The sequence below is a fragment of the Anarhichas minor genome, unplaced genomic scaffold (genome assembly GCF_050575085.1).
Source record: "Anarhichas minor isolate MPS153535 unplaced genomic scaffold, ASM5057508v1 ptg000074l, whole genome shotgun sequence".
Taxonomy (NCBI): domain Eukaryota; kingdom Metazoa; phylum Chordata; class Actinopteri; order Perciformes; family Anarhichadidae; genus Anarhichas; species Anarhichas minor.
Window position 1 is genome coordinate 1931666 of NW_027466520.1, and position 72089 is coordinate 2003754.

Consider the following 72089-nt stretch of genomic DNA (forward strand, 5'->3'; position numbering starts at 1 on the left):
CTTCATTCCAACCATTTGTGGTTCTCTTCTCTTGTTTTCAGCACAATTAAGTGTCTCGTGACAAGGCCAGAGCTGGGTGTTGATATGGTCGCCTGGCTTGACAACGAGGTGTGAACAGCAACAGTTGTTTGAGTTGTTTGCTCAATAATGAATGAGGTTTCATCAAATGAGGTTATTTCTGTAATATGTCTTTGTCTTTCTGTAACACGTCTAATACGCATTAGTCTGTGCAATGAATGATGGTTAATTAAGAGATCACACTTAAGGCCTTTTAATGATAAAAAATGTGCTGCCTGTCCTAACATAAGTTAATACAGCTAAACAACTTAACACCATTTGTAGATTCAGCAGTTTATTAGCTGAGATTAATCTACAAACAGCTTTCAAGGGTTGCAACGTGTAGATCAAACTAATCTACCTAGATCGACTTTTGTAATCCTGTTTTTCACCTTATTTCTCTTATTGCTGTTGTAATAAATGCGCTTGCACGTACTGCTAATACGACAAGTTATATAGTACCTGCAGTCCTTATACGTTTGTATTCAAGAACAATGGATGCACTGTATTATGTCACTACTCTGAAGTATACCACAAATGGTCTGTTTTAAGACTGATCAGAGATCAACTTGATTTACTTGTATTGTTCTAAAATGGAAATCTGCAGCATAAACAAGTGAGGTATTTCCAAACTTTCTGAATATGTTTTTTTTTTTTTTCCTGTCTCAATCGTGCTTCACTCATGCATCCCAACTCAGACTCAACGGCATGACATGCGACATCCATCTCACAGCCCCATTGGTACTTCAGCTGAGCTATGTGCAGACTAGAACAAAGCACATTGGAAGAAAACAAATTAAATATGCTTGTCTGTGAGCTGGATTATATATTAGTAATCTTCTGTACGAGTTGCCTCTTTCATGGAACGTGTCTCTGACAAATGACATGCTGCAGCAACCAAGACAATCTCCTGTGGCCACCGCTTGTCAAAATCTGTTGTGCTCCTCGCCGGAGTGATGGCTGAGAGAAAAGCGCCTTAAAGGAATCACTGCGAGCACGCCGCGTTGCACCGGCATCCCGTACAGTACACACGTCAGTTTGATGTATGACCTGCCAATGCATCATGCTACGGCTTCTGATGGGAACAACTGCACGCGTGTGTGTGTTTTTGAGAAGGGTTCATCTCCATTCACAGGGGCTTTCTGTCGGGTTTGATGAAAAGCATTAGGGCGAGGTTTGCGAGGCCAAAACAGAAAAGCTCCTCAGCACCCTCTCATCAAAGTGTCATTAAATAATATATGACTTTCGACCTCTCTGGGCAATCAAGGAACTGCAGTAACACCGACAGGTCTGCGGCACAGTGTGCGGCGGCCGATAAGTGACGGGAAAAATAAAGTCACAGTTTCCACTGCAGAGACGAGTAATTTAGCTAATTAGAGGATAAATCCCAGAGAACTATCTAGTACACTTGTGTTTATGATTGAACTCCAGTACAGCAGAAACCACGTCTGTACAAGTCAAATTAATCACTAGAAGCAGAACATTATAATGACTACTTTTTGTGTTGTTGTTTTCCTTTAGCCCTATTTCTCATACAGAAAACCATCTAATTGACATTAGTATATTTATTACATGAATATAAAATAATGCTTGGCTATTTATTGGCTCGCTGCCAGTTCTTGTGGCGTGTCCCTCACCAAGGGCTCACTCGGGGCGAGGCTTTCCTGTTTTTCCTGCTGGCTCAGTGTCACTGCAGCGTGGGTGGTGCATGCAGATGAATGGCGAGCCTTTTTGCCGGGGGATCCTCGCTCACCCAGTTAGTGGCACGGAGCAAGGCGTTGTGTAGCCATGCATTATCAATCTAGGGCGGCTTCAACCACAGGTGCTTTTCCCCTGTGCACATTCAGATTTTTACAGTCATGATACGAGTGTCCACATAGCTCCAGCCTCAGCTTGCCAGCCGGAAAATGGGCAGGAAGGAAAAAAAAGAGAATTTGGATTATCAATAGCCTACTGTAGTTCTGAAAATGTTTTTTTTCCAGATGTTGTCATGTATGAAAAGACCCAAACTGATCACTTGAAGCGGATTGCTTGATTAACCATAAGAAATATATGATGACCGTGTGTACTATTGGACAGTCCTGGACTGTCAGAGTAATAACTTTGCATCATTAATTAATATACAGTAGGTAATGGAGGTAAACAGCAAACAGCTAACTTTCTAACTATGTATTTGTTCTGTTTCCTTCAGGTGATGAGCTTCATATCTCTCTGAGTGGGATCCTGCTTTTTGGGCACCGGCTCACCCATTCCCCATACCCACCCACACAAGTCGTTTCAGCGTGGCTCAGCTCTTGTCACTGGACTTCAACTTGGGGACCTGAACCTCACAGATCGCCAATGCTAACAAGGAACTGCCTGCTGCTGTTCCTTTGGATTCTCGTCGACGAAGGCTCCGTCTCTTCTTTACGTCCACCTTCGTCGGCACTGGGACGGAGCAGGCCGGGGCGGGAGCACGCCAGAGGCTTGGTGGGCCCGATGAGGAATGGGGCGGCTGGATTTCAACGGGTCAAAAGGGGCTGGGTGTGGAACCAGTTCTTTGTACTGGAGGAGTACATGGGGTCAGACCCGCAGTACGTGGGCAAGGTAAAAAGCCTTATTTTTCCAGCTTTTTATGGTGCAGGAGAAGTCATAAATCACATAGTAAGGAGCTCAGGAGAAATTGAATTGGTGGTAAATGGAGGGAGCGATAGAATGTGAGGGCGATAAAATAGAAGAAAAGGAACAGAAAAGCACTCTAATATATAGCGTTTGAACTACTTTGGCTTCAGATGGGCAATATCAACTACATAAAATATCACAATATGTTTATTTATAATTTATACTTGTATAAAAGCACTATGTCACAATCGTTTGGGCAAGGCTGTCCTTCTGAAACAAAATAACATACTAATACATTCACACTGCACCATCTCTGATGGCAACTGTTGCCCATTTTCATTTGGCCCCTGGAACTAAGCCTGGACATTTTTAATCTAATAATGCTCTTGTTGTAAAGATGTCCCCGTTTGTTCGTGTTTTAAGACATTAATGGTCTCAGGCTTTGGAGGAAAATCTATACATGCTAATGGCGCTGTGCGTTCATTTCTATGTTGGACTAAACATGACATTGAAGTGGTGAGAGAATCGATGGCCCGGTAGAAATAAATTGAAATTACGGCCCTTGTAAAGCTGTCAGAACATCACAGTTATGAGCCTGGGGATATGCTGACAGCAATAAAAAGACAGCAGAGAGGGCCGATAGCCTGAACTGAATCCAGACTGAGATATACATCCCGTCAGACACACTTTTTCTGTCCCCACTCAAACCTCGGCCATCTTGGTTTTTAATGATTCTATATTTTCTTTGGACTCTGCTGTGGCTTAACACATTCATGAGTAAACTCTGTTGGGTTTTAAGGCTAAAGTTGTAATTTGGCACTCCTGGCTTACGTAGGATAATAGTAAGACTGACTTATCTGGCCCAGTGCCGCTGCAATCAGCCCTGACAAGCCATGCTGTTTGTGGAAGTCTCTGAGGCTAAGAGCTGCTGTCTGCTGCCCTCCTAAATCACTTAATCCTGGGCTGCTGCACTGCTTCAAAATAATTGACTGATTCTTCGCCATATGAAAAGCATTTGTAGATGAGATCCTCGGACCTTTGTCAGGACAACCTTAAGGGAAGGGCTTCTGCTCCGAAATGATCGTAGCTTTACCGGGATACAAGTTAAACAGAATGCCTGGAGACTGGGAGAGCAGGCTGTTAGTGATATGTCTTCCAAGGAGTTATCAGGTACTGTCACAGAGGCTTGTGAGGGTAACAGGTTTGCTTTCAAGGCACATAAATGAACTCTAATGGGCCGTGAGTCTCCGTGCAATGAATGCTCATGCTATAATAAATCAATGCCTTATTGTGATAATGTATTCACTCTACAGTGTAAACACGATTTCCATTCACTGACCTGCAGATAGCGGCGCTATAGTGGCTCAAGGGACTACTGACCAACCATAGGAATAAGAAATTATCTAAATTATTTTAGGATTATTTCTTAGGTGTCAGCATTCATTTCTTTCAGTGACTGGATTCAAGAAGAACTCACTTTTCCCCTCTACACGTTTCTTTCTTCGAGCATTAGGAGCTCTTTCCAATCATGTCTGCGATTACCTGAGCAGTTATGGTTGGTTTGCTTGAAATGAAAGTTATGCTATTTCACTCGTTGGTTCTCATTTATCAGTTAATTAGCACACCAGATGGCTGCTGTCTAAAATAAGTCACGCAGCAACAACCTTAAGAACACACTTATTAATCAGACACTTATGCTATTGTAATTCATGTCCATACATTCTGCTCAGAGTAAACGCATGTTTTTATTGTTAAAGCAAATATTTCAATACAAATGCAATAATTGATTTGCTATTTGAACTTGTTTTTTATGTACATTACACAAATAGCCACTATAGATGACAATAACAAAGCTAGAAAGATAACATTTAGAATTTGTGATAGTTTGTACCGACTTCAGGATGGTTGAAATTATTTTTCGGGACTCTCTTTGAAGGTGGTGAAAAGAGTTAGTCTGGAGCCTTGCTGTAAATTGATCATTCTCTAAGCCCCGCCCCTTGCTGCTACTCTGTCAAGCTGTCAGAGCTAACATGGAGCCCACACTGTCACTAACTGCACTCACTGAATACATACTATCTAGGTCTAATTTTTGGGTAAAAGAAAAAGCGATTTGACAGAGAAGCAGACAGAAGGGTATACAATAGTCCTTTGAAGGATATATTCAGGATGTCAAACTGATTCAGCAGCGAAAACAGGTTCAACAGATAAAGAGAGAAGCTAAAGCTACAGATCACCAGGTGACCGAGACACTGTTCCTGTAAAGCGGAGTAGGTCTTTATTCACTGTTATTATCAAAAAAAAAAAAACAGCATACATTCAGTATACCTTCAGAGGCTAGCGCAGCATAGATATGCTAACGTACGTACTCTGCTAATCTTAGCTCCACAGGTGTATCTCTAGTCTTTATCAGTTGAATCGTGCAATTCTTTTTTTAACTGCATCATTGTTAAAAGAGCAAGACACATGCAACACACATGCATTCTGTATGATGTCAGCGCTGACATCATACAGAATACAAGACAACCACTGACAGAGGAAGTGAGGAGGGGGACAACAACTAATGAGTGGAGCTTCAGAGTACAGGTGTTACGGATTAAATGGTTTGCCTATTAACTGGCGTCTGGATGCACCACTGGTTGCTTGTAGTGACGGCAGATGTTTGGAGACAACATGATAACATTTGGTTGTCCTAGTGAATGCCCAATTGTTTTATTTTCATTCATATTCCAAAACATACTCATCCGAGTCTGAGACTGCACTGAACCCGTCAACAGCCAGAAGTATTCAGGCCCATGTTGTGCATTGTCATCACCATACCTAACATAACGTAAATTATCTAATGCTACTCCATTTGGCCATACCAAATTCACTTGTTTCATTTTAGTCTCTGCAAAAGGTAGGACGATCTTTGAGTAAGGGGACGTCTTATCAGTCTCAAGAAAAACAAAGCGGAAGTGAGAGAGCTGCAGCTGCAGCGCACCAATATACTTACATTCATGGTGAATGCATTAAAACCGTCCTGATCGAGCTGACAATAGATGTCTATACAGAACAGAGCTGACGGGGAAGAGCTAGCGGTGGACTTGGCTACGTTATCAGAAGGATAGACGTGTGACTTTTGACTTGAAATGGCTACATTTGTGAATATTTAAGGCAAAACACATTGATCCAACACCTTTACTGTATCAATTTGTAGATTTTCCACATGAAAAAAAGTCTCTAGAAGAGTAGGATTCAACCTTTTTTTCCTATGGTCAAATAAAGTAGCCGCAACAAAAATCGCAATAAATCCTATCAACTCAACAAGAATTGCAAAACACAAAATATTGCAATACATATTCGAATCACCACCCGGCATCGTAATTGTATTGATTTGGGATTTAAGCTCAGAGTCCCAATTTACTTTAAAGTCTGGTCAATGCTGGATTTTTGAGGAAAGTGAGAAGAAGATATTAACAATAAATTGATCAGTTGATCAACTGAAAAAGTATCCCCAACTATTTAAAATGAACATTTGTAATGAAAGTACACGTCAGTTGCAGCTCTTTACATTTTGACAGAGATACAAATTGAGCAGAATATTTCACAGTTGAAAAGTTAACTCGTCAGTGCTGCTTGATGTAAAGGTGACATGTTTAAATCACCTCAAGCCTAGTTTGGCATTTCTGTACTGAATTTTTATTGCATGACAATACTGATATATCTGGAATAGGCCAACATCAGCATGTTGAATGAATTATTATGATTGCATATTATTAAAACATACATCCACAGTTTATTTATGTGTACCTTCTCATGTTGCAATCACATGAGGTAAATAAGATTAGTCCTAAAAAACATCCATCTTTCCAGGCTGTGGTCTATTTCAGATTAATGAGTGCAAGCAAAGCAACATTTCTTTTCTTCTGCGACATCAAGAGAAAAATATGCCATGACTGCATTTCCACTTGTTTTGGTGGTACGCTATGACTACAAAATAAAGAGAATGAATTTAGACTCTGGCTTTTATACCATTTAATGAATGCGACCCAATTTGAGAAATAAAACTGCAAAAAACAACAAGAAGCCGTAATATATTCATTTGACACAGACTAAATCTTGATATTTATGCCAGAATGTATATATTATTGCTTCTTGGTCAGTTAAATTGAGGTGGAAACTTATTCGACACATATAGACTCGGAGCCTGTTAGAAAACCTACAGTCAGGCCTCAGACTGAGAGCTGCTACTTGCACTGCTTACTTAATTGCCCTCTTTGCTCCCTGAGGTGCAAATAAGGTCATGACAAGATTCAGTGTGGTGTTTAGCACTACTAGTCCGTCCTGCATCCATTAAGAAGGGAGCAACTGCTCCGGGGCCTTGCTCAAGGGCAACTGAACTGCAGTTGTTACGAAAGGTGGTTACTGCATTTTTTCCTAAACCTCAGTGTCTCGAGAGTCTCTGAGGCAATAAGATTCCTCCATGGAAAATGCAACCAGAAACTTAGAGTGAATCAAATGTAATTGCAGTTAAACTGCAAGAAAGGGGTTCAAGTTTATTGTGAGGCTGGGAGTTGTCTGATTGTAACATTTTCTTTGCCAAAAACCACGATGGCAATGGCTAAAAAAAGAAAAAATCAATATAGCAAGAGTCAGAATGGCAAACTGAAGGCATTAAAACCGTTGTCCACACACCAATGGGTGACGTCAGGGTGAGTAGGTCCACTTATATATTCATACGCAGTCTAGGTTGACTCCGTACTTCCAATGCCATTAACAATAAATAAACTGTGAGAAATCATAAATTTATGACTGTCTTCCTCTAACGTTTTTAAAAGATATAAATAAAGACCCGCAGGAACATATTTATTAATAGAACTCACTTTGAGCACAACCATTTCACATTGAATACAAGCCCACATGCTGTGAAACCTCCGACAATCTCCTGGTGACAACAACCACATTATTGCAGATTAGCAATTAAAGCCCAGAAGGCTTAAGGGGGTAAATGTAACAACCCTGTGCGCTCACAATTAGATAATGCTGGGGCCTTTCCTATGCTGAGCAGTGATTATCTGCAAGAAAAATCTGCCATTAGTGGTGTGTCTGTATATAAAGCCAAGCCGCCTCATCTCACCCTCTATTAAACTCTCTGCAGCTATTTTCACCATTCGTTTCTAGCATCAAGGCACTCTCCATTTGAACATAATGGTCATAAATTGCTGTTTGACATATTGTCTCTATTATTAAAGTAATTTGGCAATTCGGAATTCACTTAAAGGAATGGTGCTAGTCATTTCTGCGCAGGGCAAATATAATGAGCACTTACGACCGGTGGGGGTTCTTCTGCTGAGAATTCATTGAGTCTATATGTGGTAAACATTACTGTTGCTGCTCCAGAAACATTTAGTTGTATTTAACATCGAATATAACAAAAGTTATTATTACTTTAAATATGTTAAGAAGCACTTATTTAGTAATAAAAAGGAACCGACAAGAGTATTGTAACGAAAAGAGTCGATATAATCCTAACAATACCCGTCCCTACAAATTATACACAACAGCACTGAAGGTTAAAGACAAATCCAATCAGTTTAGACAGTCACACTTAGGAAAAGGAAAGGGGGAAAAGTCTCAGTACCCTTTACTGCAATACAGAGCATGTGATGGCATGCAGTGGCATGCTCCAATGCCCCGTTTCACACACTGGCAGACAAAAGGTCGCTCATTTAAATACAAGTCAATAAACCACTTCTTCCTAGAAAGGGCAGCCCTGTTTCTCCCACAACTTGTTTATTCCTTGGCTTCCTGGCTGACAAGGAAGGACCATCCTTCTCTTTATTGATGGCTCTTCCTCTCAGTCCCACCCCACACCTGGCTGAGATTTATTACCGACGTGGAGCCCGCAATTTAATCTTTCAATGAGGACCTATAAGAAGAACATAAAAGACGTTTCAACAAGACGTATGCACCAGGCCCAACAAAGACGGATTCCAGCACCCGAATCGGCCCTGCTAGTGATACCGTGTTACACGCTGTTAAATATAGTTCAGTTTAAGTGCTCAACTGTAAAATGGATGAAAACCTGAAGAGGCCTGTATAAAAGCAGCAAACCTGTTTACACACTACGGTGATTATAGCCGCCGTTGCAAAATACTTCAGCTGGACTGACTGCAAAGCCAGCAGGTAATTAACACCGACTGCAAAATCACAGGCTTTGTAACTTGAGTGCTTTGCACTGTCCTGTGCAGAGGTCTATTCAGTGGCATACAGCGGAGCAAGTCGACTACGTGCAGAGTCTGACAGGCAAACAATAATCTCGTTGATCTATCCATGACATCCATGAAGCATGCTTGAAGTAGTGACTGATTTTCTGACATAAATAATGTGGACGGGGAACAAGTAGCACACAAATTCATCCTATATCGGCATGACCCCTTGACTCCATTGTTAATGCAGTGATTTAATGGTATGTGTACACCGAATATCGGTTTAAATGCCAGTAAAAAAACTGCAGTACAATGTGTGGATTCTGTGTATTAAACGCTCTCCGATGAAATGACGTGATCTTCTCCCTAAATTCATGTGGAAATGTGCTGCCGTAGTGATTCACTGTCAAGTGCAAAGTAATGTGAAAGGATCGCTCTGCTGCAGGTTTTGCATGCGGTGTGCCAGTGATTCAGCAGCTCGTTAGGACATATTAAGAGGTTGAGGGCCTTTACAATTGTATTGCGTGTTGATGATGAATGTCGCGGGGAAATTCTGAGAAGAACATGCGAAATAAAAGCTAATGACGCCATTCATCCGTCCTGCCAAAGTAATATATTTCACATATTTTGTCCTCGTGGATAATGGACTTTCCTCCTGAATTGCCTGGATCATATTTCCAAACGGTGTGCTAATGCCCCCAATCAGTATCACTTACTACCCTGGTCAACATTTTCCATTTGTTCCTTGACATTGATGGGCAATATTGTTGCGATTCTGGGTAGAAAATTGCATTCTGTGTGTTGTATCAATATCACTGGATAGTTTAATCAAGTGTGATATGAGAAAGGGGAATCAAGCCTTAACCGCGGCCTATGAGATCAATAACAATCATGTACATTAATGTGATGTGTCAAAAATCATTCTTGTACCATGTTATTGGCTATGCAAAAGATAACCTCACATGAAAACACCTTTTTTGGAAAGGTTTTGTAATGTATGCTGAAGCTGCTGATCGAATCCTGTTAGTTCCTCAGATTGTTGACATAGGTAGCCGTTATATCAACAACCATGTTTATGGGTTCTGATGAACACCTGTCAGCAACTGCAGGTGAGACGCACTGAATTTAAATTGCTGTAATATAGTTTCAGAGGTAGCAGCTCAGGAGCTTCAACCTCGACTATGGATGTGTCAATCAATCAAATGTGGTCCTCTCTCCCTCACACTCATCACGAACATACACACACATCCCTACATGTTTTGTTATGTTGCATATAAACCTGTGTGTGTGTGCGTCCGCCCCCATTACCTGACTGAGGCATGGCACAACCCAGATAGCATCCTCCGAGCTGTCAGCAGCAAAGAAACGGCCCGCGAGCCAATATCGATCAGCTATAATAAGCCCCGGGGCGTTTGACACAGAGTTTTCTTTCCATCAGCAGCTCCCCGGCGCACCGACCGCCCGCCAAAACTTACCATGCAAGCAGTCGTGATGCGGTATGACAGGGCACCAGCAAGACAATGCACAAACTCGGAACATATACTGACACTCTGTCATCACTGGGTTGAACGCTTGTTGGATTGAAGGGTGGCGTCAGAACTAATAATGAACAGCAGCATAAAAATAAATTCATGACAGCGGTCGGGCCAGGGAAGCACAGAACGCCCCAACGGATGCAGAATGATTTACACTGATTAACAGCACATTGTAGGAATTCTGATGGGGGATACGGAGTGTTTTTTTGCATAAAGCGTGATATGGATATGGATCAGAATGAATTTATTCACAGACTTTTATAAATATACAATATGACTTGTGGCATCAGTAGGGTTTACATATTTATACTGCTCCAACAAGGTGCAGGACAAGATGTGTGTTTGTGTTTGTAGGCTAGACAAGAAGGAGACTTTAGTTAGTGTGTTAGTGTCGTCACAATACCAAAATGAAGACTTCAGTACGACACCCTGCCTACATATCTGTTTTTAACAGCAGGCTATTGCCCTACATGTCGAGTAACGTGGCTCGTTGTGGCTCTAGTGTAGCAGGCTGCTGCCTCGCTCACTGGGACCGTCTGATAGGTCGCTGACGTTACTGCTTCATTCAAGATCTAATTGATTGTATTGAAATGAGGCAATCATCTATGTGTCTGTGTCTGATTAACGCAAAACTAGGTAGCGCCATCATGAAAGCAACAAATACATTAAATTATCCATTTTGGTTTATGATTATTGGTTTTTTTTCTTTAAAGAGGAGAACACAGGACAAATGCTTTACAGTGCATTCATGTTTTAGATTGAAGACAATGCTATTTAATGTCTGTTGAACTTTACATAACATAATCCACACATTTATTGAGACTAAAGTATGTTGCGACCCTTTTCAGACTGTGTACTGATGGGTGGATGTAGTCGCTGGTGTACGAGGTTGCTGGGGCGTTCAAGTATGTCACCGTCGGCTCCCTATCGGAGACGACTCGCGGTCTCCATATGCATTCCTGAGAGGAGCGCCACATTATCCTGGCTGCAGAAATCCAATTACAGCATTTTCTACAGAGGTTGGCTACATTCTCCTCCGAAATCACTCAAATGAATCAATATGCGGGTTTACTGCATAACAAATGAGGAGCTGTGTGCTGCAAATCCTGGAAGTATAACCGGGAACGCCACCGAGCCAAGAATTCCCCCGTATGGCGCAATCACTGACCTAAGTGTGTGACTGTTTCACAGCCAGCAGAGATGAGCCATCATTCTTCCCCGTAGTTGAGCAGCTTCGGTCAATACAAGTATTTTCCCTAATAGCAGGTGAGTAATGGGCCTGCCGATATTTGTTTTGACAACAATGCTGATGCACTGGGCTCTGCATTGCCTCTACTGCTCCAGACAGGGCAAGATGGCCTGATATCTAGAGAGAACACTGTGGAAAACCAGAGGTCACGGCTTTGAAGGCTACAACGTCTAATGCAATGTCCATAAACAGCTACAAATCCGGGCAAGAATGAGGCGAAGAAAGACTCTGAACAACAGCAGCTACATGATCACTGAAACATTGTTTCACAAAGGCATTAACTAACCGGCCAAAAATGCTAAACGTTTAATGGTCTCGGAAAATGTGTGAAGACTGAGAAGAAGAAAACAACAGAAAAACACCTTGAATGCAAACATCATTACTCAAAACAGATGGTGCGAGTTTGGCTGGTAACAGGAATCTTACTTCATTTCCTCGCACTACCCGTTTCTTTTTATAGCTGCCGCCATGTCAACTGGTACCCGGAGCACAGCGTCTTGCTAATTACGCTTATCATGAAAAATGGAGTGTGAAGACATGCTCGCCGCAATACGGGTGCATACGATCACAGCGTCTGTACGAGCCGGCTCCCGCTCACTCATTCCTCAGTCGTGTTAACCACATTTGCTTTTGGGATCGACACACGGTTATCACTGAAGCCATCATTTGAATTCTGCACGCAGAATTCATTTTTGTCCATGCGATTGTTATAAATTGTGAACAACTGTTACGGGAGAGGAATGGACATTTCTTCTCTTTGCTCTTTGGTGAAATCCCTCTTTCTTTTCCCTTTAAAGGCGGCTGCGACTGTGATTCTGCCTCTCGTCTATTGAGCCCACTGAGTGGTTTGTAGTTTAAAAGAAGCCCTCGTCTGCCTCCCTGTTAATGAATCTTTTTTTTATATAATTAATTACCATTGTTAGAGTAATGGGATTTATAATTAATATCAGTCAACTTTTACTTGGCCTATAATTAATGAGGCAATGTGCATATGCTTTTCAATGTTTGCATTTCTTCTTCATCTTTAACTGTGCGGAGTGTTTTGCAGGTGCCTCTCCTGGGTACTTGTATTGAATAAACTGCAAACGGGAAAAATAGGCTCCAAGTTTTTTTTCTTTTTCTGGTCAGTCAAAGGACAACCACATACAAACACCCCATTAATCATAAATACAAAGTGATAATTCATCCAGCAGTACACACAAACATCAGTCTGCCCACGTTACAGAGTACACTAATCCAGCTTCAGGTCATGCAAGTACTTTGGGCTGATGATGATTATTATTATTATTAGGACTGAACAGCTCGAGGAGCTATCAATACACAGCAGTAATTATTATTTACATGGAAATGGTAACATATGATGAACACCTAAGCAGTAGTATGCAATCAAGAAACAACTGCCCTGCAACAGCTGCTGCTGGGAAACTAGCAACACTTCAGACAGGTGTTGATTAAGCTCTACAAGGTACAGACTTCATTGTCAGATGTCTGTTATTTTGTCCATTGGGAGTGGGTGACAGATACATATGAACATATTGTGATCCAATGCCTGTATCAAAGAATTCTCAACAAAATAGATTTTCACAACATTATTTGTTGCAGTGTGTATGAGTGACATGTCTTCTGTCAGCAACGCGTTTGTCTCGGCTCGGTCTGACAAGTAAAAGATTGCGGGCCCCATTATGCCTCCATTGTTGCTACAGTCCATCTGCCACTCTGATCTCTCCTGCTACGCCTCAAGCAGAAAGGAGCGACAACTTTCACCACACTCACAAACGGGACTGCTGCTCACATGGTGTCGTCGGCCTGATGGGACAGAAAGCCCACTGAATGACGCTGTGGATCATGTGAATGGATTGTAGAAATATTACGGGATTACAAAAACAAACTAGCGTCTGATGTAAGCGTGGGGCGCCGGGAACGCACCGTGTTTTATTAAAGACAAGAGCACACCTCGAAGCACGAGTTCCTGGGGAGCACCGGAGGGCAACACCACTCTAACCAGACTGCTGACAGACAAAAGGCCCACAGGAAATAGTTTGCTCTCATTTGGCTCGACTGAAAATGCAGTTGCCGGATGATTGTATTCTGTCTGTATCATCTTTGGCTACAAAAAAAAACTAAAAACATCTTCTGGTGTATCGACACTTTACAAGTCAAAGCTTGTAAATGAGAACACTTAAGAAGACTCGTACCACTCTCGCTCACTTTTTGTTTGTCAAGGATTTACACACACATGGCTGAAATCTCAGTGGGTTTGTGCGAGTAATTATTCCTCTGCTGCCTCACCTACAGACGTGCCAGACGCTTCGTTTCACACAACCACACGGTGATAGAGTACTACGGTCATTACTGCTCCAATAAGCACTTCACAGCTTGTTTTTTTTTTGCTTTTTTTTCCTGATGGGAGCACTTTAATTAGAGAGGGGGCTCTCTGCCCAATTTTACAGTAGACGGTGTAACCCATTTCCAACAAAGCCAGATACAAAGAAACAGTTGGCAACAACACACACACACAAGCTAATGGTACAGTGACCAAGATAATGAAACGACGGACTGAACCCAAGCAGCATTGACAAGATCAGAATAGAGAAGAAGAATAGATGTATGCACAGAAGACATGTTGAGGGCTTGGTGTACATGTGCTGCAGGTCAATCCATCACAGTAACTATTTGTAACTTGCCATCAAAGCTTCTTCCCGGGAATAAAACACTCCTGCACTACTCCTGCACTAGTGCAAGTACATTTCACAAGTCGGTGAGACAAAACCATGACATACATGACATGCATGCAAACAGGCAACTGGGTGGTGCAGCGACCAACACTTGCATCATGACACGGCGGCCAAGCAGCACATAATAGAATAGAAACACATTATCCTACCTTATTCGTAGTCAGAGGCGTGTGCGAAAAAAGACACGTCAAACAAGCAATGCAAGATTTGTGATCAGCAAACAATTCACACAACAGGCAAATGAGTGGCACCGCAGCCAGCCAGCCACAGCCTAGTGGAACAGCAGCATAGCACGGAACATGGAACACATCAGCATAGCACGGAACATGGAATCCATCAGCATAGCACGGAACACGGAATACAGCAGCATAGCACGGAATACAGCAGCATAGCACAGAACATGGAATCCATCAGCATAGCATGGAACACATCAGCATAGCACGGAACACAGCAGCATAGCATGGAACACGGAATCCATCAGCATAGCACGGAACATGGAACACATCAGCATAGCACAGAACATGGAATCCATCAGCATAGCACGGAACACATCAGCATAGCATGGAACACATCAGCATAGCACGGAACATGGAATCCAGCAGTATAGCATGGAAAACGGAATACAGCAGCATAGCACGGAACACATCAGCATAGCACGGAACATGGAACACATCAGCATAGCACGGAACACATCAGCATAGCACGGAACACATCAGCATAGCACGGAACACATCAGTATAGCACGGAACACATCAGCATAGCACGGAACACATCAGCATAGCACGGAACATGGAATCCAGCAGCATAGCATGGAATACAGCAGCATAGCACGGAACACATCAGCATAGCACGGAACATGGAACACATCAGCATAGCACGGAACACATCAGCATAGCACGGAACACATCAGCATAGCACGGAACATGGAATCCATCAGCATAGCACAGAACACGGAATACAGCAGCATAGCACAGAATACAGCAGCATAGCACGGAACACAGCAGCATAGCACGGAACATGGAAACCATCAGCATAGCACTGAACACATCAGCATAGCACGGAACATGGAACACATCAGCATAGCACGGAACACATCAGCATAGCACGGAACATGGAACACATCAGCATAGCACGGAACACATCAGCATAGCACGGAACATGGAACACATCAGCATAGCACGGAACATGGAATCCATCAGCATAGCACGGAACACGGAATACAGCAGCATAGCACGGAACACATCAGCATAGCACGGAACACATCAGCATAGCACGGAACACATCAGCATTGCACGGAACACATCAGCATAGCATGGAACGCATCAGAATGGAATAGAACATGGAATAGAATGTCACCACCAAATACATGCCTGTGCATATGTGCCACACCCAAACAAGCACATCAGGCTGGGCAACATGTTTGACATAAATATGATATTTTTTTTCCAATATCATGATGAGTGAATTCAAGGTCACATAAATAAATAGGCTCTAGACTTTGATGAATGCATTAGACTGAGTTGCACTGCATTACGTCAGACAGCATCAGCAAGTCATGTTGTTAGCCTCAGACATGATACTTTAATGACATAATGTTACTAGAATCCTGTTATACACACACAACAGTCCCTCTGCAGGGCAATGCATAGTGATGAGTTATCGCCCAGCCCTTCATGTACTCTCACCACACACACACACACACACCCAGCAGCAGAATAATGATCAGCACGGCGGCTTTTCACCAAGCAGCACTGTATGCAACAGGAAAAAAAGACCCGTCGGCCTCCAAGAATTATGGAATATTATCCTACTTGTATGAAGTCACGAGCCACCCTGTCCACAGCCAGCTCCTCATCCTCGGAATCCCGTGTTGACGTGAGGCCTTCCTGGAGATGTCCACTGAAGTTCACCGTCCGCAGTTGTGTCCTTTTTAAGTTCAGGTGCAGAACAAGAAGCGGTTCTTCTGCGTGTACTGGTCCCGTCACTCATTCCGGTATTAGTTTAACGTGTCCGAGTGGGAAACCGCCACAATGTAACGTTAAACTCACGATGTAAAGTGAAGCACGGACGTTTACCTGCGTGGCTTTTGCAGGCCCTTTATTTATACAAGAAAGGCATAAAAGTCCGCAACGTTACTTCCACATTAAACTTCATGCAATGCTCTACATCTGTATCCAGGTTGCATTTTTAACTTTCAATACATTTTTTCTTCTAATGAGGGTTCTCATCTTCTTTCAGCTACCTGTCCGCCTCCTTCTGCACCTGCGCAGTTTAGCTTTACCGGCGCTTGTCCATTCGGCCCTTCTTCTATACAGTCTAGGATTCAGCCAAGTGAAACAGCCGCACTCTGCAGCCTCGAACTAGACGTGTCCGTGCAGGTCGTCTTGGCTTTGGTAAACCGCTGAGTTTGACTTCAACGCGTCCACCTGGAAGTAGATTTCTTCCCCTGGAAGTGAGGAGGAGAAACCCCAAATTGTCCGACATAACGATGGCCCCCTCGCTCGGTTCCATTTCTTTTGAACTCCCCTCGTTTTGTCTCCTTGTAGCAAGGGTACAAATTGTTGGCTGGATTGAATAATACGATAAACACCCTGGGGTTAACGCTACACTATTTTCCCGTTGTTCATGTTAATCACAGTGTGCCATAGATGGGGATATTTACCATTAAGCTGGTACAATTCTAAACTTCAGGATAACACTAATACTAATAATTATGTTAACCCTCAGCTTTAGTGTCCACAATTCAATTGTAGATAATACACATTCTAAATACGCTACATTGAGATACATGCTATATTTCATATTGCATGCATCTTAATTAACAAGTGTATCATGATAAATTGGTGAGCATGGATTATTAGTAATTTAAGTTTGCAATCTACGTTGATACATTGGTTTTGATTGTATTTATGTATTATTATTTTTTACAGAGGAGCAGTATATTGTCCACAGTATTTATAAAGACAATACTAATAATCTACATTTCAGATTTTGTGGTCATTGCATAAATTGTTGTGAGACCTAGTTGTCATCCAACAAGGGTCATACTTTGCACATTTGAATATTGATGAATAATGCATTATGGGTGAGAACATCATAACGCCCTGCTATGCTTGTGTGAACTGGGCAATTTGCACCGAATCACCAACTCCTCCCTGTGTGTCTGCGCTTGTGTCTACGTGTCTTGGTTTGTGTTCAGTAGTAACCTACAGAGAATTTATAGCTGCATCCCAAACATCCTCTCCTCTCCATGGCTGCAATTATCACAGAGATACACCGGATAATTGGCCGTGTGCAAATGACAGCTTATTTACCTGTGGGGCAGAAAGAAAGAGACTGTACAACTACAAAAAGAAAGACAGTGTCAGTGTGAGGACTCATTCAGTCATTAGCTAGTGCATGGCAGCTGCACCATGGTCGAGGTTAGCGAAAGCTCGCGGCTATGGCACTACATGCAACTAAATCATTTAGATAAGGACAGGGAAAGATTGTGGTCGGTGTGACGGGAGGCAAACTCACCAGCATCAAATTGTCCTACGTTGGCCCTGAACATTGGCATTGGGCATGAATATAATATTGTTATATTATATAATCATGTATACGGCCCAATATGGATGTAATCCAAGGCTAATAAATCAGAATGTGATTACAGGAAAGACACGGTTTGAAGCCAGCATACCAACAGTCCCAATATCCAATCAGATGAGTTTGACAAAACATCCCAAAGCATCCGGAAAAAAAATAGCCGTGGCCATTAGCAGTGCTAGAAAATAACCCAAAGTCAGTCCTAAAGTGTAGAATTAGAGGTGGCTTTAATGCCCCTGCTTCAGTGCTTAACATATCTGTACTTGTCTCTAAGAATAATACTGCTGTTCAACGGTGTAGGTGGAAACTCCATGCCATTGATAAGAAGGCAAAACATCCTCATCCATGTATGGTGATGACCACGTTGCATTAGACCCCTTAAATATTTAAAAGGCTTTGAATTGTATGACTGATCTCCCCCGGGGAGGTAAACATAACTATGTCAATAGGCTTTCTGCCACTGGCCCAGAGTGTGTTTGTCTTGTACAAAGAGAGCTGCCGTGGCCTTGGATCTATGTTAACAAAGATGTTCTCTGGCTGCAGTAGGGAGATTTGGCAACTCTGAGAGTCATCTGGTCACAGACCTCCGCTGTCAGGCGACAGTATTAGAAATTGTTCTCGTCTAGTATTTACCTCTATTTTTCACAGCCCGATCTGTGCCACTTTGAGGGGAAAAAAAACATCTCGCGGAAGATATTGGAGTCCTCCCTGAATAGAAATGGTCCATGATGTTGAAGAGTTATCACTGCAGCGTAATTGCACAGAGAAGGATATATTATTTATGAGAGATTTAGCCTCATTAATCTGTGAAACGTTCTGAAAGTACGATCATTTCATTTTTCCTCATGAGTTAGTGTTTTGCAGATCTTTGCAGAGACATGAATTTGCTCTTTGATGCGCAGCCAGTTTCCTTGACTGTCTTCGTGAAATAGTGTTCTTTGACAGCTCTTCCCCAGTGCTTACAATGAATCATTATCTGTGCCAATGTTTGCACTCAACCTGTCTTTTCTTCTCTCTTTTGTCTTGCAGCTGCACACTGACCTCGATAGGGGGGACAGTGAGGTGAAGTACACTCTCTCGGGAGACGGGGCTGGCTCCATTTTCACAATTGACGCAACAACTGGGGACATCCATGCCTTACGGAGCCTTGACAGGGAGGAGAAGCCTTACTACACCCTACGCGCCCAGGTTGTTGACATCGACACCAATAGGCCCCTAGAGCCTGAATCAGAATTTGTCATCAAGGTTCAAGACATCAACGACAATGAGCCAAAATTCCTGGAGGGACCATACACAGCCAGTGTCCCCGAGATGTCCCCAGTAGGTCAGTGACCATGTGTAGGGATTTGAGAAGCCAGTACTTTGCTTAATTAATAAGATTCATTTGCACTTTGTTTTCTCCTCTTGAACTACAGAATAAGAAAGTTTCAGGAGCATCACAGGTACCACCAGAGGGGTAATGCTGCTCCCCACCAGATTTTGACATTTCACAGCTCGTTATTCTTGGTATGCCCTGAGTATTTCCCACAGCTTTATCTTTATACATTCCCCCCAAAGGGAGAACAGATCAACGTAATTTGCCGCAAGAATGGTTCCTCTTGATCTAAACGCAGATGAAACCCTCAAATCTCTAACACTCAGCAGTCTCTAGAGTATGTATGAGTATGATAAGAAAAAAACAAGCCAGTGAACACTCATCATAAGCTGTACAACAGTTCACTATAGAATCAGAGAAGCTTTCCTGTTTGTCATAAACACATCTAGAGGGGCTCGAACCCGCTGGCCGGACCTTCTGTGTGATGTTTGCACGTTCTCCCTGTGTTGGCGTGTCTTCCTCCCACAGTCCAAAGACATGCAGCTTAGCTTAATTGATGACTCTAATTGAATGGTTATCTGTCTCTTTGTGTCAACCCTGTGACAGTCTGGCAACCTGTCCAAGGTGTACCCTGCCTTCGCCCTATTTCAGCTGGGATAAGCTCCAGCCCCCCCGCGAGCCTGAATGGGATGAGCGGGTACAGATAATGGATGGATGGATGAATGGATGAATGAATGGATGGATGGATGGACATCTGGTGTGACCATGGAAGCAGAGTCCAGAGATCAGCTTAAAAATAAATAAAAAACATCCACAGAATGAATCAAGTAGACCAGTCATTCCCAAAGACTGAAGACACAACATTTTCCAAAGAAACTTGCAAAATTTCTTCCATAGTCCTTTATTTAAAATTGTATATCTCCAGTACACCTTTAAGCCACAAGAAGAAGTCTGAATATTTCCATTCATCTGATAATTGCAGCCTATTTATTAAATTGTATCTATAGCGGGCAATCTGTTTGTTTTACTGATGAGAGGATAAAAAACGAGAACCTTTCATTTAGATAATCACATGAATGTTGTTATCACCTTCCAAGTGAATTTACAAATAATTTTCAAAATGTTTCTATCCTTATTATAGGATGCATGCTTTATGTATCAGTATTATTATCTAATTTGATGCTGGGCCATCTGCAAAAGTCCTTTTTAAACATCACTTTGATGCTTTCTTTGTATGAATGGATACCTGCCATTAAAAGGGTAATCCATTGATTAAGGGTTTCAGTTTCATTTAGTTGTTGTACTTGTGAGAGACAGATTCAAAAAGAATGGTCAAAACCAAAAAGCAGAGGTAATGGTATCCTGACTTTTAGTCCTTATGCTGCAGTTTTTGTGGGCCAACAGGAAGTTAGCATCGCTCTGGTTCCCCTTTCATAAAGCCAATGGGATTTTTCCATTGGAATTTGGATTATTGCAGAAAATAAGCTCTGTGGCAAACACAAGTTTGTGATACTTACACGTTTTGTTCAGCAAGATAATCTCCACAAATGAACACCACTTTTATCGTTTTTGAGCATGAATGCATTTAGCAGAGGTAAGAAGCTAACATGAGGCTAATGCACAAACTGCACTACGTCGCATGAGTGCGAATATTCACAGGTGGAATAGCTGGCATTGATGACGTTTAGAAGTCTTTATCCACTTGTTATCAACCGCCTTTTGTAAGACATGTAAAAACGTCAAAACTCACAAGTGATGTATTTAATGATGTATTCAAAAAAACACATTGACTTTGAGACGAGGGAACAGGAAGTGGAATTCATTTCTGAGGTTTAGGACTCATTTTCTGCACTCTGTTATGAGTCATGCCCCCAAACCTCTGGAACCCACATTTCCCATAATCCAACAGGATAGCATCTTTCATTAGATGCCCCCTGTCTCATGTAGTGCATAGCATGGTATGTCAGATGCATGAAGCATAAATGAATTTAAATGAATGAACAAATAAGTCTAACTGCACAAATCCTTAAGTGCTCCTGTGTCATGGAACTGGAGATTTTGACTTATTAGAAAAGACTTAAGACAGTTGAAGCCATAAAAAAGTGGGAATGGTAAGCATTGCAAAATGATGCAGTGCAGAGTGGCACCACTATAGGAAATATCCCAGCTGATAATACAGCTGTGAGTGCGATGCAGCCCCCCCCCACACACACACACTTTTTGTGGGAAGTTATATAAAAAAGAATCATCGAACCAACTAAAGTCCTTATCAATATTTCTAGCAGCAAGACTTGTGTGATCAATGGGTTCATTAACTGTTACGTCCTCTTGATGTCTTTGGCTAGAATCCCCCTTTGGATGTTTTTTTATGTTAGCAGGGAGAAACAAAAACTAAAAGGGAGAGATGCTGAGCATAAATATGCACTAATGGTTGTTAATGAAGACTATGGACAGATATTATGAAATCACTCATGGCAACAATCCCTTAGAGTTGTGTGCAATTAGTTTATCCCTGAATCACTAAGAAAGCGACAGATTAAACAACAACAAAAAACAATTTCAGTGAGTGTTGATTTCACTCCTCGTCTCCAAACATTTCAAATAGTTAATATCAGATTTGTACATGTAACTTCACAGAAGTCCTCCCCACATCGGATCAGCCTTTCAGTTGCACTCCTCTCTTTCTCCTCATATTTGAATACAAAATCTGTATGCATTGTGTATTGTGCCATGTTAATTGGTTCCCCCTGCATTACATTTCAGTAATTTGTTGAATATTGTGATATAAACAATATTTAATTAAATCAGATAGATAATCCATATTTTGCTGAACTCTGTATTCTCCTCCTGTGTTTATCAGCGATGACCTTTCAAGCCATTTCCTCCACCTAGCTCTCACTCACGCACCTGAATTTCCACAATTGCGTGAATAGAATTTAATCGTCTTGTTTATTGTCTCACACTGAGGAGAGAGGCTCTTGCCTTCGTCACCTGGATATGCGTGGGTGCCTACGAAGCTCAAAGGCATTTAAACTTTCCCTGCATCTGAGCTCACGTATCTGTGGATTTCCTCTCTCTAGCTGTACTGAAAAACATGTTATTATTATATATAAACATGTATGATCTCATCTGGTGTTGATGTGTGTTGGAATACGATGCTGTCCTTCCCTGGTAGCCTACGTCTAATCAGGCATGTGTGGCTCTGTTGGGAAGAATTGAGACACTAATCTCTCTCACCTAATGTTTTAATGCCATTGTTACCGTCTGCTCAGACTGCAAAGCCTATTTAATGTACAGTAAGTTCTTTACAGACGACTAGGAGCTTACCGGAATTCAAAATGACCATGTAGATGTCCTCCCGGTCAGTGTCTCCTGTTCACATAAGTGCTCCGCAAACCCTGTGGTTGAAAAAACAGCATGTTTGTGATTGACACGTGTGTACTGAGCTGTCTGCCTGTGAAGTCATCCGTGTTAAACTTGTCTGCCACTAGTCTTTCTAAAAAACCAGGCTTGTAGAGTTATAAAATAGTCCGGCTGACGAGGCACTTTTTTATTGGTTACCCCTCCCCTTAAACTGGAAACTTCGGATTGAGTCTGCTGAATTTAAATACATCGTGAATAAGTGTTCAATGCCAGCTAGTTAATGAGGATGAGCCAAACCTCCAACAATTAATTATTATGTCCTCTTACCCCAGCAGTTTGGAACACTGCCACTAACGCTATTCTTGCCGTGGCCCTTTGTTTTCGTAATGGTAGCATTGTTTAATGAATAGTCACACAAGAGCCTTTTCTTTTTTTTACCCTTCCTTTATTTGTTTTTTTTAAATAATGGCCACTTAGTAATGCTACAAATGTGCAACTCCAAACATACAGCAGGATAATCGAACAACGCCTCGACACATCCCTTCTCCTCCACGCTCCTCCTCATTATACCCCATCAGCGACTTTGACCGTTCATTATTAGCTCTCTCGGCTGTTCATCATTCATTAGTGACAGGTGAGATCGCTCGGTAAACTGATGAACTTCAAAGAGTTTGGATTGCAGTCTCATGAGGAAACAAATTAAGTCAAAGTCAATATGTCTTCCCGCTCCTTTCCCCAGGGACGTATGTGACGCAAGTGACAGCCACAGATGCAGACGACCCGACATATGGAAACAGTGCCAGAGTGGTTTACAGCATCCTCCACGGCCAGCCGTACTTCTCTGTTGATCCTAAAACAGGTAAAGTACCTTATCCCTTCCTGATTTATGCGACACAAAAGTGATTTAGTCAGTGTAAAGTTCACAAACATCTACACATTTACGAGTCAACAATAACTACCTCTGTTTCTTTGTGCACCTGGCAAATGCAATGGTGCAGTGACATAAGTTATTTCGGCCATTAGTCCTGCAATATATGTAAGATTGAGTGTGTCCTAAACCGGTCATTCCCAAAGAATATACGCAGGAGATTTTATTAGGGTAGCCAAACTAATTTGCATAAATTCTTCCATAGTCTTTTATTTATTATTTATATCTGCACTACCCCTTTGAGTCACATAAGGTTGTTTGCATTGTTGTGTGATAATTATGGCCTACTTATAACATTGAATCTGAAAAGCTAGCTTTGTGTTTGTTATACTGATGAGAGGGGGGAAAAACAAGAGCCTGTTAATTAATTGAGTCGCGATGGTTTGTCTTTTTTGTAAAAGTGGGTCCCTAGACAATACGTTTAAGGAACACAGTTCTGCACAATGTGGTGTGGTGCAAGCATATATCATGAGAATAAAACTGGTCCCCACAAACTCTGATCTCAAAAACACCAGTGACTTTCTGAATCTTTTCTGCGAGGATACTGAGTAGTCAGTGTTGTGTAGAGTTAGCCAGCAAACCGCTATAGCTGGTAGCTTGAATTGAAACGACAAATAACACAATGACAATGACCGGTGCTGCGTTACAAACACACTTTGCCGGTGTAGGCGGCCGGTGTCGTAGGAGGGAAATGGCAGTAAAAAAGGTTGCAGAGTCGCAGCATGGCGGGGTGAGGCATACGACTGCTAAAAAACCCTGCTTAATCTGAAACACCTTCACACCACCAGTGTTCGCCGGCAGTGGGCTGCTGTTGGCTCCCTATCTGGGGCAGTTCAAAGCATACGGAAATAGGTTCACACGTGGCAGATACGGTGGAATCTGTTGCTGATTACACCGCTCATCCCTGAGCTTTACAGAGCGCGTACTGTGACTGTATTTCAAACTGATGCTGGGGAGGGAAAAAAAATCAAAGCGTTAAAGTAAATGTTTGCCCTGCTCGGCCTGCATATATCTCCAAACGCACATCAGCAACGGGAGTAAACACTGCAAGGAAAAGGTGAACAAGGGAAGGGGGTGACAACAGCATGCTGAAATCTCCCTGCATGTCACAGAATTATTCATCTCAGAGACAGACACCACCCTCGTCCAAAAACAAATTGAATTGATTTTGTGTCCACACATGTTAGGGGTCTGCGGATCAATTTGTACATCCTCACATCCTCACTGTATTAAATGGAAAAAAAAGCGGAGGGAAAAAGTGCAGACCCACCTAGCTGCCCACTTCCTTTTAGCCGCACCAACCTCCCACTGACCTAGCTATTAATCTGCAGTACAAACGCTCTCTGATCTCAGGGTCTCTGATCCTCAAGTGAATCATTATATGGCTCCTCCAGAGTTCCCTATTGAATGTCAAGCGTCTCCAGTTTGTGAAATGACCTCTATTTTAGCCTTGGTGAGAGCCGCACAAGCAGCTTCTTCCTGGGGAGTGAGCTCCTTGGGTGGAAATACATTGTGCATTTTGAGGAATATTGTGCAATTGGCATCAAATATATTTTAAAGGATTGTATGTTTACCATGTCTTCTTTTGTGTCTTTTTTTTATCCCACTATGTCTATCGCTCACTCTCTTCTTCGCTTCCTCTACGTCTCTCTCCTTTACTATCTCTATTTCCTATTCATCTTGCTGTACACCAGGTGTTATAAAGACAGCCTTGCCCAATATGGACAGAGAGGTGAAGGAACAGTACCAGGTATTAATCCAGGCCAAGGACATGGGGGGCCAGCTGGGGGGGCTGGCCGGGACCACCACCATCAACATCACCCTCAGCGACGTCAACGATAATCCGCCCAGGTTCTCTAAAAGTGAGTGCCCTTTTGTTGATTTCTAAAACAATATTAATGCAGATGACCTCACGCAGGTTCACTCATTTTATGATCGGGGAATAAACACTGTGCAATTACAACAGGGCAGGGGGTGTTCATCATGTCTACTCCCTGTAATTGGTTTTCATTATTTGTCATTATGTGCTGTCGTAAGCAAACGCTGTTTATTTAACATGATTGCATCTACATACTGCTGGCGAATAAAGCAGGATTGGTGTTATGTCGCTCATGGGGCGCCCTTCTATATTTAGATCAGGTTTGAGCAGGATGGTGCTGCACCAGGGATTGAGTCAGTGTATTTAAACACTGTATTTCATCCGGTATTTTGAATAAGCTGCTAAACCAGATTAATTCGATTGTACCGTTCACCAGGTCATGTAAAAAAGCCAAGCAGGGAAAAAAAATATACTGTAAATACGTTGATCTGTAAAAGCGTCTCTGCTTATACTCAGCATAACGGTTAAATTGTGTGCAGAGCATGTACTCCAAATCAGCAAGTGTACAACAGGAAAGCAAAAATGCTGCTCTGTATAAGGATGCAGTCTCTTCAGGTATTGTGAGGCGACACCGAGTGATCTCCTCTGAATTTAAATACAGGCAGTCTGACGGTCAAGCTCCTGTGGCTGCGGGGAAAAGATGATATTTCCATAATGCTGTCACAGCACAGAGGTGTGGGCCAAGTATGGCGGCTCCTCTGCCCCGTCCCAAATCCTCCCTTTGTCGCCTTCTCTCTTCTATCTATAGAGGGCTTACAGGTTAGAACATAACAAGAAGATGCATGTGTTGTTGCCATCCTGGTGGACCTCATCAGATGATTCAGTTTACTTATGTTATTGCTGCATGGATCCATCCCACATCTGTCTTTTCTATAAATCCCCCTCCCCCCCTCTAGTTATTATAGATGAAGTATTTGTAAACCATCAATCCTCTGATGGCACCAGATGTGGGTGCAAATGTAAAATAATTGTTGTTTATTATGAGGGCTGTTGGATGCATTTTCTGATTCATGAAGTGAGACAATTTGTCTAATATGTCAACAAAATGAAACAAGAGATTTTAAACCTTGTTTCATCCAATGTTTGGAAGCGTATCCAAATTAGCACATACATAGTAAGACAATGCCTCATTTGCATATTTAAACATGTAATTTGAGAAAACTGGAATAATAATTGTTTAAATATGAGTAATAAACTGGGGAGTTTCCATAGAGGTGTATATATATATATTTATATCTTTCACCCTATTCATCTGGGGTGTCTGCCCTTAACAGCTGTTTGTTAATTTCTCTTCAACAGCAGCTCCCCGTTTTGGCACTGGCGCTGTGTCCTGTCTTTCAAAGGACATGAACCTTTAAAATACTTTTGAAATGAATGCATGTCCTTGAAAGTACTTGATTATTTATTGAAATCACAGCAGCCAAATTCATCCATTTGCCTCAGCTCACCTCTCAAAATCCTAGGATCAACAGTGAGGGAAAAGCTCAGATCCATAGTAAAATTGAGGAATAACAAATGAGAGGGAGTGCAATGACATGGTGTAGCGTAAAGTATCGTACTCATTAGAAACATATTTTATTCTCCAATAACCTAAGCAAAGGCTGGTATTTTGGTCTTGACTCAGTACCTATATTTGGGTCCTCCACCAACATTAAGAAATGTCTCTGCCAAGCAGCTTCCCTTGTCACACTACGAGTGCCTCGACACTCTTATTGTAGACATGTATGTTCAAGTTCATCCATCTCCAACTTTGATGCTATTTTATGTCAAGCAGCACGATCCTCAGAAGGAGCTTCAAAGAGACTCGTACACACGTTTCTCTCCTGCACACAGCCGTCCCCATTCGTAGGGTTTGTTTGTCACATCAGGGCCAAATGAATCAAATTCCAAGAAACAAATCATGTTTTTTTTTTCTAGAACTGGTTGTGGCTGATTCTCTGTTGCTGCAGCGGAGGAATGTGTTGAGAATGTGTTAAATTAATGTTAACAATATAGTGAAGGATTGCGGGCGCTACACTGAGTTTGAGGAATTCATTCACAGCGAACAGTCCCAAATACACGTGTGTAACCTTTTGACATAGCACCAGTTTCAGAATAAATGTTCTGGCACATTGAAGTCCATAACATTTCCTGAACTGACAAGATGGAGTGCTAAAATGAGGGATGTAAAACATTCCAAGTCCTTAGAATAATTTCAACACTATCACAGTGTTTTACTGGATTGCCAGCGGCATCACCGTGATGCCACCAGGTGTTCTCACTGGATTTGTCGTGCAAAAGTTTTCCCGTCTCTGGCATGAGCAGATGCTATTGTTCAAACAGCTAGCTGTTTCAGAGAGTGAAGCGCAGAAAGAAAAGATGAATTCCCACCCATTGTCTGGTGTAAGTGATAATCAATCAATCCACACCGTTTGTTTCGTTGTAGATTTATTCCCTAGTCCTCAGCAGCGCTTGCTGCTGTTGGGAGCATCAGAGCACCAAGGCTCTTGTGTTTGTAGTACAGGTTGAGCCCTCCAGTTACAAGGAGCCGAGCAGCCATGCTGGTCAAACACGTAAGCTTTGAATAATGTCCCACAGCCACAGGGCCGACTTCAGACAGAGCATATCAGCTGCTTGCCTATGGGTGATTAAGACCGGTGTGTGAGAGAGACTGCATAAAGGACATAGGATGTGAAGAGCTCAGTATTCCATCCGATGTCGAGTGATAATCAATAAGTCCAGTCTGATGTTTGTTTGCTGACAGGTTTCTTCCACCTACGAGTTCCCGAGTCTTCTTCAGTGGGGTCCGCTGTCGGCAGAATCAAAGCCCATGACTTGGACGTCGGGAGAAACGCCGAAGTAGAGTACACCATTGTGCCAGGTGACGGAGGCGCCATGTTTGACATCACCACCAATGAACACAACCAAGAGGGGATCATCATTCTCAGAAGGGTAAGGAGCCTCAGCAACTAAGACAAACATATGCTGTGAATTCTCATAGAAACCTGTATTCATTGTTATGAACAAATACAAACTGCTCACTAATATAAAAGATTGTGAAATTGCCTGCAGGCAACAGCAACGGTCAGGCCACACTCACCACTTTTCTGCTCTGGGTTTCTGTTTTTAATGAACAAAGTAGCTTACATCTGGATGTCCAAAAACCGGCAGGTAATAGGTTATAATCAAAATGCTGAACACTGTGGGAAACTAAACACAAAGTACGAGGCAGGAACATAAAGATCAGCAACGGATGCAGACAACCTGACACTGAAACACAAGGACTCAATACACAAGAGGCTCAGCAACTAATGAAACACGAGTGTGGTCGAAAACAGGAGGGAAAAGACAAAGACAGGAAATGAAAACAAACATGAGGAGAGTTACTTTCAAAATAAAACAGGAAATGGACTAAACAAAAACCCAAGATCAGGACATTATGAAAAGATGATTGTGCATTACAACAATGGGAACTTTAATTCACTTTGATCCTTCTAGAAATATGTCATGAGTGAAATATTATGATACATTATAATACACTTTATAATATGTCTTGACTATTGTTACAAAGCATTATGAATATCTATGAGGGCTTTAACTATGATTAGCAATATTATAAGCAGTATGTTTATTATAGCCTTGGGAGTCATAAAAAGTGCAACCTTTTTTTCCTAATTTAATATTCAGGAAGTATTATGTTTGTCAATGTCATTGCACATACCCATGGGAGAGAGGGGGTGTTAACATAAAACACATGACACATGAAACACATTTATATTCAAGCTCAATGCAAAATATATATGCAAAACAGCGCCGTATGGGCTCCATGAAACGTAAATAAATCACATCACATCTTGACAGCAACATAGCGAGTGATGTCAGTAGACATCAACATTGACATCATAGGACAAAACAATGGAGGAAGCATCGATTGGAAATAGATCCTGGAATAAATAAAATGAGATGGCCTATATGATAAAATATATTCTAACGTGTGTGCAGGTAGCACTTCCTTGTGTTACATAAAGCTGTACCAGCAGGACACTTGGCAGATGCCAGGGTTGAACCTGTGATCTCTCAGTTGTGTGATGTTGCTCGTGTCCTTGCTGTCCGTGCCTTAAAGCACAGCTCAGGGCAATGGCGTAGCTCTCTGCGAGTGCCTGTGCTATATAAAGCATTCACTCTGCACGTCAGGGCCCATTTACTATGCCATATGTTCTTTTTCGCTAAATGGATTAATGCATCAAGTGCATGGTGACCCACAGCAAGAGGCCCCGGCCTTTGGTTGCACTCTCTTTGACCCACATAGCATCGGTATCTCATTTTATATCCAGCTTTTGCCACACACAGCATTTGTAGGGCTGTAATATCACCTCGCACAATGGCACAAGTGGCACAAGTGGCACACAGGCACCAGTGATATTAGAGACATGTATTATTCCGAGCAGAAACCTTTAGAGATCCACCATCTCATTTTCAAGGAGGGCCCAAAACTGCCGGAGGTGAGAGGAAAAGGACATTACAGCCGCGGACTAAAATGAGAGGGAGAAATAGAGCGATCCAGCCGGTGCATTGAGTGCTCATCTACTAAATAGCTAGGCTATAATAAGACTTATTATGCAGACATATATATATATATATATATATATATATAGGAGACAACATCAAAACAACATCATGACCTTATTGTGTCCGTAGGAGTGATTTAATAACCATGTATGGATATTTCATTTGACATAAACCACTGTGCAGTTTTCTCTAAACAATTCCTTTAATAACTATACTAATTTTAAACTTGGAAACAAGAACAAATAATAATAGAGTAAGTGCGATACAACTGCTTTATGGAAAAGCCAGCTTTCAAAAATGTATTCATGTTGTTTTGGTTTATGAAGTGAAAATCTCTCCATCTCCAGACCGCCTTCCCTTCATTTGTGTTTATTCTGAGCTCTCCTCAGGGTATGGCTGGTTAAAGACGCCAATATCCATAATATCCAAACCCAATAAATAGAAATATTATTATTACTCTACCCACAGGCTTGACTGTAGAGAGCCAGCGTATTATTTCTCTTTGGACATGGAATGCATTGGGCTGGCGGACGGTGGGGGATAATATGCATCTATGAGAGCGTCGCAGTATTTCCTCATTAAGGCTCCAGGAGACTACTTTTAAAAAGGCACACCTACTTTTAAGATTGTGATAAGCGTCAAAGCGACACAGAGGGCATGAATAAGATCATTTGCATTAGTGAAGTCATCATTAGACTGACTCCTAAGTGCTCACTGATGTGCGTTTGTTTGCCTCTTGAATCTGTCTGGTTTTAAGCTTTGCACACGAGCCAGGTTGGTGAAAAAGTCAAACTGTAATTTCTCTCTGCCATTTGAAGCCACTGCTAAATAACAGAGCTGCTCGTGCTTCCACGCGTCTGCCAGCATGCTATTCAAGTCTGCATCTCTAGAACAGCTGGCACATGTTTGGCTCAGTGTCTCCGAACGCGCCACGTAACAGTCGAGAAGCACAATCACATGAATGCGTTGAAGTTAGTAGGTCTCGCCCACACATCAGACTACACAGGTGCACACATTCGCAATTCCTCGTGTTGGATGCACAGTCTGACGATTCCATCACACTCTGCACTGCATTTCCCTTTCGGCAGGATGAGGTCGACCCCTGTGGCGAGTTTAAACGCCATTTGTTGTCGGTGCTATTGAGCTTCAATAGGGGAAAAAAAGAAGCTGCGGAGCAATGCAGAGTTTGCATAATGCATCAGCCACGAAATGTCTCTCCGATATGGGAAAAGGAGAAAAATGTTAATGTCAGAAAGTGAGGACTTTTGTAAGCAATGCTGTGATGCGTAGAAGAAATGGATTTATTTTCCGGAATGACTCATCTTCTATTTTTCCCAAAATGCTGTACCTGAAACACTTTCAATGAAAACGTACATACACATACAGTATCTCGCCAGAACTTTACGAACCACTCATTCTGCTTTACCGTCATGTCAGCAGTCAATATGTAACAGCAACTATTATTATTTACCAAAAGTGGATACATCATTTAATTAGTTTAATCATTTAAGTTTCCGTCACAATGAGTTGTATGTTAGAAAATATCTGTATCACCAAACTTTCTTGTTTAAAAATAGAGTCCTTCAGACTTCGACGAAAACATTGTAGCTTTTAAACGCAAATTCACTTCTGGAAGATTCTCATTAAATCCCCATTCTTTCATGCAAATTCACCTCTGCACAATATTTTTAAGGAGTGGTAATGCATCATTATTTTGTCACTTTTGTTTCATTTCGGGAATACAGGGTATATTTCCTCTGATTGCAAAAGTTGCCAATTCTATCTGTTCTTCAGGGTGTTTCTGATGTAAGTGTCTCAAATATTATTTTTGGGAGAGTGCAAATCTGCATTTGTTTTGGGTTTTTTCAGACGTAACAGACTGAGGTATTTGTTAACTGGTACATTTTTAGTACATGCCCCAGCGCACAAAGGTGTGTGATCCTTTGATCCCCAAAAATATGCAGCTCAGTGAGTAATTGATTCCCTGCTCAGTGTAAAAGCCGCCTCGGGATGCTCCGTGCATGTGCATGAACATATGCCAAAGTATGTGTGTAAATCACGTATGTGCGCGTACATATATTATTTGCACTTAATGTGATCATAAGCACGGCTATAGATCATCATATAGCGACCTTCTCATTGGTGCTAATGGAATAACAGAATGAGACAAGAAGCAATTATGATGTTAATGAGGACAGTTATTTGTTTACATCGTGTATACCCTCAATGGATGGCGAGGATGCATCTTTCCTCCCATTGTTTTCCTCGCAGTGTTTGATATACTGCCATATAGCAGCCAGGCAACATGATGTATTCCCTGCAGTGGTAAGCTACCGCACAAAGGCATCGTCTACGGGGGATACTCTGAGCCCCCTTAACTGACCAAGCCTTCCCACCGCAGTGTAATTTACGAAACAACATGTGCCTCTACGCGTGTGGGATTGTGATATTAGCAGGACATGGATAGGGAGAGGAGAAAGGATGAGCTGTGCCTTGGAAAGGTGTGGGGAGCTGGAGATGAAGCCTTTAGTTGTTCACCGTGTTCCAAGAATACTGACCCACCCACAGACTTGTCTCATTTCAGATTGGTGGAATATCCCCAGAGACAGGTGTGCAAATGCGTGCAGACGATCCATCTCCCTCCCTCGCTCTGTGTCTCTCTTTTGACTTCCCTCCCTTGCACCGACGTTGAAAATAAATAAATAAAATAAAACCCACAGCGGGACGGAGACGAAAGCCACATTGTACACCGAGCACAGTTTGGCAGACCCAAAATTAGAGACTCCGGAATGTTGGTTATGATAAGAGGATCAGGCTGAGTAATGGGTTCAAAGGATGATCATCTGTTTCCCAGTCTGACGATACAGGGGGAGAGGAAAAAAAGAGTCACCGAGGCATGGAGGGGGGTTTGCACATCCCATCTGCAAAACATAGGATTATTGGAGACAATAGGTAAATCCACCAGTGAATTCCCAGGAAAACGTGCAGACAAATGTGTGCACACAGAGCGTCGTGCTACTCGTGAACCACTACAATACATACAGTTTACGGACAGCGATAGCACTCTCACATGTTGGCAGCATCGCCATGATAACCTTGGGTTGTGTTGGTAAAATCATTTTTAGTCAGATGAAATGTCATTTGCCCATTTGCATGTTTATTCGCCTCCTCCTGGGAGAAGAAGAGATGGCAGATATGCGTAATTGAAATGTGCTGTTCTCGGCCTAGAGGAACGGCTTTGTTTAATGGCAGCATGTGTGGCATAATATTTGTTGGCTCACATTCAGGGAATCCATTTTCAAACGGGACTATCTCCTCCCTGTACAAACTGAATGCCCCCAGCGGCCACAGTGCATTGAATGAAGAGCATCTGCTGCAGACCTCTGGCACTGCCTCCAAATCCGTTGCCCCAGAGCGCCACAGGGGTTCAGAAAAACATTGTAGAGAAGGGCAGGTGACTTGTGTTGTGCAAAGGGCTGCACTCACAAATCAACCACTGGTTTAATCTAGCATTTAATGGTGAAATATTTAATGGAAGTCATATATACAGTAGTCTCTGTTATATAGCAAACAGCGAATGAGACAAGAAGCAAGGGAGAGATGTCTGACTCAACCAGAAACTACGTTAAAATGTTTCAGCACCATGGACAGAGACAGAAAAAGGCAGTCTGAAGGGTTCAGAACAATGGAAGGAGACAACTAAATATGTTATAATAACCATCATTATTAAATGCTAAATTGATAGTTAATTCAATTGTAGTTATTAGCGATCCAGATAATATTTGACTGTTTACAAACACATTAACCAAGTGTTACAGCTATTTCGTCCATCAATCTATGTAAAGTTTATAGATGTTTAATAATTTCTTAGAGGTTTACAAATCATTTGGCTATCATCAAAAAATAGTTGCTGCAGTAGATGAACAGTTGTAATGTGTGCAACAAGAAAGAAAATAGTTCCGACATAAAACTGCTCACAGCAAGATGTTGGTGCCATATAGTCCCAATGTATTGCAGAGGAGGCTGATATCTCAAAAACTAGGCAGCTCGCACCAAAACAATCTAGATTGATGAATAGCACAACAGGTAAGAGGGGATGTAAATACATTGATTTTGGGGTGAACTGACCCTTTAAAATAACATAAATTATAGCATTACTAATAATGAGTAAACATTACCATTAAAATATCCATAAACTAAATGTGAATTCAAGTTTGGTGACACACTTAGAAAAGTGGCCTATGATTCATCCAGCTTGCATGAGGTGACATTTTTTCCCTCGCTTCCAAAGTACAGCACATCCCGGTGATTAATGTTGTAGTGTTGCATGGCATTTAAGAAAAGAGCTTGTCACCGACAGCGAGCAACACTGATAAACATTTGCATCCGCAACAAAATGCCACTAATTGCCCAGATTGCCGTAGCTCAAACGTGGCCCTACTTAGACTTCCCTGAAGTCAGAGCCATTGGCAGTATCGAGGCAAGATGCCCTTTTCATCTTCCTGCCATCAATTAAGGACTTAATTTCACTAAAGTCAGACAGTGACTGCAGTCTAATTTCTCTATCAGAAATGTCATTACTGGGCTCTTTGAACAGTAAATCATTTCAGAGAACGGAAGCTGTTACTGCCTTTCAATCGTGATGAGACACTTGCAGGCTGTAAAAAAAAAAGTAATGTTCAAATGACAAAAGTAATGAACAAATGGCTAACTTGACTGAGGGCCAGAAAACAGCAAAGGAATGTTGGTTTAATACAAAAACAGCAGTGGGCTCGAGTGTAATACAGCTCACAGCTCACACAAGGACACATCCATGCATTGTAAAATGACAAAACGTCCTTACCTTGTGAAAGTGGGTTGTATAATCTCTAAATTGCCAAAGGGTGAATGCAATATATAATAGCTTAAAACTGATAGCATTAAGAGCTCATCCGGCGGCACGATACCAATGGAGCCTTGCTCACAGACGGGGGTTGAATCTAATCTATTGATTATAGGGCTGAATGTTCCAGTGGGAGGCGAAATGAGTTATTCCAGGCCCCGGTGTGAAAGGGAGTCGAAAGAAGGAGACGAGAAGGGAACAATACCTGAGAACAACAGGACGTCCAGCTGCCCAACACGGATGAATAACACCTCACCGAGCAACCAAGCAGGGAGCAATGTGTGTGTGTGTGCATTTCTTTATGTGTGGTGTGTGTATTTGAGTGAATTAGTACAAAGAGGGGAAAAGAGGCGGCTGAGGTGGTGCTCGGAGTCGACGAAGTGCCTTCTCTCTGGCGGCCTGGGGAGGCGTGGGTGTAATAGATTAAACCAGTGTCTCGGGGCTCATCCCATGGCTAACCCTGCCCTATTAAGAGTGGCAGCGCAAGTCTTTCACAGTCACTCCACTCCACTGCAGTGTGGACAGGGCTGCTGGCAAGGCTCTCAGATGGCACTCCACTGTTGTGAGTACTCGGAGGGGGTGGGGGGGGAGGAGATGCCTCGAGGCAGCCAAGGACACAAACCCATGTGACTGATGGCAGCACAATAAAGTGAACATCGCCTCTCCACAGTGCTAGGACCTCCCAAGTATTCAGAGGGACAACAAATCACTCTCTGGGGCATGTAAGCTTTTCTCTGCTGCTGATAAGCTCATTGTGCTCCGTGGTCAGTTGACTGCTTATGGCGCAATGATGGCCAGAGGTCTTTAGCATTCTTCTGCTTGGCAGGATCTTGCTGAACTGTCAGTCAACGGCCGCAGTGACCTTATAAAGAAGGCACTCATACACAACAGAACAAGCTGAGCTAGACTCAAACCACTGAGTCACGATGGCTTATCTCAGAATCTCAGCGGGATTTTTTTCACCTTGAAACGGCTTTGCATCCCAGAAAATAACTTGTTTCGCTTATCGGGCGTTGTTGGGACTATTGGCGCTTGCTGCAAGCCAACAGGCAAATCATCAGCTTCCGGATGATGGGTGCGATCGTGTGGGATCAGGAGGGTTTTGGCCTCGCTGGAATTAAGCATCCAGACGCTGCCCTAATGTGGCTGTGTGGAGGAATGTGCTAGCTCACGCGGCTGCAATTAGAAATGCCCGATATTTTCAGCATGTCTGGCTGAGCTTTGGTTTATTCTCAGAGGATAAATCGTGTGAGTGGGTGTTAATGATTCATACGTGGTATTGTAAGAATATAATTCTGTGGCAAATGGATTCGAGACTACTCTGCACATCACAGATTAAACACTTGCATTATTTTTCCACCTTATTTAATCTCTTCAAGTAATACCTGTGTTCAGCACAAACAAATGAAATCAGCCTGCTAATGACTCGCTGGGGTGTGATAATGATTCTTCAAGGGGAAAGGCTCGCTTCACCCATTGCTGTTGGCAGAAGACTATCCCCCATATTGCCGGGCAAGCTTGGCTGAGATTTGAGAAGAGTATTGAACTCTGCTGTCCTAACACTGAACTGAACACACAAAGACGGAGAACCTATCCGACATGCACATGTCACCCTGCTTCTCCCATCCCCAAAATAACCAGCAAGCTCAAAAAAAATGAAACAGCTGCAACTAACTGCAGCGCGCAGGGAGCACGCTGTGGGGGAGCGGACCAGAAACAGACCTTAGTATCAAGTCAGAAACAGATTTACCTTCATGGAATTCTTCTTAGCACATCATCATCAACTGGCACATCCATTGTTCAGTATTCACAAGTGTAAGTCTGACAATTTTATTGTGTTTGAAGCGAAATACTGTACCTGCGAGACCGCGATGCCCTGATTAGTCCCCCCCCCCCGTTATGAATTAACAAATTCCCTTGGAACATAACAGGTTCAACTGGCAGGAAAAAAAAAAAAAGTTACTTCATTCAGTATCACTGCCAGTGCAATGAAGGTTTACATTTACATATCAAAGGGCGCTGCACCATGCCTAGAATTTCAAGTGTGTTCTGTTGTGATGTTGAAGAGCAGCAGCACTGACACGGGAGGAACTCGGTCTGTCCTCCTTACAAATTCCTCCGCTGATACACTTCCTTGTTGCGTCCGCAGTAACACATAAAAGGTGCAACACAACTGGAGCCGTAATGAGACACTTCAAACGTGTAATTGAACATGCATAGGTGTGTGCAACTTGTTTAAAGGATGATACATGTGTGGGTGTGGGTAATACTTACTCATACAGCAGTGGTTCTGAGCGCATAAGTAGGTCATCTTCCAGGAAGGGGGAAGAAAACTCGAAATGAAACATGCAGTCAGAGAATGAAGGGCCGTTTTATTTTTTTTCCCTTTTCTGAGAAATTTCCCTTATGGCCTCCAGATCTGATTTGATTCTCCCCAAGTCAAGCGTTGACACATTAGCACGTCTTCTCATTAACTCTGAGTTTCTCATTACCCCTTCCTGGCCCCATTTTATTCCTAGTTAACAACAGATAACCCAGACATACTTGGACATTGGTGAATCTCAGACACATTAAAAAAAGGCAGTGAAGCTCTCAACATTACTGTTCTACACATAAACCGGGATATGTAAATGAGTCTGCGAGACGTGCTTGACAGTTAATCATATGGCTGTCCATGCATTGTTCCAGGGGTGTCAGCAAGGCCACTCTCTCCTCCATCTGCGGAAATGAGCTGCAATGTGTCGTCATCTCTTTTCTTTGTTGCTACTTAATTAAGTTACCTTTAAGAGCAAAAACCTTTCCGTCCAGACTACAGTGTGTACTAAGATAGATAAATATGTCAAATTAACTGCTTTGTGTTCAGTGATGTGATAAATGAGTGTACACAATCATCTGACACAGTTCAGATGTGTGATGTCATTCAGTGCAGAGACTTTTAAGGTCGCGTAACCTGGAGGCACACAACTCTTCGGGAAATAGAGAAAATAATCAGTTTGAGTTTGTTGACGCTGTTAGCTTATTAGCTACAGCTAATCAAGGCTCAGCTAAGAATGACTCCCAAGTGAAACTGTTGTATGTATGTATTTTAGTTTTCCTGTCCATTTGAACTAGTATACAGTACATAAGAAAATAAACCTCATTTTGATTATTTCTAGTCTGGGGTTCATTGGTATCTAATGTATATGTTTCACTAGCAAGCTATTTTACTAGCTCTTTAAGCTAGTTATCATTACTAACTTTTTTTTCCTTAACGATGGAGTTTCAGTGCACAGAGGCTAGCTTTTAGTTGCTAGCTATGTAGTTTTAGCTGCTTACTTGGCTCTACAAGCGTGACTTGCACAATACACCAAACCCCTCTTCACTGGGTTTTGAACAAATGTGTAGTTGTGTTTTGGCTCTGTAATGCTGGATTAGCCTGCTAGCAATTATAGTCAGATCCAGATAACTGCATGAGTCTGACGTGGTGTGACAAGGCTTAAATCGTGTTAACTCAATACATAGCAGAACACCACTGACCACCTGCACCTAAATAATATTTGTATTGCTCAACTCTTTTAAATTTAGAATATTATTTATATGCAGTAATTAGTCAAATGTAACTCTTGGATGCAAGTTGTGCTAGCTCAGAGAGAGATTTGTGTCAAAACTGCAGAGTGTGTGTGAAAAGAGCATTTCCTCATCCCCACTCCACAACACAATGTCCTCCGGCAGCAGACCATTATATACAAATTAGACAGTTATAAAGGTTGAGAGTTTGGGCCTGTATCCCAACTGTGGTGAATGATGCAGCATGTTGGGATGGAAAGCACTGCGTCTCCTCGTCCCCGTGAGACGCTGGCTAATGAGGCCTGCGTCATGTACACCTCCTGCTGTCCACCTCACCAGCATCGCCTTCCATCCTCCTCCTCCTGTGCGAGGATTTCTGCTGAGCTACGCTGTCCACATGGTGGTTCAGGCACATTATGATGCACAGTGCAAGAGGGCCTCTTATTAGGTAATCATTCATCCATATCGTATTTAATTGGTCCTGGTTTAGAATCACATACATTCCAAACAGTAAAAATGTCTTAATTTAATTATTGACTTTTTTCTTTCTGAGTCCAAAAATCACTCTCTGAGAAGAAAAGTACGTTGAGTTCCTTTTGATGCTGATTTTCCAGCGATTCTGAGCTCAGTAAACTGAGATAATGCTGTACAGTTTAGGCTGCTTTGGAGGTGTAAGTTGGCGGGAAGTCTTTTAGTTTGATTGTGGGGATCAGCATTTGAATGACACCCGCAACGAATTCCATTTTTATACGTGACTGTTGCTTCGGGGAGCTCGGTCTTCTCCGTGTTGTCACTTCTTGAAAGCGATTGAAAGGGACAGAGTGTATTTCCTGTTGAAGGATCTTATAGCTGTGCCTAGCCAGTTGCATCTGGCGCACTGTAATCAAACCAATCATGGTGGTTGATGGTCAATGATTGCTTTCAGATTGGCTTGCCTTCACATAGCTCTCACTTCTTCTTTTTTTTTCTTGTTACGGACACCTGCTGTAGCAGCTAGACTGTGAAACCATGGAGATGGAGGGGAGACAGAGGGCTCAAGAAGCATCTGCTGCCGCCGTGAAATCACAACCGCACGGCCTCTGATCATTTCTATTGGTTGGACTCTAATTAGATCCCTAATTCATGTGCATTTAATTTGGAAAGACGACTGGCCGTGTTTATCTTGCCTCAAAAGAAAAACTTTCCTCCAGTGCACCACCCCTCTCACACTGTCTCTTAACATAAGGACGATTCGCAGAGTCGTTACCAGCTGTTTTCAGTCGTTGTCCTTTGCAACAACTTGCCAGAGGAGCCCAAGTCCTGGGGCGGGAAGATAGCATTGCTGCCATAGTGGTTACATGTTAGTCAATTTGAAATACACAGAAAGGAATGTCTCTCATGTGACTGCGGGGCAGCAGAGCATGACCGACGGCAAGCTCGTCAAGTAAAGTCGGTCACACATGAGAGGGCAGGAGACGGGCAGGAGCGCGAACACGGGTGTCACTGCCGTCCGATGTTTACACCTCAGCTGCAGACATGCCGAGGATTCACATTCCACCCCTCGCCTCTGACTAATTGACCCTGAGCTGATATGTCAGGAGCTTGAGGAGGTAGAACATATGAACCCCGGAGTTCGTGTTGGCAGACGTCTTGTAAAGGGGCGTAGTTCTTGCTGAACCGAGAAAGAGCAGCTTGACTTGTGTGTGTGTGTGTGTGTGTGTGTGGGGGGGGGCTCTACGGCCAGGTTGAAAACAATGCTATTTCAATGTATTTTGAGTGACAACATAAACATTGGAAATCATCCCAATACTGACATTTATTGGATATGAGGAGGCTGATGTTTACAATTGATTGCAGTTACTCATCCTTGAAAATGCTGACAAAATAAGCTGAGGGCAATCTTGCTGTCAACACGGATGCTCTTGTTCATTTACTGCATTTCTTCAAGTGCTCTTACAGGATGAATGCTACAGAGAAAGTCAATTACAGCAGAAGTGCCTCAACGTGCTCTACTACGACACAATTATTATTTTAAAATGAGCTGTAAAAGCAACATTAACTGGCCTCTTTTTCTGTTTCCCTTTCAAGCCCCTGGACTATGAAAGCAAGAAGGCGTACACCTTTAAGGTAGATGCCTCCAATGTTCATCTGGATCCACGATTCCAAAGCTTTGGGGCCTTCAAAGACACAGCAACGGTGAAGATTAACGTTCTGGATGTGGATGAGCCCCCGGTGTTCAACAGGCCCTCCTATGTGATGGATGTGTACGAGGACACACCCGCGGGCACCATTATTGGAGCGGTGACGGCACAGGATTTAGATGCCAGCAGCAGTCATGTCAGGTAAAGTTAAACTCTTCAGTCTAACACAGTCAACACTTTTAGTAACAACTGTGTTGTACAAGAAAAGTATCAAATTAAATGCCGGAAACTTTTACATTATACATTTTTTTATAGAAATTAGTTTGAAGAATACATTTTTCCATTGCTGTAGATGGGATAGATAGAAATAGAGAGACTGTCAGAGACCGCCGTTTAAAGAAGCGTTATGTATTCTTCTATCATCCAGAAGGACTAGATGTTACTCTGGGGTAAATACTGACAGTGAATGAAGTGGATCTGACTGCACATCTTCTTCTTGAGAGGCTTTACTATTGAACCAAATATCCCTCGTTACTCCCGCGAGGATAAAAGAGCTACAGGGAGAAGTACTGTGATACTGCAGCCAGTGATTGAAGGTTTTAGAACTCTAATCCATTCGTCAACGTCTCCAGTCTCCATTCATCGATGTCATCGCGGCTTTAATCTTGAGAGTATTGTCGGCTTTACTCATCAGCGGACTGATCAATCCATGTAGAACGTTTGACATTGTCATTGTCGTGTAAAATCCCGCCTGCATCATCTCTTGGCAGCTCAGGACATGTTCGTGACGTCATGTTGCAGAGAGAAAATTATAACTTTATTAGTGGCCCCATATTTGCATATCTGCAATTTTTAGAGTGCAAATATTATTTGACTTTAGTTTGAGAATGAACTCATATATTCAGTTAAAATGTCTTGTATGTTTACTCACTACAATGTAATCAATTAAAGCATATGTTTAAAAACGGTTTAAATTTCACCATTTTAAAGTCCCAGTGAAACAAGTTAGCGCGTCTTTAGCTTCTGTATTGTGACGTATTCCTCAATGGAACTGACTATAATGTTTGAGGGAGCATATATACTGTAGCTCATCCCCTTTGGCTGACATCCACTACGGCCTAAAATGATATAACTGGTTGTCATTTTGAAATGTTTTGTCTTAACAGAGTGTCCAACTGTTTCTAAGCAGTTGGATGCCGTTCAGTAACGCTACCCTAAGATGCTATATGTTTATTTATATATATATTTATTCGTGTAGTTGTGGAACTACATAACATTGAGCACATGGTCTGTGTAGCTGTATAGCGAAGTGGATGTATTATGTTTTTGTCGCAGTTCTTTTGTACAACATTCGTGGTATTAGTTCAAATGGACCAAGTATAACAGACAAAACTGTCTTTTTCTGCAGTTTTATTTTATACGCTTGAATACATTTTGATTGTTTTTCATAGAACTCAAACATTAATCCTCATCTAAAGAAATTCATAACCTAACAAAATGTCCCCAGGGTCCCAATTCATTTTACAAGGCACTGTGCTGTAGACCGCTAGTCTCTCCTGGGTAATTATCAGCTGGGACATTCCAACATCCCTGCTCTGTTTCTTTTAGATCCGACATGCTGGACTCAAATCCTGATTTATACTCTGTATCGCTGTTTTCAAGCTACCACACACGTACACACACGCTATATATAAAACTTGAGTGGCAGATAACAATAGACCGTCATTGGCAAAGACAAAAGAAGTGCATTCTTAAAAAATGCATGAGAACCCTTTTGTTTTTGACCTCCTCTCACAGCCGCTACTTTCGCTCAGGCACATTGGAGTAATGGTTCTTGGAAGATGTATCGCTCAAGCGTAGCGCAGATACAGCAAAAATACCTGTTGCATGCACAGAAGTTGTTTTATTATGAATATTTTATTCTGGAGAAAACAAAAGGAATAGAAGAAGTAGCAAATCTGTATGAAAAGGAATCGCATTTGTCTCCAGCACTTAAAATATTCATCAGTAGTACATCTGACAATGTTCATTTGTGTGCATTCGGAGAGCAGCCTTGCATTCTTCACTTCAAAATAATAGACCCGATGACCCATCATGCATAGGGAATTATGCTTTTAGACTTTAGTCTTGGACCGATTCTGCTATTTAGCGGTATAGAGCCGAGTTAACTCTAGCCGGGGAAACAAAGGAGCCTCATGAATTCTGCATTGTTGGCCGCTTCTCAAGAGCTTCCTAAAGTTTGAATGACTTTTAAAGACTGAACTTTCGGCCTTTGTCTAAAATGGTGGTATCACAAATCACAGCGAAGACATGAACACTGCGGCAAAACTGGAAGCTCTAAAAATCGATAGCTGTGGAAAATGAACACAAATTGTGCCATAACTGTTTCTTGGATCGCCTTTTGTATCGTGCGTAATCTTCTCCAGGCTGAATTAACGTTGCGTCAGTTCAAAGTAGGTGATAACGCCGTAATTAATTTTCATATCTGCCTTTCTCAGTACTGAGTTGAGCTTAAGTAGTCTCTTTAGATCTGTGATTTCTTTCTCACAACTGTTGATGAGCTCTATTCTCCTTGAAGATAAATCACAGACTGATCGAATTACAAGTAAAACAGTTTCTTTCTCACATGAATATAAAAGGGAAATGTAATTTCTGAAACTTTTTTTTTTACAGATTGCAAGTGAGGTAGTTGGGGTGTGTTTTCTTGCTCAAGGAAATTTCAAAAACATTCTTACTATGTGATCTAATCTGTAGTATTGTGGCTGTGAGGCGGGCTGTCTAACCACTGGGTCACACTGACACTGTAAGGTACGCTTTAGTAGCAGCTTGACTCCAATAATACCAAACCCCCCTAAAAAAGCGTTTGTGCCCCGAGGATAAATGGTGAACCATTGATCTTTTGAACTCTTGATGGGAGTTTGGCCGTAATATTTATCAAAGAGACTCACACTAAACTAGTTTGGACACGTTCATGTTCACTTCAAGGCTACGCGCCACACAGAGTTTCAGGGAGGACGTGGACGAGTCAGAAGTGAAACAGAATGTGAAGTAACCAAAAAATCCACTGAAGTGGTTTTTAAATAATTTTCATTAATGACTTGGGGGTTTGATTGTACTCTAGGCCTCTTTCTATTAATGACTCAAGTCCAGTTTGAGTCTCTATAGTGTACAGAAACAAGCATGATGAATATTAATAGGAATTAAAGATCAGATAGCTTGCCACGAGAAAGATGAGGCTGAATGGTGGCATGGAGAGGCTTTCCTTAATGCGGGAAAGTCCAGGCTCAAGCCCCTGAGTAATCAAGCCTCTGTCCAGTGTAAGTGCCCACGAGCAAGGCATCGAACCCCCTAACCTCTGACCTCCTTGTGAAGAGGAATAAAGCACAACAACATATTTTCTCCTCGGGGGAACTCACAAAATTATTAATGAAAAATAGCCTTTTAAGATCAAATAGCATGTCATGATGAATGGCGCTGTCGGCGGCATGCTGTTTGGTTTCAGATCTCTTTTGTGTGTCATCGTTTGCATTCAGAGCGACTGGGCGAGACCAAAGATGTAATTCTCAGAGGAGGACATTGCACCCTCTGTTCTCAGACACCAAACCAACATTTTACGCCCGTGTGGTACGTCGGCTGTGCGAGATTGTTACAGTTTCGACGGTGCCTAAAATTAATTTACGTTCCCAAGAAATCCGTTTGCTCAGCATTGGCCAAGGTACATGCGCCCCATTATAGGATTGGAATGTATATGCGATCCTCAGCACATTTTCTGGAAATGACCATTCAGAATGAGTAATGAAGGCTACGCCAACATTACATTACACCTAACTCATATACATGAGCCCGGAGGGAAAATCACTGTGGTTTAATTCCCTGGTTTATGTTGGAAATGGACACCATTAAACAAACGTTTTTTTCCTTCCAGGTATTCCATTGACTGGAAGAGTGACTTGGACAGCTACTTTGACATTGATCCAGTGGAGGGAACCATTTCCACGAACGAACTCCTTGACAGAGAGAGCATCGCCCGGCACAATATCTCCATCGTGGCGACCAAACTTAGTAAGTATGACAACAAGATCGATCGTGATTCATGCAGGTGTCGTTGTCCTTCCCCTGCCATAATCTGTGTGAAGGATTTAACACACTTTTACTCAAGTCAATACTCAATCCCATTTTGCTGGAAAGGTTTATAGGTGACTATAAACCATGATGGCTCTCCCAGAGGAATGTATCTTCAGGACAATGTCTCCTCTAGCATACCCTCCTCAACTCTGTTTTCATTTTTTGTACCTTTTTAACACATTTGATGGCATTGGCATGGAGAGAGAGAGCGTGTCTTGCCAGAATCAACTTTCACTCACACCGCAGTAAAATTTGAACCTTCTGGAGCTTTACAGCAAGCAGATGCAGTGGCGTCACAGCATGTTGTGAAAGAAGGAACAGACGCGGGGCTGCGGTTTTTAAGACGTGTCATCAGGCTAATTATGTTTTTATGAAGGAAGTGGAGCAAATTTCCGGATAAATAAGCAAATCCATCGTCATCAAGTCATCAAATCTGCTGAGAACCGTCAAAGTCATTATCCCAGAGGCTGGCTGGTGCTCAATCAAAATTACACACGCTGTATATTCATTAGGACAGACTGTGAAATATGAGCCGTTAAAACTTGAGTCATTGTCGCCTTGGAAACTGATATTACTCACTTCCCCTCAAGGTCATGGTAGTGACATGCTAATTCTGCTTCCAGTGTGTGTGTGTGTGTGTCTTTGTGTGGCTTTTGTGCATAAATGTCAAGGGACTGAGGATGAGGTAGACTGAAAGGATGCGGGGTGATGGAAGGACGGAGTTGGTGGCTTAAGAGTACAAGTGCGTTACATGTTTAGTTTATCCGACCTAATCTTAAGGGAAGGCGTCTAAATAATCTCCAAAAATTCTGCATTCATATTCAGAACATGTCGGCAACAGGGCAAGATGTTGGTATTGGAAGCGTTCTGGTTTCCGTTTAGCACTAACCAATCACGTTTGAGCCGGCTTGGGTTGAATGCAGGTAAAAAGTCCTCGTAGAGTAAAGAAGAGGCAGAATTCATTGGCTGATGCAATCTTGGAACCCACTGGCTATCGTCTGAGGATGATTAATAAGCCTTTTATTGGTTTAAAATTAGTTTGTAAACTGGCTACTTGTGAGGCAATCCTGTCAAACACGTCGTCCCTAAACTCCAACTCCAGTCGGAGTGTAAACAATGAGCAGCGCACGGAAAAGGAAGTCTTGGCCCGCATATCTGGTGGCAATACCAGAAACCCAGACGTACAGACTCTTGCCCCCAGAGGCTTGTCTGTCATCAGCTGATGGGCTCCGGTGTGTAAACAGCAAGACATTTTAAGGACATTTTGCATGTCATGATAACACGTTTTAGGCTTTTCACATGTCACCTTACGCCATGTTGTTAACGGGAAACGGCGGCGGTTAGGTTTAGTCTACAAAAGTTAGTACGAAAAACATCGTCACAATAACTTCAAAATAACTCAACAACACTTTGGGACACAAACAGCGGCCTCATAGTTGAAAGTCCTGTGTTTGTTCCCACCATAAGTTGTCTTTCTCACTTTTTGTACTATGGCACTGCTCCGAGCGTAGCATGTTCTGTATTCTGTGTTTGCGTTGCAGTTAGCACAGAGTACATGGGGTAAAATGTCACGCAGAAAGCAAGAAAGACGATGTCATCGCACGCTAAATGACTTACAAATGGTTGACTCATCGACATTTGGTGAGGCTGTACTGGTTCATCATACTTGATGCAGGAATTGAGAAGTATTTCTGCACACCTTGCCCTTGCCCACGTTCCTATAACCTCCCCCAAGTCAGCCTCTGATCCCGGCCTCTGCCTTCTCTGGTTCCCCTCTAGAGACCATTTTCACCGTGAGAGAAAAGAACAGAATTCACATCCAAAGCCAGTGTTAAAGAAAATAATGGTTGAACTGGTGAAACAGGGATGGAGATAAAACCCAGCAGCCTGGAGTTTATATCCCAACTCTTGAGTTGATATCTGTTTTTGACCTTGAGTGAGATCTGGCAGAACTTTGTGCTCCGAGTATTGGAAAGCTGTTACGGCTCCTCTGAGGTGCATTCTATTATCATCTTCGGGATGTTGTCTGGCTGTTATTCAGATTTTCAAAATCATAAAGAACAGCAATAAATACTGGAGCAAGACACCTTGAAAACCCACAGTGATAATGCATTGTATGAGGAGAGGTTATGCACTGGAAAAAAACCAAAACGTTTGACATTTTTACACTCTCGAGCACCCTCAGTTGGCCCTGCAGAGCAGTTTGCAATAAATAGTAAATTCATGCAGAGCTCCACATTTGACCCGTTTCTGCCTCGACTGTGTGTCCTTGCTGCTAATGCTTTTCAACATTTCTCCACCCACACCTTTTATTGCCCATTACAGCGACTCAGAGGAAAATATCCAACAATAGGAGTTGTCGGATGACATTCGCCTGGAATAAAAGGCGTGTGTACATGGCTATGATTAGTACGACACCTGAGTTGGAGACTTTTCACTTCAGAAAAGCCTCAGAGATTAGTCCGGTCATTGCTAGACACTGCAGTCATGCAGCAAAATGAGAGCAGTCTCTGCTGCTCTCCCGAGACTCAGTGCACAGCAGAGAGCGTGCTAAATAAGAGCCGGGGTTAAATTAACGGTTTTGGCATTTAAGCCCAGTGGCAATTTCTAGAAGTCAAAGAGAGGAGAAGAGCTATTAAATGCAATAATAACCTTGGCAGGAGCACGCTCTCTATATATTTACAGCAATTGAGTGTAGTTTCACACCGAAGATGGAGTTTGTGTCGTGAGTTTGCTCACTTATTCTAACCAACGTTGCACTTTCAACAGATTGCTGAGCATAAGGAATGCTTCTATCTCTGTTTTGCAGTACATTTCATAGATTTGTGGATAGATGCGTGCTTGCTTGCTTGGTTGATTATTTTTTTAATAAAATGAGCTCAATCAAAAAAAGCAATATCCATAAAGAAGTAAAAAGCAGGCAGCTTCATGGCTGACCAATCAAGCGTTCTGTAGCAATACAGAATTTGGTTAAATAAAAATAAAGAGAGCATTTGCTGTGGAGCTGAAACGCTGACTCCAGTCAGATTTGAATATAATCGCTATCCCATTGCTCCATCTAGTGGGCTGAAAGATGCATCACCGATGACACACAGAGAGGCAGTCAACAGTTATGGAGATGAGGTTTTGAGATGAGATGAGGGGGAAACCATAAACTCTTGTATCCAGCAGCCGTTTTTTACACATTTCATTGATCTAGATTTGAAGTCGTTCAAACTTTTTAGAGGCCAAAAAACTCAGGACCTCGATGACGGGAGAGATCAGTATTTTTTGCTGGCTGAGCATCAATGTTAGTAGTTCAGTCAGTTCAAATCCCATGCTCAGTGTCACTTTTACCTCGGTGGCAAGATTGCTTTTTCCATCAAGGTCAGACACAGGTTACTAACTGAGCTGTGGCTGCGTCTCCAATCCCCTTGAGACGAGACCCCCCCCCCCTCCCCCTCTTGCATTCTTCTCAACTACCCACCCACGCACCCATACACTGGCACTCACACAAACAAGTGCACACTAAGCCCCCCCCACTGCAGAGCAAAGCCGATTCCCACACCAAATCCATAAAGTTTACCTTACTTGGGCTTTTGCACAAAAAGAACATTTCCCCGCTGTGCCCCTGCAGTGAGGAAACATTGTAACAAACAACCCAAGGATTCAAGTGGGTCCCTCTCAAGGGGGCTTTCACACTATAATTAATATGGGCCGCACATCTCATGGCTAAAACCCATAACACAACCCGAGAAAAAAAAAAAAAAAGCTTGTAAAGAAAATATTCTCTCTAAAGAACCATATCCCATAATGAGACGCATGCTGTATTTGTAGTCGGCGCAGGGGATGCATCTACTGCGTGTTTTTATTTAATTCTCCTTTACATCGTCAATCAAAAGCGCCATAAAACGCCAGCGTCCGGGTGCAATTCATGCACCAACATGTTCCAGACACATCAAAGGTTTTTCGAGCAGTTAGGCGGTTTAGCATCCGCTCAAGGACACTCTGACATGACAGCCTCTTTAACCACTAGGCCATCTTACTGCAACAGTGATAAACCTTTATGTTTGGGCTCATCATGTGATGGTCGTACTTTCCTTATCCATAATGATGTCAGTGCTTTGAAAAAAAAAACATACCAACTCCTGCATTGTATTATTTTCTGCATTCGTGTCACAGTGTGCTCACTTTATTTAAACACTTGTGTGTTGTGTTTTCTTCTCCAGATAGTCCGGTTCTGACCAGTCGGGTGGCCGTCACCGTCAACGTGCTGGACATCAACGAGTTCCCGCCTGAACTCGCCAGTCCTCATGAGACCTTTGTTTGTGAAAATGCCAAAGCGGGACAGGTACTTTCATATTCTCTCTCCTCTGCCTCTGTCTGTGCACACGTCATGCGGTCGTGGCGTTTAACACAGCAGATTTTAAGACGTGTTGATTTTTCAGTGAGTTGACAACTGTTGAGTGGAGTGTTTGTCCTCAGGCAAAGATGATGCAAAACGTGTTAAACTGAATCTGAAAGGTGTGGATATCTAAATAAATGCTGGCAAAGTGTCAATGTTTACACATAGGCTGATCTTGAGGTGTGTGGAGATAATTAGTTGTACCTTTTCGAGCACCGCATCGCTGTAATAAATACACATATTTAGCTCTCACTTTGACGCCTAACAGAAGGTTGATTTCCAGTGTTCTACTCAAGGTCACTTGAATAAAACCTTTCATTTCAAGGGAGTTCGCAGAGAACCGTTCAGCGCAGACTATGAATCTCGGACGGATTGTGGCGTAGAGTTCGATTCAGCAGAAGAAGCAATCATAAAGCACGGCGGTACTTTGCATATCAGCAGCCTGGAGTACATTTCAGATGATATATTTGAGATGCAGTGGAGAAGTTGCCTGTGCGCATTGTAAACCACCTGTGCCTGTAAATTAGCCCATTAACCAGCATCTATATGCAGTTAGCGTTCGGAGGGAGCAGCTTCCTTGGCAGTCTATCAAATTGCTGTAGACTCCTCATCACATCGAGGATGTTTTTGTTGGTCCTCGGGCCTGTCGCAATCAAAACAACGGCTGTGCCCTGCATGCGAGGGCATCGCTGTCTTCCTAACAGGAAGTTGGCTGTGATTTTTTTGTCACGTTGTCAGCCTTTAAGATTGACTCGGAACACTTTGAAATCCAGCATCGAATTGGCCTCAAACCCCATTTCTAACAAATCAAATTCCAAATGCAAAAAGTTAAAAAAGACGAGTACTAGTCAAAAAAAGCAGAAATCAAATAGAAGACTAGACAACCACAGCCTTATATTCAGATCAGCTGCAATCACCATGCAATATGTGCCGTGTATTCAAAAGGCATCCCCTCTCTCCTCTTCGCCTCCCTTGCCCTCCAGTGAAGAACATACATTTCCTTACAGTGTTTCCACAGCATGAGTCATCCAGGTGTTGTGCACAGCTGCTGGATTATAAAGAACTGCAGATCCTCTCTTGAAAAAATCCACCACACGTCTCCCTAGACGATTATCTGAACTCACGCTGCTGAAAAACATGCAAACCGTCTGATTTAAGAGTCTCCCGCTGTGCCACAACCTCCCATTTGAAATAATCTGTAAGCAGGACACAGCCAATCAAGAGAAGTAACTGACTATTTTCATGTAAATATGTGGGACGATCAGGAGGGAGAGTTGCCTGCCTTAAAACCTTAAAACTACTGCTGAGATTTGCTAATTCAAATGGCTGTGGCCAAGTGATACAGCAGACTGTTCCCTTATTTCCTTATTTATTGCACTCAGAGTCCTGACCGGTCAACTGGTCAAGTGTGAAATGAGAAAAAGCAACCACAAAGGAAACATAAAACAAGAATATTTACTGCTCTTCGCATTAGATATACTTAGGACAGCCAGTGCTATTATGTGTTCCTCACTCTTTAATGTATTTCGTTTCACAGGCTTTTTATAATGCCACGTTGAAATGCTAACCCACCGAATCAGTCTTTTATGCTGGCATAATTACATTTACATTTACAGCATTTAGCTGGCACTCTTATCTAGCGTAATTTACAATGCGGCTGAGTGCAAAAGCAGAATGCACTTAAAGCCATTAAACATATACAATAGAACCCCCAGCAGCAGTTACAGCATCCACAGCTCCACTTGTGATCGAGAAGAGGTGAGAAGCACTTTAAAGTCCAAGAAAAGGAGCATTTCTGGCACGGTAGATTATAATTAATACTGTAATTAGAAAATCAAACACACCTCATGGCTTTTAAAGGCTAATGCCAAATACTGATGATGAATTCTCCCTTGAGGGATTAATACAGTATGCCTGCTTTCTTCTTCTTCTTTTTAGCTCTGAAGCTGTTAGACAGACTCTACACACACATTTCCATATGCTTAGCAGCAAAAAGGTGCTTAATATGAAATTCAGAGCATATCTATTGACTCCACACGGCTCTCAACATGGCGACAGCTAAGCTAACATTGCCCACGGATCTAACAGTGCTGACAGAGCTAACGGTGTTTACATGAGGGGGGGGGGGGGGGGGGGGGTACTCTTCCGTGATAGCACAGTCGATAGAATGCCGTTATCTTAGAACCTTTGAAGTCCCAGTGAAACAGAAGATAGAGCATCTTTAGGCTCTGCACTAAGAGGTATTCCCCAGTGAACCGCAACATTTGAGCATTGAAATCTGAAGATGCAGATTGATTTAAGGGATGGATCTCATGAGATTATTGGTTGAAATTGTTCGGTGATAGTTTACGTAAGCACACGTCATATTTTGCTTTACGGGTAGAAAGATGATTGGATTTTGAAATAAAATAGACAAATAAATTGATTTTCTGTAATTGTTTTTGCATATTTTGTTAAATTGGTGCACAATGTGACCGTGGATATGATCTAAAAAGGTTCAAAAGGGCATTTTTTAGGGGCAAATGAAAATAAAAATTACAGATAAGGTTACTCAGAAACGTCACTAAGCACTTGTTTTACCGTCGTATTTGTTGATTAAACAACTGGGCAGTCGACAGATAATGAATTAATAGCAGTTTTGATTCAACATTTGTCAGCTTTTGTCTTATCTGTTATTGTAAATTGAATACATTTAGTGGTTTCTTTGGACAGACAATAGAACAGCTAGTCAGAAAATGATGGGAGAAAGACAGTTGTAGGACATACATCACAGGTCCCTGGCCAGTTTGAATCGAATCAGGGACACAGCGGCTTCATGGTATGCAACTGCTTGTCCTCTGGAACACCCTGCATAACATGCAGTTTCAAGACATCACTTTGTGGTCAATTTTGATGGACATTAGACAATATTTCTAAAAAAAAAAGGATTGATAGATTAGATGCAATTAAAAGTAATTGCTATTTGCAGCTTTAGATTTATTCATCAACAAGCTAATTTGGTCGCTAAAACAATAGTGCAAAGTGTACAGCTGCTGTGGGGACAACAACAGAGCATTCATCACACCTGGTGTCAGGTTAATTCCTCTGGAGGGGATTTTATTCAAACACTGAGAGGGGAGAGAGAGAGGCGGAGAGCAACACATTGGGGGTGATGTAACAAGGCAGGAAGGCTGATTGGTGGCTCCTGCACCAGGGCCGAGGCATCAGGTCTGCAGCAGGTCAAGCCCTGTGAGCGGGGGGGTAAGAGCAGACTGGTGGCACAGCCGGCAGGACAGCCGGTTTCAGGCGAAGCTCTGAGACGTTTGGGGAAATGAAGAAAGTCGTCAGCAGTCTGGTACAGAGGCGGCTGAATCAGCAGTCTGTGTCTGACACGGTGGAAAAATTGTTGTTTCAGTAAATGCTGTCACGCATTTTCAAATATAAGTCATCCTGTTTGTTGACGTGTCGTAGTTGTACAATATATAAAATAACTGGTTTCTGTTCTTGACCCTTGAAAAAGATCCAGCAGTTCTGAATTTACCTTTGTCCATCACACTATGTGCCGAGGTGATCGAGAAATGTTAACAAAATTGCTCAGCGAAATATTCACTGCCTTGTTTCAGCGCCGACAGGTCTGACATGCAGTCAGTTCAGGACTAGTTGACACCTTCTGTTCAATGGTGAATACTTTCACATTTTCATGCCAGAGCATTTTGACCTGTTGGAGTTTTATTCCCCATTAGAAAGACATATTTGACATTAATAAAACAAAACCTTCCAACTGTCAAAATCGGGACAGTTTCCTGTTAACCAGTGTACCCGATACAGGCAGGACAACTAGAAAATTAAACCAATTGAGAGAAGAATGCCTTCCTTTTCACCATCAAAGTACATGATTTGTATTTTCATTTTTAACAGGTGATTCAGACATTCAGTGCAAAAGACCAGGATCTACCGACTGCTGGACAACAGTTCTCCTTCAAATCACCAAAGGAAGACATGAAAAACAAGAATTTCACCATTCGGGACTTTGGAAGTAAGTCTTCCTGTATTTTAACTAATTTTGGTGACATGGCAAATCAGTGCAGTAGCTACAATGTGAAACGGCAGACTGATTATGTAATCTTGAGAGATGTTTTTATTTATATAAGCTTTATTTTACCAGGATATTCCAATTGAGATTTGAAATCTCTGTTTTGAGGGGGTTACACCACACGTGTTTTTACACTTTATGCAGCTTCATCATGTGAACTATGGAAACCACATCACTCACAGCGTGACTCCTGAGAAATTACAAGTTAGCAGTATGAACGATAAAGAAATGGTGCCTGCAGGCAATCACAGTTTCTCAGAAAGAAATCAGATGATAAATAGAAACTTTTTTTAAGGAAATAAACACAATTTAAAAAAACACACAGCTTTAAAATATCTGTAAATGGTATTGAAAGTGGCATTGATAGTGATTCAAAAAATCGACTTATTGTATATCGTTAACAACAGCTGAATTTGGGGGCAAATAATCCAACAAATAGAACCATTATCCTTATTATTGCATCTCTACATGAAGCTAGTTAGTGTGGAATTTGGACACCCATTTGCTATTTGAAAAGGTTGTTGCTCAAAGCTCATGGAGTGACACGTCCCAGTGCTAAAAATAAGTTAAACACATGCAGTCAGACGTTGTCTTATGATAAGGGCATATATGACACTCTGCAGTGTGCGCTGGCCGAGCCCTTTGAAGTCTAACCAGAAAGACGGGTAGTGAAAAGTGGGACATGGCAGGATGAAGCCAGGGGAAACGAATGCATTCACCATCCTTGACAACACCGGGTCCGAACCTCTGATCCAGTTTTCCCTTTTGGACACACCGTCGTGCAGTTTCCTGACTGCCAGAGGCCCCTGCAAGCACACTCTCCAGATACAGAGGGAGATCTGATGGGCAGGGACAGGAAGCACAAACACCACAGGCACCGCAGGACAGGTTCGGCAAGAGAGGGAGAGAGAGAGAGAGAGAGCCCAAACAAGATCACGCTTGTGCACAACATGCAAGGTGTGCTAAAACGCCTGACCTGTCGGGAAAAAGTGCCAGGCTCTGTCAGTGGAACAAACCCGGCGTGACAGGGGTCAGACGGTCTAGCTGTAGAGACAGACCCGGGCAGGTCCGACCTGACACGTTCCCTCTCCGCCGTACGCACTGTCGGCCTCTATTCCACTCGCCCATCCTCACACCTCCGGCTGTCTTCCCAAGTTGTTCCCATTGTGTGTGTTTATTTATATTCTGTATCTATCATCTCTCATTGCTAATCTGCTGTTTCTCTGGAGTGATGCTGCCTGCACTCAGAGATAACAAAATAACAACCGATCCCAACAGTCCGTGCGGCGCGGTGCAGACGCAAAACGCTTTGCAGTGTTTCGGGGGAATGATGTACTGGGTGTGGTTGGGCTCCATCGGCTTTGAAAGAAAGCGTCGTAAAACGGCGAGAGCTTTGATAAGACCACTCTTTGATACGTTGCAGTTTCTCATCACATTCAGGGAGGCACATTGGGTAGAGGATTTGATATCAAACATAAAGAGTTATCAGACATTGAAAAGTTTTATCTCTCTCATACTTGGACCTCCCGACTTGTAATGTAGCTCAGGAGGATCGTCTGATTGATGTGAGGTAATACTTGGGGGTGTATTTTCGTTTGCTTTGGTCAGAAAACTCTCTAACCTATAGATCAAGGAATAAGCACTTGCTGCACTACTTCAGGCCTCCCCATGCAAATTTGGAAGATTTGTTTAATCTAAGACCACATGCCCTTTGTAAAAACAAAACAATCACCGCCTGTTTTAAAGATGTCTTTTTGATTTCCCCCCCCCCTATCATCTAGACAACACAGCTGGGATTGTGACAAAGCGGAATGGCTTCAGACGGCGTTTGCAGGAGATCTACTTCCTTCCTGTGGTGATTGACGATAATGGCTACCCTCCTAAGAGCAGCACCGGCACTCTGACCATCCGTGTATGTGGCTGCGAATCAAACGGATCCCTGCTAACCTGCAGCGCCGAGGCCATCTTTCTCCCCGTGGGTCTCAGCACAGGAGCTCTGGTCGCCATCCTTCTGTGCATCATCATCCTGTTAGGTGAGACCTTCTGGCTTGTAAACATTCTTGGGTCATTTGTGATCATAATAATATCAGAAAGTTATTGAGGTTATTGATTATAAAATATACATATAAACTGTATTCTAAGTGTCCATACTACTACTTTGTCCAAACCAGCAAATCTGTGGTGTCTCAGCAAACACATATCGTAATTTCAATTGACATGTTCGGTGAATTTGTACCTTTAAAATCTGCCCCGGAGTAGATTTTAGATTTTGATTGGCTCGTGAGACACTGAGCTCGACACAGGGATCCAGACCCAGATCTATTGACATTTTTTTTACATCAATCCAAACACGCTGAGCTGACCGTCAGACTTGGTCTGGCGTCTCTCCAGGAGTGTCCGCAGTTAATTACAGAACCCATATGAATTTGGTCATTCAATGAGACGTTCAAGATTGGAGGGAGGGACGCTTGGCTCTATAAACTAAATCCAATCCTGCTGCTCTGTGGCTGCTTCCCAGGCTGCAGCTTTTACATTTCCCACAAGGTCATGGTTGTAAAACTCCTCCTTCATTCTCCGCTATTAATGTCCAAACTCATTTACATAGCAGGGAGGAACTAAATGTAGCTTTAAGGGATCATTTTCTGAATTATGAATATGAGATAGTCCGTTGTTACGGTTGCTCCTGTTTTACAGTGGAAGCCAAGGGTAGCCGTGACCTTTGAATTGAGCTCTATTTACTTTTCTCTGTCTCTCTCCAATGTTCACTCCAGCAAAAAATCCAGCTGAGTCTCATCATAAATCCTCTTTCATTATATTCATGAATATCTGCTTGAATTTCCTTGTTTTATATGAAAGTGAACATGAAAGCACACGGCCGATTGTTGCGGTGTGTGCGGTATAGAGCTGTGACGGTGTGTACCCCGGATCTCGGAGGAATGTCTTCAAAGCTCCAAATTGACTCCCCCCCCTCCCCTAAAGGCTGAGGCTGACGCCAAACAGAACTCACACTGAGAACATTTCCACAGAGCCACTTAGTTCCTGTGCAGGATTTGTCAGGATGATGACCCAGTTGTCCTGTGAGGAGAAATGATGAGGTACATTTAACAGATCAGCGCAGGGACTTTCATCTGCATTGCCATTTCTCCCAAACTGATGTGGATTGGCTGCACACAGTGACGAGCTGTGTTCAACCAGTGTGTCCTCCAATAACTGACTGTTATTGAAGTCTATGCTGGTGCCACTGGGGGGAGCTGGCACACTATACACAGGTAGATAAAATCGCATGGTAGTCAAGGGAGGCAGATAGGAAGTGAGATTCAGCAAGGATGGAAAGAAGGGACCTTCTTAAGCCTTTTTTTTTCTTATTTATTGGGCTCATTCACATGAATGATTACAGTTTTATCCTGGCCATTGCTCTTGTGCCTGGATGCAACTGTATATTAAAAACCCAAAGGAAAACATTATTTTACTGCATATTTCACCGAGGAGACAGAGAGAGGGACACAGAGGGAGACAGATTGCACTGACAGGAGAAAGGCAGAGAAGGAAATTCATTGTAAGGTTTTTTGTTGAAAATCACACTGTGGCACTATAGCGTCTGAAATATGCAGAACCTCGGGCAACCGCTGAAGGGTTGCATGAAAAAACAGTAAACTGTGTGCTTTGGGTATATTCTCAGCGGTACAATTTTACCCAACAGTGCTTACAGTTCTCGTGCTATCTATTGAAAGCATACAGTATAATGCTGCCAGCACGCTTCATTTGCCTTGAGCCACAAAAAGCAGTTCAACTCCCAGAAGGCATTGAATTGCAGATCAAACTGGGATAAAAACTGTGTTTTCGATGTCTAGGTTACTTATAACCATAGTTTCAGTGGGATTGCATTTACTGTATATTCACAGCCATAGTAGCGTCCCTGTGAGGCTGTACTTAGGCACAGAGGTGCTTCGAGCTTACTGTCAACACCTGAATGCTAACATGCTCACAATCTTAGTTTGTAAGCATGCAAAAGATAAACACAAATTACAGCTGAGGCTGATGGGAATGTTACTAGTTTTCCACATGCGTGTATAAACCAAAGTGAAAATAACATTTAGACCTGCTGGTGGTAGCTACAATGTCAGGGTATCATCGAAGTCATAACAATTCATGCTGAGGGGGGATCAACTTCAATATCTGCACAAAATTTCATGGCAATCTTTCCAAACTCTGTTTAAATATTTAAGTCTGGTGGTGGACTGACCGACCCTGCCATCCCTACAGCCATGCTGGTAACATGGATAAAAAGCACAAACCACATTTGATCCAGTTTTAACCCAAAGACCATAACTTGTACCCCATAATCTCTTTTTTTCCTGACAGGAAACGTGTTTAAGGCTCAGTTATGTGGATGTGTAAACAGTGGACTAACATGTAATTTTCTCGATTGTTTTCCTCCAGTAATCGTGGTCCTCTATGTGGGCTTGAGGCGGCAGAAGAAAAAGGAAACCCTCATGTCATCCAAAGAGGACATCCGGGATAATGTGATCCACTATGACGACGAAGGTGGCGGTGAGGAGGACACGCACGCATTTGACATGGGGACACTTCGCAATCCCAAGGTTGTCAAAGAGAATCTGTTCCGCAGGGACGTTAAACCTGAGATGAAGAGAGGTCCCAGGCCGCCGGTCTCGCAGGACAGCGCCGACATCAGAGATTTCATCAACCAGCGTCTGACAGAGCACGACGTGGACAACGCGGCACCACCCTACGACTCCCTGGCCACGTACGCTTACGAGGGCGACGGCTCTGTGGCAGAGTCGCTCAGCTCAATCGACTCTCTTGCCATAGACCTCGAGGAGGACTATGATTACCTCAATGACTGGGGGCCCCGCTTCAAGACACTGGCAGGGATATTTGGGGAACAGTCAGAAACTCAGTCGGACTCAGCCACTACGGAGAATACACATTGATGTTATTCACAGACTCGAAAAGCAAATATGTAACAATGTTCTGTTGGCGTCACAAACACACACACACACACACACACACAACCACGTTTTCCCATTGTTTTCCTCCCATGTTATCAGTTTTCATCTTTTTCCAGCTCACCGGTTTCTATGTTACGTGGTACTTTACCATGCTCAGTCCCAAAATTGTAAAAAGAAAAAAGAGGGAACATATGGTAACATGATTAGATGAGCCAAGCAGCCAATCAATTACCTTTCGATTGAATGTTCTTGTCTTACATTTCGTTTCCTGTTGGGGAATACACATACACACGGAAATGTTGCCATTTCCTTGAACATCCTTAAAAGTGCCTCAATATAATTGTTCTTTCACTTGCTATTTCATGCCACATATCCAGTGTTGTTTCTTAGAACCCCATAGGTTAAGCTGATTCAGTCAGCATACTGTGCTCTGACTGGCTGAATCATCTACCAACACCAATGTCAACTCTGTGGGGACAATGAAGTGGCCCGAGTTTGGCCAAAGATGTTTTGAATGTTATTTATTGTTCTATTTATTTATTGGCTGATTGAGTTCGATTCAATTTTGTGTATTTATCTATTTATCTCTCAGTCATCAACCTGTATTTTTTATTTTTGGAGACACTCGAGGAATTTTGTAATTAAAAGGCCCACATGAAAATGTATGTTTCTGTTAGGTGGGTCCTGTGAATAGACTTGTACTAGAGTTGTAAAAAAAAATATTAGGGCTAAATACTGCAGTTCAGTCATGTAATAAACACAGTTTTCTTAAATAAACCACACTTGGACAAAATCCCTTTCTGTGTTCACTTATTTTGCTCTATGAATATTTGAAGTCCATCCACCACTGGATTACAAAAATAATGTAATGTGCATGATGATGACTTTGAAGTGACCTATTCCTTCTATGCCTCCAATATTTAGCAACATTAGGACTGGCAATGTTCCACCACTTTGGTCCAAAATAAAATATCTCAACAAATATAAATTGCCGAGGAGTTTTGTAAAGTCATTCAGTGCAAAAGACCAGGATCTACCGACTGCACTGCCTGCATTGCATGCATTACAGTTCTGTCCCGAATCCCACCTTCAAGACAGCACAACCTTCCTGTAAGAGAGACATTACTTAACAGTCGACTGGTTTTCTTCAGACAAATCGACAAACAAATGCTTTTAAAGTGAGTGTTTCCAGATTTGGCTAAACGTCCCCATGCCAAGGAGAGACAATCAAAATGCAAGGCTTACAAGTCACACCAAGGCTTCAGTCAAGTATCAAGAGGGCCAATTTCCCCTGTCTTTGAATGGAGTGGCTCAGACCTTTCTCTCCATGGTCTGGTGACGACATAATGGAAGTTCTGGATGAAAGCCAAAGCAGTCAGTGACATACAATGCAGAGCCTCTCCCAATGGATGTGAGGTGATTCTCCTTTCTGTCTCTCTCTATCACATCCAATAGGTATCCCTCAGGGCCGAGCTTCAGTAAATGTGCAATGAAGTGTTTGAATTGACATTAAGCAATCTATGACCCTTGCTGACAGCAGGAATTACAACAACAGTGACATAACTGACCTTCTACACCCATGCCATCCTTTTGAGTTATAGTGATCTGAGACTGACACCAACAATGTAGTCACATTGTCAACGACAAATAAGTGATTTAGAGCCAATTAGAGCAGAAATCCAACTGATATATCACCATAAAACAAACTACAGTTGGAAACTGCTCTACTGTGGTCATTGTTGTACTACCTAGTTTATTAGAACTAAAGTGACCTGCAATCTTCCTATTTCTCAAAACTGTGAGTGTGATCAGTCAATTATTCGCTTAGGGGATCAACAGAAAAGTGTAAGCTCCAGCTTTTCCACTGTGAGGATTTGCAGTTCTTGTATATCTCGTACCATTACAAGCTGAATGGCTTTGGGTTTTTAGGCATGCTAGTGACTTATCCTTTGAAATATCTCAACATGTACATTATCAATTGGCTTCAAATTTAGTAAAGGCATTAATTGTTTTCAGGAAATAAATCCAAATGACTTTGGAGATCCTCTGACTTAATAGATACAGCAGGCAGTTGTGATCCTTAGAGACTAGGCCTATATCCCCGCTGATGTTTCCCAAAACACAACATTTCCACACTGTGACTCATCATGTCTGGTAGTACTCGGCAGTGTAGACAGACCAAACAGAGACATCAGCAGTACGAGGGAGGAGTGGTGGGTGTGGGAGTGATGGGGGCTGCCATCCTATGCATAAACATGAGAGAACTGGCCCAATCCACACAATAGCTCAGGGGAGAGCTACTATTACCACGAGCCAAAGCAAAAATAAGTGATGGCATTGATACTGTTTATGTTGGATCGGGTTCAACCCTCTGTGCCCCAGTGAACAGCACTGTCCAGTCTCATTGTTCAGTTTCCTCCTAACTGCCAACACTCCACCAGAAGTAGAGTGACTCCATAAAATCTAAATATCCTATCCAATCAAAATCCTCTTCCTTACAATTTCATCACAACAGCTAACTTTTTCTGCCACAGATGAGGAAAACATTTCACTTTGCGACATAGGGAAAGATCACGATCTAAAGGGCTTTCAAATTATGGGAGCATTGTTCGGTGGGAACCAAGGGGTTTACAGCATTTCGATATCTGAGTCATGCAAGTCTGTACGAGCATAGCTGTCATGATTCAACAAAGACGAGTTGTCACAGCACCTTTTGAATAAACTCTTCTATTGTTGTAGTCACTGAACAATTTGCTTAGCCCAAAAGAAATGAATACACAACATCACCGAGACCGCTCTCTGTTATTACGTCTCAGTTTGCTGCGGAAATATGCTTCAGTTTATAATGAACCCCTGTATTGCACACTTCTGTGGTTAGGGATTGTAGTGTTGATGAATATGGGTGCTTTAATTAATACCAGTCACTTTGCATTATTCTGCATCTGAGGGTATTTTCTGAGAGTGCTTATGCATATGGAAATCAAGCTGTCACCACTCTCTAAGCCGACAGGTTTTCTTTACAGAAATGTGCTGATCTTGGTGTGCATATATTTGTAGCCACTAACCTTTGTTAACCCTCTTAATAATGCAGCAGCAGAGGTGACTAACCTTGAGACAGTGGCACGTAAGTAAACACAGCAGTCACGCTTTGAGAATATGCTTACTGAGTGTTATACAATAATTAAGGGGCGACTGTGGCTAAGGGGATAGCAGGGCCGCCTTTCAATCAGAGGGTCGGTGGTTCAATCCCCGGCTCCGGCTCTGCTAGTCGCATGTCGATGTGTCCTTGAGCAAGACACTTAACCCCACAAAAATTGCTCCCGTAGTTGTGCCTACGGTGTAGAAAAATGTGATAGATAGCTTTGGATAAAAGCTTCTGCTAAATGACTGTAATGACTGTAATGTAATGTAATGTTAAGGCATTAACTGATGGAGAAAGAAAAGCAGTTGCTAAAGAAAGGGCAAAAAAATAATCTGTTAATTAGGTAAACCTAGATGGTGTAAATGTGATGCAATTTAATTGGAAATTCCCACAAGGTATTGTATCTTTAAAAAGCATCAAATGCTGACTTGTTGACAATATGTCAGATAAGTGTTGATTGAAGGGGTGGTTTTGAAGGGAGGGGGTCTATGTTCCCTCTGAACAGTACCTCCCACAACCCCAATAGTCCAAAAAATGGGGCCATAGGGCCCTTACTTGGATGGAAAAGAAAATGATAAGTGTTGTTGGTACACAGAGCTGTGGGAACATACATATTGGTGTCGAACTCCATTTAAATGAGGAGGGGTGATAACTGGTAGTGCACCGCCAATGCCACTATAAAGTACACATGCAGCTCATTTACTTAATCACTTAAGAAGTCTCAGCTACCAAACACAGCCCTTTCCCTGGTATTACACAGGAGACGGGGTTGAAAAGGATAGGGTGAAAAAGTCAGCCGGTGAATAAAAAGCTTTGTATTTTTTACTTTAAAGGTATTACAGAAAAATTAAGCTGCAAAGTAAGGTTTTAAATCCGTCCACACATTTCTGAAGGACGTGTGGAATTCTAAATTCTTCTTTTATGTAGCAACTTTATTTTCCAACTTGTCACTGTTCTCCTGAAGCGCTGTGATTCTTGACTGCTGGGGAACAAATCAACACATTCAAATTTTAGTCACACGACACTTGTCAAGGGAGAATATATAGTTTAATTTTAGAATCCACAGCTAGATGTGTAGTTGTAGTTAGTAGTTTAGCACAACACTTCTTTATAACACTCATTGCTTAGCCTGGGGAGCGCATCGTATATATTTCATGGCAAAAAGACAAAAGGAATATTTGCTGCGACAAAGAGGAGCCATACAGTACAATAAAGATAGCAAGGTGAATTTATTTCTATAGGACCTTTCAAATACAGAGGCCAGGAATAGCTTATATCTGGAAAAATACATCCAGGGTGAAACATGGTGACAGAATGGAATAAAATAGAACTCTCACATCTTCCATATGACAACAAAATACATCCAAACTTTGCTTTAGTGACATTTTTTTTAAAATTCATCAAGCAACATGTAGAGGTGGAGAAAGTTCTACGTTGAATATTGATCTTCACCTCAATCCCAGCTGACACTTCTGTAGTTCAGAATGTCCTGGATATTACTGCCCCAGGCGATAAATGGCAAGAGTGCAGACAGATGCATTAAACATTAAATGCCACAATAACCCATGCAGCCTGTACTCCAGCCTGCACTCCTTCTCTCCTGCTAAGGCAATGACACACAATATAAACAGAAAAAAAAGATTGCATCTTTTTTACTGCAACACAGCCTAAAGATATGCCTCTTGCCTCAACTAACAAGCAATTCTCCCACCTCTTCACTCATGCTTGGCTGAGTAAAAACAAGTATAAGATGTATGATATCAGCATGGTTAACTTAGAATCAAAGAGCAGAAAAGCTTTACTTAAGCCCTAATGACATGGCATGACTTGTCATATAGTTAAAAAGGTAAAATACACTGTTGCTGCAGTTGTTATAATAATCATAATAATAGGGGAAAAAAAGAACATACCATTTTTTTTTATTGACTTAAAATGTGCAAGAAAGATGCTTTGATACTTTATCATGTTCTTCATGTTCTACAGCAGGAAATGCAACCGTAACACCAGGAATCCCCAAATAGCCATCTTTAAGACACCATTGTCTTTGCCAGTTCATTAACTGAGGAGAAACAGCTTCCCTGTTCACCACTGAGTGAGTTACGGGCCATATGCTCTGTGCTCTCTTCAGTCTTATAGCATGTATAAACTTATTCCTCCCCATCCAATCGGCTGCTTGTGTGCTTTACTAACGCTAACCGACACAGACCATTTCCTACGCAGTTAACTGTCCCAAGGGGGATGTGTGCTTTCTTTAAAGCAACAGTTTGAGCTGTCTGCTGAGATACAACCGCACATTTTATTACAAAGCCTCCTACTAAGGAGCAAACAAATGATGGGTTTTATCTGAAGGATTATTGATCAGGGCTGCTCTGTCTGCTGTCATCTTCCTCTTAAGACTTCCTTCAGTGTATTTCGGAATTGTCCTTTTTTTTGAGGGTCCACAGCTGGTTGCCTCTGTAATACCCCAAAATAAGGATGGACACATTTGATGCTTAAAGCAGTTTATTCAACCAAGTCGTTAGAAGAAAATGTTGCCATTGAAGGTTTCTGCAAAAACCACAGAATACGTTGAATGGCGATGTTTCTTAACCAAAAAAACTGCAGTGGTGCTTGTGGCATTTTAGTACAAGTCATCCAAAGAAAATACAGCAAGCAAACCCAAAATGCAAGGTTTTATAGCCATTGACAAGGTGGATGAGAATATCCAGTAGGCAACACTTACTCATGATTGGAAAAAAAACGAGGGCAAATCACAGGTTTAACTGTCGTAAACACCAGTTTGTTTTGTTATCGGTGTGTCTGGGTTATGTGTCTGAATTCACCTTGTCACTGTACCATGCCACCCAATTTGGATCTGGGTCTGCTGAGAGAGTGAGAGCTTCAAGAGTATTAGCAGGGCATCTGTGCTTGAAGCTTTCTTCTATGCACTACTGGTACAGTAAATGATTTAACCACAGATCTGTGAAATTGAACAAATTACTGATTAACACCAGAAAGCTCTCAGAGAGCGTACACATCGCCGAGGCAGCACAATTCTCTGTCACACTGACAGAGGACAGACTGTCTGGGACATGTGACACCACCGATCACTTCCTGTTTCCTGCTGACAGCTGCATTATCTTGACCATGGACGATGATTATTCCTTAACCTTAAACACGTCCAGAAGAACATTTGAACGGAGTCCCTGGCTGATTGAAAACGAGAAGATTTGAAGTGATACCAGCTTAATTCGGTTTAGCTGACATGTCGTTGTGGCTGCTGAATAAAACGTGACAGAGACAGACTACAGACTATCTTTAAAGGCTGTATATATATATATATATATATATATATATATGTTATAGCGAAGTGAAATAACTGGTTATAATTATCATAACCTTATTATTGAAATAATGGCTGCTTTTCCCTGGATCCACACAAAGACATGTCAGGTTTGCTTTTATGCACTGCAGCTGCTTTACTCGTCGGTGGAAAAGTGACATGTGTTGTGTTGTTCAGACAATTTGATGATAGTCATTATTTCTTCATCATTCAAACTGGTACTAATGAATAGATTGTATTTTCCCCACGCTTAGAGAATTGAATGTATTATCTTTTGATTTAATATATTTTATAGGAGAAAATATTCAGAATTTGAAGGTATTTTTTCATTATTATCATTATATATATATATACAAAACGTATTGATATTGGCCGACAAATGCTGTCATATTTCTTTTTATTCATTTCGTTTTTTCCTCCCTTTTGTTCTTTTTAATTTAAGAACCTCTGAAGAGGTTGCAGCAGATTTCTTTATTTAAATTTTTTTGTAATTCTGCCCAATTTCAGTATCCTTAATCATCAGACTCCAGATTTCTTCACCTCGAATCCTCTGCCACGTTTGGAAGGTGTTTTGTAGTATTAATGTGCAATACTAAAATCCCCGCGCATAGATCTGAAAAGTAACTTAAACATGTATTTAGAGCCGTCTCGTACTCTGGGGATGAAGCAGTCTCGAGGTGAGAGTTGCTGCAGATTTTTAGATCTGCATGATTCCATCTTGATACTGTGTGGACGTAAGATCTATTTGACCTTAATAGTCAAAGATGGACACCACCGACAATATTCAAGATTAGTGCTTTAAGATTCTTGTTGCCTCGGTCTGTGTTGACTATAAGGAGATTGAACCACACAGTTCTGTTAATCCTGCACACCAAATGGGGAATATCTTCGAGGGAGGCTACTGCAGCCAAGCATATTCATTTATTCAATCCGTCTGGCAGTTTGAGGCATCCTGTTGTTCTTCCTTTTACGTTTTGGTAACCTTTGTCTTTTGTGTAATGATCACGTGTTTATTAATTTGTTGATCATCACACCACCTTCGTCCTCCATGAATACACTCTTGGGTATCATTACATCTGTGACCTTTATCCTGGCTGCAACCTATTTAATGAAATGAAGGTTCACCACCTCTGCCAGGAGAGATAACTGCTTTTTCTGTGTTACAGAAGAAGGCTGATGAGGGTAAACAAGAATTAAAGGGGAAACATTTCTTGGCAAAATATTTGTGTGCTCATATCATATTTTATCCGACATTAGTTTAATGAGTATGTTATTTTTGCATTTAACTTGGGATGAAAGAAAAAAATAGTCTGGGTAAATTGCTTGACTTACTTGAGACTTCACTAAAACGTGGTGCAGAAAATACCAGCAGACAGCGGCACGAGTTCAGCTCTAATGACTTTGCCAAAAGCACCTACATCACTGAAATAGAAGCTCGGCAAGAGAAAATGAGGAAACTCATTACCCGTGTCAGTTTTATTCACTGATGAGAAGCATACTATTCTACCTCAACAACTGCCAGAGGGGAAGAGGGAATAGAAGAAAGAATAGAGTAACACAGAAATTGGCCACTGCAGTCAGGTGTAGTGCAGACGTTTACAGTGTAATTCGGAGCATGATGAAAGTCTCCTCATCACTTCAGCGAAAAGGGTGAAACTTATTCTTGATGCCAAACTAAGATGCGATCGAACCCAGCAAACACCGTTTTCTCTGCAAACAACCCGACTCAAGACACTAGACTGCAGCAAATGTTTATGCAGTGAGTGCGGTTTCATTGCAGAGATGTTTTTCAAGTCTTGTCAAGTCCAGGAACACTGTGAAGTGATATTCCGCCATCTAAACACTCACTTTAAAAGTTGTATAGCTTATTTCTTTTAAAAAATGCAATGTGTAATAATAACGTGCTTCAAACAGGATTCCACCTTTACTACTGGGTCCATACCATAAACTGTATATTAGAAGTGGACATAGACACTGTGAGGTCACCCATTGGTTTGTGGTCTAATGTTTGTAGTTCTGAGTTTTGTATTTTGACCATCATTTTGAATGAAATGCAAAATAGATTTTACATTCATATGTAAAATCTAGTTTTTTTTTTCATGTATAACGTCTTGGTACTTTCTTATTGGAGCTTCCTTTGTGGATATTGACATATAGAATTACAATTTACATCTAAATAGTGGTAATACGCTCACATGTATGCAGTGTGCACATCAAAAACAAACATTTGTATCCCAAAAGAACAAAACTAAACGTCTAAACTCAGGCAGAAGCTGTTTCTCTGTAGCCATTATTCTGACATGATTCTGTGGAGAACAATCATGCAAATGAGTGCAGGAGTTTTATTGAAGTTTGATTGTGAAGATGGGAGCGCACTCCAGTCTGCAATGAGCAAAAGAGTTTTATTGAAGTTTAAATTTGAAGAGCTTCTACTAGTATAATATCAGTAAACAAGTGGAACTGATCTACTGCTTCTCTTATGCCTTTCCAGATAATAAAGGGGACTCGGGCAACTCTGACCGGAGGCAATAAGCACCGACTACCTTTCTAATGAGGAGATGAACTACAGGGAGCCTCGGAAGCTAAAATGGGTATGAACTATGCATACATTCTTTGCGGGTACTGGCTCATACGTCAACTTAAAAATAGGATCGTCCTTTTTATGTGACCGAGGCAGGTTGGGGAGAGCCGGGCGAGTTTAGTTCCCGGGTTAGATCAGCCTGTCGCTGTCTCTAGGCAACATAAACAAAATGATTCCCTGCTCGCTGATGCAGAATCCGTGGGGAACGGTGGTAACGAGCGAGGTCAAAACATGTGAACCTGTGGTAAATCAATCAGCTATACCGAGATGGAGATCCTTGTGTTTAAAGCTTTATTGAATACTGTATTATGGTGGTCATTAGTGCTACGTATGAATGTATGACGCAGGAGCTGTGAGCTGAGATGAGCGATGTGTCTCTTGCCTTCCCTCAAACCAGTTAAACTCTCATGTTTACTTTACTTAAACACATATATGCGCCTGAGTAATATTTTTGTAAGCATCATTATGCCGTGAAAAAACAAATATAGAACAAGAAGTGCTTTACCCCCTGGAGGAAGTACACAAAGCAGCTATGAACAAAAGGCTGAAAGACAGTTGATTTTATCAGTGCAAGGGAAACAAAACATTGACAGAATGTCCTCGAAGTGACATGCTCAATAAAAAAACACACACACCATTCTCAGAAAATACAGATTATCTGTCCTTGCTGGACAAGCTCTAGTGAAAGAGCTGAAAATGACTAAAATAAAAGGTATACGTTGTGCAACTCGTCTACCATTTCTTGATTTGACTTGTTTTTTCATATTGAGGCCAACAAAAGTGATTGAACACAGTTTGAAATGAGACAGGTTGCGCTGTCTTTTTGCTGACGACCCCGAGGCACTATTCTATATACTCTGGGCACTATGAGTCTGGTAAAACGTCAGAGAATTGTGTCTTTTTTTCATTAAAGACAAAATAGGTTACCGTCTTCAAAAATGACCGATATAGCTGTCACAAAAACAACTCACATTGTGAGCATTTTATGCCACCCCTTTGCTCAAGATGTTTTGAGTTTTTAAGTGTTCTATGTATACTTCTTTAAGGGGGAACTCCACCTATTACATTCATCAAAGTTTGTTTACCTGGGGGGTACATCTGCATATAGTTGTTTATAGCTTTTTGTGTCTCCCGGGAGCTGCAGGATGTCTTATAAATGTCGTCAAGTGATGTCAGTTGAGTCAATCCCGGATTTACCCGAGGAATACAGTTTGAAAATGAAAAAGGTGTACAGAGTTAGAAAGAAGGGAGCCTTCCAGAGCTGCACATCTCTGCTTGAGGCTAGCAGCTACATTAGCCACTACCAGCATAACTCAAATATTCGACTGAATTGTTGGCAGGCTTTGACAGAAGAAGGATGTGTGGAATAAAACATATGATAGCTCTGGTTCTGCTGCATTGATTTTGATCCTGTTTTATTTTTTTTAAAGAATTGTGGTCCTGGCTGTGAAAGATTTCTCTCATAGCTGAGATAAACTGTTGACTGTTGGTATGATATGGGACATGAACAGAAATAGCTTAATGTCATAAGTGACAAATAAATCATTAATTACAACCACAACAAAGACATCTTAGTCCGAAAATTGTAATTGTGGAATAAACAAAATAGGACTAGATTGATGCCACAATAAGTCAAAATATGTGAGATCATTGGTTGATTTTCCCCTCGCCAATTGTGAGTCTACCAAAACTGAAAGGAGAGGATTAAAACATGTCTGATGTGATTTGATCCTGCTTGAGACCACACAGTTGTGATTATTGTGTGTGTGGGTGATACATTCTTAATCTTATGAGTTCACCATTGTCTATTCTGCCAGGTTGACTTCAGGTTCTACCTTTCATAAACAAAGCCTGCCTGAAGTTGTGGTCATTTTTCGTTTCTCTGTGAGATCGCTTTGACTAAACTAAGAGCGGAAGACTGATGACTATGCTCAAGTTATAGGCAAACAGGTATGTGGACAGCCTAAATTGCCTATGATCATTAAGTTTCCGAAGTGTTTGTTGGGAAATCCCATATTTAGTTTAATGTCTTATGTGTACACATAAATATTTTTGCTGTTTACCTTGTAATGCAGCCCAGTCTCAAGGCAGTTCATGAAATAGTCACACAATCAAAATCCGATTCATTTACATGGACAGAAGCTTTCCATTTTTTGTTTGTGTCCCGCACTAAAGCAAAAGTCAAGGGATCACCAGACGTATTGTGATTCATCCTCTAGGAACCATGGATGTGTGAATGAAATCTTCATAGCCCAGCTAAAAATATCTAACGCCCATTAATAATGATAAAGTCAAATGGGAAACAAACACAAGACAAAAGGGATACATTGAAACTTGATCAAACATCAGAGATAACTACAGCTGTATTTGTGTCAAATAACTTTTGTTTCTTCCTCAAGTTTCACAGGGTCCTGAGAGAATCATTTCTCATCACCAGATCCTCCCTTGGCAATACTATTGCCCTCTGGAGTCGGTCTTTTATTCCAAAAATATTGTTACTCTTACTCATTGATTCAAATGTATTTGGCTCGTTGACATAAACAGAACGACACCAAAGCAAATTGCTAAAAGCTTTTTGCAGATGGTTAAGAAAGCCCATAATACTCAGTAAAATAATTATCATTAAATGTGCTAATTGCAATCAAATTGCTTGTGTGCCGGAGGTAGAACTTTTCAAAGGCTACCTAATCTTTTCCTGAGTACTGCTATTCTCAAACATACTAACTAGTGTTTTTAAGCTTCAGCAAAGTCTTGACCTTATAAAAGAGTTCGCATCAGCAAAGCTCACACCCGTAGGATTTGTGTTAGTTTATGCTAAACCGCCTTGTAAACCAACAAATAAAAAATTAACTCAATTATAATCCATATTGTTAGTTTCTCTCTTCTCAAAGGCTTCATGCAAATCATTTCATTGTAAGACAACAAGCAATTCCAGCTTTATCTGTGTGCACCCCCCCACGTGTTCAGCTTGCCACCTGGGTGTTTTAGGTGTGGACCTGCACAGGAAAACAAGATTTTCTGGCGTGACTCGAGCTTTGTGTGCCTGTAAGCCAGTGCTTTTCGAGCATGGGAGTAAATGGCGGATTATGCATGAAGCCCCTTGCAGCAAAGCAGTCACGCAAGGTGACCCCAGAGAACAAGGCTGTGTTTGCAAGATATGGAGATCAGTGTGGTCATCCATGACTGTCAGTCTCTTACTTTGCACACCACCTTTTCCCATTTCCCATTGAACTGCTTAATTCAAGATATGGCTGCACAGCATCCCCACAACTTTATCTCCACCATTACTGTGAGCCATTTTATTCAAACACAGATGGTTATTTGCCTAATAAAGGGAAAGATTCATTGAGGATTATAATCATGGCTTAAATCCCACTGAGAATGTAGCTCTTCACCAAGAAGCACCTGTCTGCACGAGAATTATTAAGTCATGTTTGAGTTCTGTGAATCAGAAACGTCTGGAAAATCATTAATGGCCAACACTCCAAACTCCTGTTGCCAATATATTTGCTATATAGTTTAAGCTGCATCTGGCACAACGAAACATGCATAATTCAGTATTGCCATTCTAGTACACCACTGACAACTGACTTTTGCATTTCAAATGGAACAAATGTATATTTGCACGCATTATTTGACAAATCCATCATCATGTAACCTTGCATGTGTGAGCATTTTTCATAAATACAAAAGAAAAAAACAACATACTGTATTATAAGTCTGTAAAACTAATGTATTGATGACAATAGGGTGGAACATTGTTTTATGTTTTATTAACAAATATACATATGTTCCAGGTTCCAGGGATGAAGGCAACAACAACAATGTGACCTGTATGAAGCAGGTAAAAACAGGAACAATGATGGTGCATTTTGTTTCCTTACAGGTTGCTTCCCTGGTTGTTTTGTCAACAACTCGAAACCATAAAAACACAAAATATTTCTGTCAGATGCATTTCTAACACGTTCTCGCTCTCAACTCATTGAATATACAGCCTGGTCAGTAGCCCTACGCTTCGAGCTATGAAGCTCTCGGTAGGTTTTAGATTTACTTATATAACAAAACTACTTGGTTCGCCCAAGGAAAAAATGTTTGGTTTGTATTCAAATAAGTCACACTATCTTACAGTAGGTACGCCACACACACCATTAAGAACATTAATGTAATACACTTCATTTACAACTGTTATCCCCAAAGTCCGCACCAACCCTTTAGATCATAGAAATACAAGAACCGAAACAAAATTCAAAAGTGTCCATCACGTCATGTTTATGCTTGAGGGCAGGTCCCTATATCTCAGTTAACTATTGACAACAATCAACTGCTGTTCAGCCGGAAATAGTTATGCTTTGGCTCCAGAGCAATACACTTTCAACAGTCCTCAACTTTTTTTTTTTTTGCTTTTGTTCCGACACCTTTGAGAGATCATTTATTTTATTCCTGTTCCCTTAAGATACCTCCTGAAATCATGTCAGAGTGTTCAAAGCAACTCAGGCTGACTCTGACCTATTTCAGTGACAAGACAGGCATGGGAGCGGTATTCTACTCAAAAACAAGGATCCGCTGTGGAGATACTCTCAATACTCTCTTTTTTTTGTGAGTTGTGAGTGTGAGGGAGTGGATTCACTCACAGTGCTACAAAGCTGAGCTTCAGTAAAGTTTAGGCGTCAAGAAGGAATCCCCTCACTCAAAAGACAAGTCTTTGAAAGTGAGGTTCTTATCCCTCTCCATTGGTGGCTGCTTTAACTGCAATATCATTCAGTCCGACTGCCAAACATTCCCACAGGAGGGATACACAGAAAAAAAAGAAGAAAAGCTTTGGAAGCTATTTGAAAGCAAACAAAGCAGACTTAGCCTACTGTAAAGCCATTTTCTGATGTGTCATCACTATCCTCTCCTAAACCTTCACCCCTCTCAACCCCATATTAGTCTTGTCTGAAAATCACCTTATTACAGTGAAAC

General features: G+C 41.9%; 1 protein-coding gene across 1 annotated transcript; it reads left to right on the forward strand.

The window, feature by feature from the left end:
- The first annotated feature begins 2397 nt into the window (after positions 1-2397).
- Positions 2398-58064, forward strand: LOC142937422 (cadherin-12-like). Its single transcript, XM_076080334.1, has 11 exons — positions 2398-2643; positions 18980-19274; positions 23368-23487; positions 25251-25418; positions 28179-28366; positions 40479-40732; positions 44457-44593; positions 48865-48986; positions 52938-53055; positions 54894-55145; positions 57553-58064. Exons 1-11 carry the CDS (start codon positions 2398-2400, stop codon positions 58062-58064), a joined length of 2412 nt encoding a protein of 803 aa, XP_075936449.1.
- Positions 58065-72089: the final 14025 nt, after the last annotated feature.

What these genes read in the sequence shown, in the direction of transcription:
- LOC142937422 (XM_076080334.1), top strand. Translation starts at nt 2,398, where the DNA reads ATGCTAACAAGGAACTGCCTGCTGCTGTTCCTTTGGATTCTCGTCGAC. An exon ending in CACCATTCGGGACTTTGGAA is followed by an intron (nt 53,056 to 54,893) that starts GTAAGTCTTCCT and finishes CCTATCATCTAG; the next exon opens with ACAACACAGCTGGGATTGTG. An exon ending in GTGCATCATCATCCTGTTAG is followed by an intron (nt 55,146 to 57,552) that starts GTGAGACCTTCT and finishes GTTTTCCTCCAG; the next exon opens with TAATCGTGGTCCTCTATGTG.